The 72,089-nt window shown below is 50.8% G+C and overlaps 1 protein-coding gene across 1 annotated transcript; it reads right to left on the reverse strand.

The window, feature by feature from the left end:
- Nucleotides 1-36,978: 36,978 nt before the first annotated feature.
- On the reverse strand, nt 36,979-43,059 carry atat1 (alpha tubulin acetyltransferase 1). Its single transcript, XM_030120017.1, is given in 11 exon segments — nt 36,979-37,419; nt 37,958-38,147; nt 38,253-38,301; nt 38,303-38,328; nt 39,193-39,238; nt 39,566-39,667; nt 39,873-39,986; nt 40,128-40,185; nt 40,298-40,389; nt 40,532-40,592; nt 42,704-43,059. Coding segments are annotated over 11 exon segments (864 nt in total). The 5' UTR covers nt 42,796-43,059; the 3' UTR covers nt 36,979-37,385.
- Nucleotides 43,060-72,089: the final 29,030 nt, after the last annotated feature.

Raw genomic sequence — 72,089 nt, forward strand, 5'->3', positions numbered from 1 at the left:
TAATCTTCTGATTAGGTTTACCAGTCAGCTGGCACACATGACACGACCTAAGGTACGCGCCCACATCCTTTTTCATTCGTGGCCAGAAAAAATGCTTGAGAACTCCCAAATCCATTTTCCGCACCCCAAAATGTCCACCCTGATCATGGGCTGCCTTTAACACCTGCGCCCGAAACGCTTCAGGGACCACCAGCTGAAAAGTTGGAGCGCACACGACATCACCCTGGCAACCAGACCACTTATGCATAATTGTGAATCCCACTCAAAATAACCATGCGCCATGCTGCGTATTTCATCCTCTGATACGGCCGACTCAAACAACGGAGCGAGTGTAAGATCAGCCTTCAGTGCTTTAACCCAGTCGTCCCTGTTCACAGCACCAGGTAACATAGGTGCTCTGGTGCGACCGCCGCCTGCTCAGTGTCGCCACCTTGCTGAGCCTGAGCGCGTCACAGCGCAAACTGGGAAAACCCCATCTGAGTCAGTTAGGCTGGGCAGAACCGGCTCCTACGCTGCCACCGGGGGAGGCGGTCCAGAAGCCCACACAGTGCTTCCACAAATGTCATTACCCAAAATCATATCGATTCCCTCCAAGGGCAACCCGGTGCACACAGCGACGGGAAACACACCAGACACAAACTCGCACTCCAGCCGCACATTATGTCGGAGAACCGGCAGATGTCCCAACTCCGTAACGCGCATAACTATGAAATCCCCGGTCTGGGACTCGTTCGAAAAAGGCAGCCCGGACTCCACAATAAAAGAGTGCCTGGCGCCCGTGTCACGGAGCACCCCCACACCAACGCGCTCCGCACCCCCCGCCAGAGAAACACGCTGAGGTTATGAAGGGCTCAAACCCGGAGCAGCCACCACGGTTCACAGGCTTCTCCGCGATCTGCTCCGACGCTAAAGCACAGCACACTTTGCAACACAGTTACTATTGCAACAACACATCATCAGTACGGTAAAACTAACCTGTCTCACGCGTTTTAAGAGAGGACATTCTCTCTTCCAGTGGCCTACCCCACGACAGTAGTGCCACGTCTCTGCCTTTCCAGAACGCCTCGACTGCCCAGCTTCCAACGTCCCCACTTCAGCGATCGCCTCCTTCAAACCCTCACCGGAAACAGGCCGCCCACTCGAGCCACCATACACCCGATGAGTTAGCACAAAGTCATCCGCCAGCTCTGCCGCTTTAACCACACTGTCCGGCTCACGCTCGTTCAAATAGGTAACCACATGCGCTGGCAACACATTTTTAAACTGCTCAACAATGATCAGCTCAGACAGGCGCTCGAACGTGGTTACTCCCGCAGCTGTACACCATCGTTTAAAGTGCGCAGACAATTCATTCACAAATTCCACGTGAGTCCGACACTCAGCTTTGACCCACCTCCGAAACTTCTGACGGTGAGCCTCCGCAGTCAGCTGATACGCCTTCAGCACCGCAGCCTTCGCCCCCTGGTAGGTTAGGTTATCCTGCGCGCACACAGCCGAGAATGCTTCCTGCGCCTTCCCAGTCAAAACGCACTGAAGCAAAAGGATTCTCTCTGCGTCAGGCCAAGCCATGGCTGAGGCTACGTGCTCAGAGTGAAAAAAGTGTCCGGGTCGCGCTCATTAAACTTAGGTACCAAACGTAAATTCGCAGCACCACCTTCCGCGGTCTCACGCGTGCACGCCCCAAGCGCACCGCCGCCTCGGTCCAAGACCCGGAGCTTAGTTTGCTCCACCTCTAACTGCAGCTGCAGCAACCTCTCCTGCTGCTCAAACGACAGCACCTCGTGCTTCACGGGCGACCGTGAACGCACCCCTAATGGCTCTGCCACTGCACCCCCCGTCTCCTTAGGCAACAGTCCCCGCTCAAACAATGTTAACATAACGAACGCCTCCAACTCGTCTTTTAGCATTTCCTCATCAAAATCAATATCATAATGCGACGCAATTCGAACCAGTTGCTCCTTACTACAGGAACACAACGCCGAGGCGTTGGGCGCTGCAAAAAACGCTTCCAAATTAATTTCAAACAAATCACCGGTGCGTAAACTACACACTGATCAGAGACACACAGAGCACGCTACGCCCCCCGAGAAGCTCCCCCTGGCTGCCTACCCGAAGCTGATTAACTTACCTCACTCTTCGGACACTTTGCGGTGGGACTTACGCATGTGACGGCGCAGGACGCCAGCTCTCTGCAGGCAGCCCACCGGACGCTACCCCGCCGGTCGCACCCCCGGCTGACCGCAGCAGCAGCCGACCTGCCGCACTTCATGCCACACTAACGCCCAACCCCCGACACCAGCCCCTATTGGGAGAGTGCCGCTGGCCTAGCAGGGAACCCCCGGGCAGTGCATCTCAAAATCAGTGCCACTTTTAACTCCGCACAGTGATCGAGTAATCAAATGAAACTAAAAGCGCACAAAAACGCAAGAACACCGGGTTACTTACTCAAAAAAAAAAAAAAAAAAAAAAACGGACGAGCCCCCACTTCTCAGGGCTTGGCTGTGGAGCCCCGACAGGATAAAGACGAGGAAACGCCGATGAGCGATTTAACGCCAATTTATTAATGCAAATAAAAAGGCCTTGGACGAGGAGGCTGGAGAGAGACGAGGGAGCCGAGGAGACGTGGCAGGGCAGGGCAGGCAGCCTCCACAGCTGAGACTCTCAGCTTAAATAGCCGGAGGAGGAGGAGGAGCGAGGCGGGACCCAGACAGGAGGAGGACCACAGGACGGGGACCGTCACAGTAAATAAATGAATAAATAAATAAATAAGGCCTCCTAACCTTCCTGCTCACACAGAGTTAAAGCGAGTGGCTCGAAGCGAGACAGTAAACTCAGCTCTGAGGAAACACAAAGCTTTGAACTGTGACCGCACATTTTAATAGAGACTGTGTGTGTGTGTGTGTGTGTGTGTGTGTGTGTGTGTGTGTGTGTGTGTGTGTGTGTGTGTGTGTGTGTGTGTGTGTGTGTGTGTGTGTGTGTTGTGCTGCTTCTTTGCCCTTCTTACCTTCCTTTCACCTCCATCACGATGCAGCAATCTAATAGAGGCAATCCTCCGTGCAGGACATCCTGAAGACCCTCAGTGTGTTTCTCAAGGTCAGCCATCACCCTCTCTCTCTCTCTCTCTCTCACACTCACACACACACACACACACACACACACACACACAGATGACCCCCCTTTCCTCCTTGCGGCCCACTGAAGCCTCCTCTGCTCAGGCTGCTCTCCTGAAGCTTCGACCTTCAGTCTGCTGAACGTCTCCCTCCACTGAGGATGTTACTGTTACAGACGGAGCAGCTGAAATGGGGACTGATCAAAACACGTTGGACTAATTCAATGGTATTTTAGAGACGATACGGCAGACAGGAAGTATGTGAAGACCAGCAGTGTCACAGAACCAAGCAGGCTGTCACAGAACTGTCGGTTCACACACCCGGTATGAACAAACATTTCAGACGATCAGATACAGACTGTTAACACTTCTCTGGATCAATCACTTCTGATCGATGGGATTTCCACCTCAATGGACCGGCGTAAAGTCAAGAGTCATCCAGATAAGGCTGGATGGACTCCTCCGCCCACACCGCTATAGTCTTGTGTCCACTGCACAGTGTGTGCCTCTACGGTACAGTCTGGTACAGTACAGTCTGGTATGGTCTGGTATGGTTTGGTACAGTCTGGTACAGTCTGGTATGGTCTGGTATGGTCTGGTATGGTTTGGTACAGTACGGTACAGTCTGGTACAGTCTGGTACGGTAAGGTTTTCATGTTTTGTGCAGGTTTTCATGTTCCCACCAATAAAATTTGTGGATTGTACCAAATAAACTGTACTCAACCGTTGCCATTGCCCTCTGTCGTGCTCCCTGGCTCATGGGTAAGGGTTCCATTAGGAGCTTGAACCCTGCCGTCTGCTGACTGGCAGTGGGAACCAGGCTGAAGGCTCCGCGTCTCTGCAGACACTCAGTCATGGACGTCCACGTTGTTTTCCATAGTTTCATCAGAAAGTTAGAAAGTTGAAAATACTGAAGCTGAGCAGTGGAATCAAACACGGCGCTCACTGAAGACGGTCACATCTACAGTTTCCTCCTGCGCCGCAGTCCAAAGCATGGTGTTTACGCCACAGAGCCTCTGAGCAGTTCTCTAAACTGTCCCACAGGGGGCGACTCTTCACAGCCTTACGCTCACCAATGCAAAAATAATCTATAATCCAATCAGTCTGCGGAGCTGAGCGGTAATGTAATTTGTCAATTTCCCTATTTAAACAAAACCAACAACGCCACCCCAGGAATTGCACCTGGAGAATTACAGAACTAAAGCACGCAGATTCTGAACTTTACTGAGAGGCGGAGACTAGTCAGTAGGTTTTGATAAGTTTTATTTACAGAAAAAAAAAATTATGACCATACTTTATTATAACAGTCTCTTTTTAAAAGGCCAAGAATTGCTTAAAAATAGTGAAGCAACTTTTCTTATCTCTCACTCTCTCTCATTAACACACACACACACACACACACACACACACACACACACACACACACACACACACACACACACACACACACACTTACAGTGAAAAAGGGGACTAGGAGCTGGGGCTTCACCGTGACTGGGGAGGGGGAGAACCAGAGGGGGTAGAAACCTTAAACTAAGGGAAAACACACAGACTCAACACAGCAAACCAAAAAAAGGAAGTGCACCACAAACTAAACGGAGACGACCACCACCGGGGAACCCACCGCCACCACCTCCTGACTCCACCACCAGCTCCTAGAACAGAACAAAACAAATATTACAATTTTACAATTTTTAAATATTACAAAGAATTTCAGTTTTCCCACAATGGAGGGAGGGATAAACGGTGTCCCAACGGCGCAGCCCTCCTTCAACGAGACATTAACTGGTGAGCTGTGTAGTAGTCACCATCCAGATGCAACGACCAGACATCAAACCCTCCCTGTGGCTGGACAAGGCGCCGTCCTAACGGCGGCCGGTGAGACGCCGGTAGGCGGGCAGATGCGTGAGGTCAAAGGGGCAGACCAAGAGACGGCACTGTTATAGCTCACCAGCTGGCGCAGGTGGCCAATGAGAGCCCAGGCCCTCAATTTATATCCCACCTCCAACCACGTAATGCCACAAATCCATCAAGCATTCCATCTATTCAGGAAACAATTTACATTTCACACATGGGACAGCGCGAGAAGAAGATGAAATCACATATAAGAAATAAATAATTAAAAAACCCAGCAAGAAAAGAAGAAAATACTGTGAAATCAGTTGAAGGTCATTTCAAAGTCATTTAAAATGGGTGTGTTGTGAGTTTAGAAGCCTGACAGCAGAGGGGGGGGAGTTTTCCAGCTCTTTGGACAGAAGCTGGACGTGTTGTGGTGAAAACACTCGGGCTCTGCTCACGCTTGTCTTTCGGGCTCCCTACATGTGATCTGATCAGTGAAACTGGCGTTCCAGCAGGCTCTCCTCCATCCTGCCCTCTGCTGCCGCTCAGCTCACCGCAAACACACGAAGCACCTGAAGGCTCAGCGGCATGCTGGGAATCCTCCAGAACCTGGAGCTGCTTCATCTCAGGGGAATAAATCACATCTCTGAAACCAGATCCTGGTCTTGGCTTCGGAGGCTCGGGTTGGTTCATGTTGGTGAGCTGAAAATCCTTCAAAACAGCTGACTTCAAATAACAACAGCTGAAAGAGTCTATGATCCAACATCTTGAACAATTTACTTCAGCCAGTTCTCATTCATTGCATTTAGTTCAGTGAAATATTAACAGAACTTCAGCTAAAGTTAACGCTAACGCTAATGCTAATGCTAACAGCTGGTTCAGCAGCTCTTTCTGTGCGTTCATCAATTACTAAAGTAATTCAAATACATCAAGTCTATGTCAGTAATAACTCAGTAATCTGGTACCTCAGTAGAGTGACTTTACATTATTCACCACACACTCAAACCAGAGTTTCAAGAGTTTCATTTGCTCTGTTTCAATCAGATTTTTTACTCTTCATCACATTTATTTACCGGTTTCACTTTGTCAACAACACCTGTAACACACATCTTCGTTTCAGGCCATGAAAATGTGACATATTATTGTTTTTCTGAAGCATATATTAATGGAGCTGTCAGGAAACGTCGTGGTGAATCTTATTCTCACACTGACTGAATTTAATCTGTTTCCAGTGACTCGGTCCATTTTAAGAAATCTGATTAGAAATGCTGTTGATGCTTTCACAGCTTTATTTTGAACCATGATCATTATATCAGACACTGCAGTGATTAAGGTTAAAGTGAAAAAGTCAATTCATCATGAACATATTGTTTTTTTGGGTTTTTTTTGCTTAAACTGTGTCTTCATGAGCGGATTTCCAGGAACTGGAATTTCCAGGGGATAACAGAAGAGCCTGGTGTGGCGTCCTGCTTCACCTTCTTTCTCACAGCGGCTGTCAACCATCAGCTTTCCCTCAGATTCAGTCCCAGCGGCTCGTCGCCGTCCTCCATCACTTCAGTCTGATTTAATGTAACGTTCTACCATCGTGTCTTTCTGCCCAGCACTACCTGCCTGGTGGAGGCCCGGTCAGAAGGTGAGAGGAGAAGCAGAGCGACTCACACACCAACAGGAAGCTTCCTCTGTCTGGGAGAGCTTTGTTCCTGTTCTGCTTCCAGCAGACAAGACGGTGAGCAGAGATAAAGTTAGAAACCCAAACAAGTTAATGAGCAGCAGGAAATAATGAGAACGCTGCATGATCAGAGGCCTGAGGAGGCGCCGTCCTCTCAGGTAGCTCGTATTCTCATATCTGCCCTCCATCTGTGAAGGCAGCCGCCGCCGGGGTCTGAGCTTCAGGAGAAGACCGTGAGCTGCTCCACCGCCACAGCCGCGCTGCCCACCGGGCCAGATCCAGGACCAGATCCAGGACCAGATCCAGGACCAGATCCAGGACCAGATCCAGGACCAGATCCAGGACCAGATAACTGCTGGGCAAATGAAAGAAGCTGAAGATACAATCAGAGGTGACGGTCTGTAAGTGGAAGGAGGAAATGAGTGAAGGTGGAGGAGGAGGAGAGCCGGGGCCGCAGGCTGCCTCACCTGGCGCCCGCTCCAGATTTACTCCGGCTCAGCGTGACACGGCACATGGCCACGCATGTCAGGTTACACTCACGGCGTCCGGAGCTAAACCCGGCTCAGACCGCCGCGCACTTTACGACGGGAGAGACCAACTCGATGCGAGGAGGAATGTGGAGTCTGCCAGCCTGCAACATGACAACATGGCACCGCGGGGGGGATCTGCACACGCTACGCCGCTCGCAGAGCCGTCACCGCCTCCTCCACTGAAAAACCTTCACGGACTGAGAGGGAGTAGGCGCAAAGGAAGCACCGGCTCATGCACATGCATGTAGAGCTCCTGGGCTGCCGGGCTGCCAGGCGAGTGGGGGCCTGTCAGGGACGGTCGCCGTCAACGCTCAGCAAACACACACTGCTGCATTTCAAGAGTGTCGGTAGGAAAAACCACCGAGCGTTCAGCTGCAGCTGTACGTGCATGCCTGCGTGTGTGTGTGTGTGTGTGTGTGTGTGTGTGTGTGTGTGTGTGTGTGTGCTCGTACCCAGGACAGGAGCGTGCTCCCTGATGCCCCCTCATCTGTCCAGCTGTGTGCGTATGTCAAGCCGCTCTCGCTCTCCACCTCTTGGCCTTCAAGTTGGAAGACGTCACCGCACACGTGTGGTCCGTCCGACCCTCCGATCCCCCTCAGACCCCGTCCAGACCCCGTCCGGACCCCGTCCAGACCCCCCTCAGTGCGGCTGAGCCCTCATCCCCTCCTCGCTCCCCGACTCGCTGCGTCCAGCTCCCACACAGATCCTTCACTCCGTATTGTCTCGACCAAAAAAGAGGAAAATCCAGCAGAAAGCCAGTCCTCCTGCAGAGGGGGGCTCACACCAGACGCGCTCCCCTCCAGTCGGAGCTCGTCAGCGGGTCACGGCGCCCTCCATCTCCCCCGGCGTGGATGTGGGATTATGGGAGCAGAAAGGGAGGATGGGAAGGAGCGTGCTGTTGCTGTGGCGGCTGCCTCCTTCAGTATGAGCGCCTCGCTCTTGCTTAGCATGCCTTTCATCTCTCTCTCTCTCTCTCTCTCTCTCTCGCTCGCTCTCTCTCTCTTTATCTCCCTCCAGCCCCCTCCTTTCCCTCCCTTCCTCAGCCACCGTCTCTCTGCTCCGGCTGAGCGTATGGCGGAGGAGAGCCGGTCTCTCCGCACAGCCAGGCGGACGAGGATCGGAGGACAGGAACGACACACGAGGAGAAAACGCCAACAGCGCGAGGCGTGTGAACACAGAGAGGATGATCACCATCAGGAGTCCTGAAAACAGCTGGAATCCCAGGGGAAGTCCTGAGGGTTCACCGCAGCACCGAGAATCATGTCAACATGTTGTATCTGAGAGATCAGCTCCTTCAATGAAACGTTCTGAATCAGATTTTAATTTTCTGACGACATCTGGACCAGTTTCACCTCCTTTATACCGTCTGTTGTTTTCTCCAGCCTTGACAAACGATATGCAGACACGATAATGCTCATTTCTTTAAAGTCTGATCTGAGAGAAGAGGAGCGTCATGATCAGAGTGACCAACATCTGAGGGAGGATAGAACCTGCTCACCACAGACAGCCAATGAGAAGGCTCCGTGAGCGGACGGCAAACAACAGATGAAATGACTTAAAGAGAAGGAATGACAGCTCATCTGTTCACTCAAACAGCCAGTCTGCACCACATTATAGATCTGATGGTATTTTTATTAAAACACTGGTGTTGTGTAGTTTTCTGTTTGCCCCCCTTCTGATCTGACCTCCGGTTCTCTTCAACATCTGCTTTTAAAACGCTCACTCAGCATCAAGTCCTTGTTTCTAAGACACAGGTTAGAAATGTCAGCATTTTTTTTTTTTTTTTTAGCATATGAAGCAGTAAAGCTCCACTCAGGGTCTGAGAGAGGAGGCGTTCTCCTCGTACGCAGATGATACTGCATTAAATGTTCACCTTGACATTTACATTCATGCACATTTCAGAAGAGTTGTTTTTTCTCCAATAATGTCCAGAATCAGACATGATGAATGTACTTTAATCCTTTAATTGTTCCTGAGTTAAGTGTAAGAGAATTCCTGATTCACAACATGGACTATCATACTTTCTTTTAATGCAGTGTTAATCAGATCAGGAATAAAAAAAGATCCATTTTACGTTAAAGCCAGAATGAGTTTGATTGAATCTTTTCTGCAGGTAGAAAAAACACCAAGTGTCAACACCAAGAGGGAGGGATTCATGTGATGAACCAAGTCTTGGAAATGACATTCATACATTCATCTCTCCATCCATCCATTCATCGATCCATTTATCATCCATCTGTCCCTCCATTCATTCATCCATTCATTCGTTCATCCACCAATCCATCCATCATCCAGCCATCCCTCTATTCATCAACCATCCAGCCATCCATTCATCCATCCATCCATTTATCATCCATCCATCCACTATTCATTCCTCCATTCGTTTGTTCATTCATCCATTCATCCTTCCATTCATCCAGCAGGTTTCCTGTGTCCTCCCCTCCCCCATCTGTCCCGGAGTCTGAAGAGAGAGAAAAGAAAAATAGACATTTTTATTGTTCGTTCCTGTTGCCTTGTCGGAGTGGATCAGATCATGGCCAGCCGAGGTGGAAGCACACACACACACACACACACACACACACACACACACACACACACACACACACACACACGCACAGTCTCGTATTTCTATCCTCGTGGGGACCGTCCATTGACTCCCATTCATGTCTAGCCCCTAACCCTGACCCTTACCCTAACCCTAACCCACACCACAACAAAGCCTAACCCTAAAGAAATGTTTTTGCACTTTTACTTTTTTCAGTAACAACAACATGGTCAAGAAAACACTGTTTCTCCTACTTAGGACCGGAAAAAGGTCCCACAAGGCACGTCGTTCCACGTTTTGCTATCCTTGTGGGGACATTTGGCCCCGACAAGGATAGAAATACAAGAACACACACACACACACACACACACACACACACACACACACACACACAGAAAACACAGAAACACAAGGAAAACACAGAGAAACACATGCCGAGCAACTGTGGCATGGCTGACAGTGGTTGTCTCACAGCCAGAAGGTTGTTGGTTTGAGTGCCCATCTCCACATGCTGGAGTGTTATTGAGCAAGACACTGAACCTCCAGCTGAAACACACACACAGAGCCCCGGTCCGACACACAAAGAGGAAACACACATTTAATCTAAACTTAAGTTGAGAAAGATTCTTCTTCAGCATTTGTTATTATTATTATTTTTAGCTGTAAAGAAACAACAAGTGTGCTTCTTTCTGATAAAAACACAATAATTATGAATGTAGATACATTCAGATAATGTAGATAAAATAAGTGTAATATTTGGCGGACGTGAATCTGTGAGCAGAAACTGCCGTCAGTCTGAAGGAGTCACAGTGGCGACTGATCACAGCTCTGCTGATCAGAGGAAGCATCAGCAAGCATCAGGAAGGCAAAGTGACGGTGTTGTGGACAGTGCCAGAGGCCTGGTGTGCATTTCACCTCTCAGCGTCTCACCCTGGATTCCAGGATGAACCGTCCTCACATTCAGCTTCCTGTTCCTCTGCCGGCTGCTGAGGACTGGTTCCCTGGAGGCCGTCTGAGTTCAGGACAGGACAGGCAGAGACAGTTCCTGATCCGACGCTGGTCCGTTTGGTGGAGGACCGGAGGAGCAGCTGCTGTTTTTCTGCTGCTTCACTGAAAAGAGCTCACAGGGAAGAAACAAACAAATGTTCATTTGTGAACTTCATTGATCGTTTCTCTTCTTGCTGAGCTGCGAACTTTAATTTGACGTATTTCTTTGGATTTGTGAAGCTCTTGTATTTAAAACAATAAACTGGCTGTCTTCATCACATGACTGCTTGTAGCTCCCGCTGACGGTCGAGGGTCAGCTGGCTGCAGAAGATTCCCTGAAGCTGTGACTCAGCTTGTTCATGCAGTCCAACACGTGTGTGCAGACGTTTAATAACCATATCTGAGTGCATTTACATCTTTACTGTCTGTCTTCAGCCTTTTCCTGACACAGTATATGAAGTGTTTTCAAGAAACTGAGAGAAATCTGGTTCCTGTTTCTCACAGATCAATTAAATCAGGATTCTAACAGTGGTGGGCCGTCAGGGCCTGCAAAGCCTTCTCTGCTGGCCTCAAAATGATCTGAATTACAGACTGATGTAAATTATATTTTGTCCATAAATAATTAAATGATTCCAAACGGTATGTTCCAGTTCCTTTCATAGTTCTCCCGTGGTCGCGCTGCTTCCAGACATGTTTTTTTCATATTAAATCATTTAATCAATCAGATTTCAGGCATCATCTGTTGCTAGGGTCAAAGAAATCTGCCCGAGGCCTTCACTGTCCGCCTGATGGCGCAGTGAAGTAAAGTGAAGCGTCAAACAGACAGCTGCTTCAACCAAACAGACAGCTGCTTCAACCAATCAGATTTCGAGTTGGCGACTCAGCGCCTTCTAGCTTCTAACAACAGCAGATCCAGGCCCTCTGATTTACATTCACCAAGAGATACAGTAGGGGGCGGTATGCACCTAAGTTGTTGGTCGCCTACCTCAATTATTCCAAAGAAGAAGAAGAAAAAGACCTGAAGAGAAATAAAACTTACGCCAGAAATCCCACAGGGCAGCTGGACTTTCAGCCCTGGCTTTATGGAACTGAAACGCACGGATAATCTATATGACAGAGCAGTTGAACTCTTTTTGAGGAAGGAAAGGAGGATGGATTTTGTTTACAAATAATCGGGATTTTGGTGAGTAAAATGTTCCTCTTTTCCTAAATAATATTGCTGTTTTATTAAGTTGTTGATGCTCATTGTATGTGCACAGATGTAGTAGGAGACTTGTGCACTTCAGCAAAGACATTTATTCTGGCTGCACAAGTATCTATCTGCTGTGCAACAACTCTTTATGTGCATATCTGCATAATAAGAGTTTTTTTGTAGACAAAATAGTTATTGAGAGGTGGATTGGTTCAGGCGGATCTGTTCTGAAGGCCTTAGTGTGAAATGCACGGTCCGCCACTGGATTCTAACCATAGAAAAATGTAACTTTTTGTCTAGAACTGGGTCAACTGTAATGCATATTAAAATAAATGTTGGAGTATGACCATTGATAAACCTGACATTTGGCTGACAGCAATATGAAGAAGATGAGTGAAAACCGTCATGCTGTGGTGAAAAGAGCTACTGAAGAGATTCAGGGGAGTAAAAGCTTCTCACCACTGCCAGCTGAGCCGCTTTTTAAAACCATGTGGTCTGCCCTGATCCTGTAAATCTCACTGTGTTGAATGTTTTCCTCCTGATGGTCTGAAACTCAGTCCACATGTTCCACATTCATGAAGATCAATCTGTTTATTCAAGATCTTTTTTTATACGTTTCGTATTAATCCTCAGTAGATCAGCTTCGGTGTGTATACGTGTGTGTGGATACACACATAAAGTCTGTTCCCGTTCTCCCCCAGCCTCAGGCTTCATCCAGCAGGTTTCTCCTGCAGCCTGCAGCCTGTGCCGCTCTCTGCTGGGCTGGAGCTGAGGCAGCGTTCATGTTGTAGCAGCAAAGGATGGAGGCAGCGAGCGCACACACAGCCGGCCTGCCCTCTGCCCTCTGCCCTCTGCCCTCTGCCCTCTGCCCTCTGCGCTGCCTGCAGGTCCTCAGGCGGATGTCGAGCAGCCTCTACTTCCTCTCTTCAGCAGGGTGGCTTCGCTGCAGCGTGTGGTTGGGGTTGTAGCGGTTGTGTTGTGAGAAGCGGTGGGTTTCCAGTGCAGACTGTGGTCTCTCAGGCGGAGGCAGAGTGCAGTCTGGTGAAGTTCCTCCAGGCTTCAGTCCTCTGCTGGGGGGTGGAGGCAGCAGCTCAAGCTGGATCTGATCCGTCTCAACGTTTTGCGGATCCTCTTCAGAACTTTAGTGAAGCGTCCAGGACTGGCCGCAGGGCTCTGAGGGGCCGGACACTCTTCAGGGGCCACAGGGCTTTGGTGGGCCCCACAACCTTCTGGCTCTGCAGAGCTGTCGGGGGTCGGAGACGCCTTCTGGTCTGCAGGGTCTTCAGGGTCTGCAGAGCTGTCGGGGGTCGGAGACGCCTTCTGGTCTGCTGAGCCTTCAGGGTCCAGACACACCTCAGGAACCTCAGCTGTTGTCTCTCCGTCCAGCGTGTCCTCCGCTGGACAGACGGCCATTGCTCTCTGGCAGGTGATCAGGCTGCAGGAAGAAGGACAGTTAGTGATTCTCTCAGAAACAACACGGCAGCGGAGCTTCATACGTGAACAAACAAACAGCTACTTACTACTGGGTGCTGCTGGGATCCCCGCTCAGGTGGCTCATGGTGATGTAGGGGTGCTGCAGAGCCTCAGCCGGGGTGACTCTGAGCTCCCTGTCCACCTGGAGCATCCCTTTGAGGAGGTCAAAAAAGGCCCTGCTGTCCCTCAGCTCAGCAGCCTCTTGGTTTGGTTGGATCTGGGTTTGGAAACAGAGTCAGATCAGCGGATTTCCTTCTTTCTGCACAAGTCTGATTATTTAAATCTTTGACTGGAAACACGGGAAAAGTGATGTAAACTGTTAAACCACTGACTGACTCCAACAGCACAGCAGAGAGGACTTACATCAATCAGATCCTCCAAGCAGTCCAGGACCTTGAAGAAGCCAGGCCAACGTCTAGGAATGACGTGAGTCACCTCCAGGAACTCTCTCTCAGTCTGAAGAAACAGAGTCACAACAGTTTTAGAAGTCTTGACGGAAAATGATCAAATCGGCTTCAATCAAAAAGTGCAGATGTCTTTACCCGCAGCCTCCACCGTGACTCGTCACCAGCCTCCTTTATAAAGAAATACCGGGAGGACAGACCATCCCGGAGGTCCTGGTCCCGTGGCTGGCCCAGGAGTTTCACCATGCACTTCATCTGCAAACACAAACCACACACACACACACACACATCAGCTGAGAGTCTTTACAAGGTTTGCAGGTGGTTCTGGAGACATGCTGGAGGAAGCAGACCTACCATCAGGTAGTCACAGGTGATGGGAAACAGGTGTTCCGCCAGGTACAGGGCCACCAGCACACAGCCCAGCCCCCACATGTCGATGGCCTCGGTGACGGGCAGGCCGAGGTAGACCTCTGGGGCTCTGAGGAGGGAAGACAGCAAGGACATGTGAGAAACGTTCTGGATCACTGTGAGGAGTCAACATTCAGCTTTAGAAGAAGACTCGGGTCTGTGCAGGGAAACCCACCTGTACCCTCTGGGCTGGAGAACAGCTCCGGGCCGGACTGCAGATGTTGGTACAGCCAGCCCGAAGTCTATGAGCTTGACCCTGAAAGGCTGGTTCACTGCGTCCACCAGCATGATGTTGTCTAGCTTGATGTCGGTGTGCAGGACCCTCAGACCTTTCAGGGCGTCCAGAGCCACCAGAAGCTGCAGAGACAAAGAATGACAGGTCAGGTCAGTGACGCTGTGAGGACGAGGACGCTCTCTCTCCTGAGCATTGGGAAATGTGCAGAACGACAGATTACGCACCTGTTTAGCGATCGGGCGGATTTCGTGAGATGACAGCGGAACACACTGCCGTCTCTCCAAGAGGCTGTGCAGGTCCATGTCCAGCATCTCGAAGGCCAGACATGTGCGCCCCATATCCTCAAAGTGCTCAAAGAACCGGATGATGTTGGCCCGGTCGGGATCCAGAACAGAGACGGCCTTTAAGGCACGCAGCTGTGGAGAAAAGAGGAAGACGTCTCTGAGTCCAGCAATAACAACTAATGTTCACATTCCTGCTGTGGAAGAATCAGTGTGAGCATGGAAATATCTCCACTGGTCCAAACACCTACCTCCTTCTTGGTATCCTCATTGGCCCGTTTGAGCACTTTGACCGCCACGACCCGCTTGTCTTCAAGCCTCAGGCATTTGGACACTTTGCCGAAGCTGCCCTCGCCGATCACGTCCACCACTGCGTACATGGAGGAGTTCGGGCCGAAGAGAAGCTCTCCTTTCAGATGCAGGCCTGTCAGGAAGCAGAGAGAACGTGTGTTCAGTCAGTGTGGCAGGAACAGTCCGTCCAACACTAAACATGGATCATCTAACATCCAACGGCATGGACTCCAGCTGATGTGCACATCAGGATGGATTTGAGCTGCGAGACGTGAGACAGATGAAGCTACCGCTGAAGAAACATCCCTACACTGCTGTTTACGTGTTCGACACACGACATTCATCAGGAATGAGTATTTTCAGCTTTGTCCTGTGATGTAGGACTTAACTCTGAAGTATTTTGATGAATAAAGTGCAGTAGGAAGTGCTTCAGCCTGTTTTTTCACTCATTTAGAACCGTTAGGAGCAGGTCTTAGAGACTGGTACTTCCTGTAGCGTCTCCTTCAGTTTGCTATGCGTTTTAAAGTGGATTTAAATGTGTGAAGTGTGATTTTTCTGCAGTAGACTCAGATCAGTCCTCATTCTGACTGGCTCTCACCTGGACCTCTCTTCATGCTGTCTCTCAATGCCCTCGTTACCGTTGGGAAACAGGTGAACGCTGGAGTTGTTGGCTCTGTGGGAATCTCTGCTCGATACGTCGCTCTGCTCTGGAAAACCCGGGTCTCTCGCTCAAAGGTGAGTCGGAAAGTGGAGCGAAAAGCAGAGAGGAGCCGCGAAGAGAAGCCTGCCTTGATGATGTCACAGATCAAAGGCTGTGACATCATTACTGGACGCCTAGCAACCGTCACATGACCAGCAGCAGCAGCCGCATGCTAACAGCCACGCACTTAGCCACGTTCTTGTTTTCCTAAATCCAAACAAAGTCAATCAAATTACACCAAAAACAGTTTATCCTTTAATATTCTGCACATCCACATTTGCTATAAATGTTTTTCCATGAAAACTATGAGACAGACTCAGGGTTGGGAGGGTTGCTTTAAGAGAGTAATCTGGTACAATCACAAGTTACTTGTCAAAAAAATGTAATCAGTCACTTACTCAAATTAATTCTATTATAAAGTAAAGTATCAGACTACGCTTAGTTACTTTTAGATTACTTCACCAGCAAACATAAAAAATAAAGACAGACAAATACAATGTGTCACCCTCACGGCGCATTGGCGACTCTACACACAGCAAACACGAAATGCTCTGAGTGTGATGAGCTCTGCTGGACTCTGTTCAGCCCCAATTAATACAAACATGACCTTTAACCTCTAACCTACTGAGAACCTGACTTTCTGTCTTTCTGACTCAGGATCAGCTCCATCAGTCCAGACTGTGTTCCTCCAGTAGCTCTACAGTCCAGCAGCAGCAGGAGCCGGGCTGACTGTGTTAACACACACTTCTCCTCTGTCCTCAGTCTGCTGTGTGGCTGTACTGCTGCAGGAGGAGCAGGGTGTCTTCAGGTCGGCCATGCTTTTTCAAGAGTTCAGAGGTCATTCATCCTCAGTCACAGGAGGAAACATGCAGTCTCCAGTAAATCCTCCATCCAGGCTGAAGGTATTATTGCCTCCATCAGATTCTTCTGGCTTCAGCCTGGTGAGGCTGTGGTTCTGTGACAGGCTAGCAGGCTAACAACACTTTAGCTTCACTGTGAGTTCAGGTGTGTTTCATACCTGTGGATGTTTCTTCAGGTCTGATGGTGAGTTCCTGGATGTTGAGAGCGTTTTCACAGCTGGGAGGCAGAATTTACGTCTGTTCTGGGCCTCATCTGACTTCAGTACAAAACGATGTCTAAGTTTCCATCCAGAGAAAGAGTTTCTCTCCCTGGAGCAGCCATGACTCCAGCAGCAGGGGGTAAAATCCATGGCATCGCAGGCCGTTTTATTCATATAACAGTAGAGACTCCAAGGTAGCAGTAGATGCGGTGTCTATCCTTTATATATCTGCGATATGTATTGTTTATGGATCTATGGAGATGTTGCGGTTTGTGCTGTTAAGTGTCAAAATGTGTGTATTCGCCGTGTATGTCTGTTGTAATTCTGGTATGTTCTGATTTCCTAAAGTAATCCCTCTCAGTATAGTGGAGCAGATCATGGAAAAATTGCGCAAATTAAGATACAATGATTTTGTGATCATAGGGATGTAATATGGCCTATTTCATAGAAAAAGAACCAAGAACGCCGCTGATGAGTGTCACTTTTATTGAAATTTCACATTTTCACAGATATCTAAACATTACAGCATGGTATTAGAATCACTGATAAAAAAGATTCACTTAATATAGCATTAGAAATCAAACTATATATACAAAATTCACAATATTACAGGTATAATGAATATAAAGTATAACGAAACACACCAGACAAGTGCTAACATGAACTGAGACTGTCTGCACCTTCACAGAAGTGACGGAACATGTAACTCGAAAAATTCACAACCGTCATTGTCAAACAAAACGTCCAATTCACGAGTCTCAAATTGGACGTAAACTATGTCTGTTAATGCTGAGTTACAGACGACTGAATTTGAAACAATGCACAGCATTGGAACGGAAGCACAGACTTCACCAGACTAGTCTGAAACTGGGGGGAAACTGAGTCAATAAGACGATCGTGAATTAAATATCATGCAGAAATCCACAATATTCATCCTCAACGACTTCAAACATTGGAACACTGGACTCAAAATGGACGGTACTAATGTATGGAAAAAAGAAAAAATTGCAAACTGCTCAGCAATTGAGTCATGACTATGTGGCGAGATGAATCAGATGGAAGGGAGGAATGCTGGGTCCTTCAGCTTCCTGACTCTGCTGTGGAAAAGTAAGAGACTGATTTACACCTGCAGGAAAGTGCAGATCTGCAGACTGACATGTTGCATCGCAGCTCCACAGCGATCCGTCCTGCTCTCTGCTCCTGACAGTCGCCCTCTCCTGCTGTCCAGGAAGAGGCTTCTGGTGTCAAACATTCAGCCTGCTGCTCTGACAGTGACAACCACACACCCTTCAACAGCTCTGCTGACACTGAGCTCTCTATAGTTCTACTCTCTTACCCTGTCAATGAAGAAGAAGACGATCTGGACGGAAAGATATGGAAGGACAACAGATAAATGACTATGATGAAGCTCTTGTTTCCCCAGAAGTACTTATGAAGGTTTGATATAAAATGCTTCCTTTATTGCTCTGCTCATGGCTGCTCTGACTCTGGTTCCAGGTGGAGACAGGAGACATGGTGTTTAGAAAAAAGTGACTGTAATTTGATCAATAAAGGCGTTACTTTTCTTGTCTTCTGAACCATGCTCTGCTTCATCACAGCCTCTCACGCGTCTCATCGTCCTGCTCAGGTTTACAGACGGGTCCTCCTGCTGTGGAGGTCTGGCTCTGGGTCTGGGCTCGCCTTCCTCTTCATCCTCTGCTGGGTGGAGTCCTGGATTCATGTCTGCTGCAGTGTTTAGGCTAGTGAATATTTATAGTCAGTCTAAGTTTTTTTTATATACTAAGTTGTATAACGGTAAATCATCTAATTATCCAATCTAACAGTGTGGAACCTAACATGCAAACATGTAGTTGTTGTGTAATTTCTATTGACATGATCAACAAATCAGAGTAAACATCACAGCTAAAGAACATTTCATTGACTCTTTCCTTATTTTACAACAGCAGATCCCTCTGTCAGCAGCGAAAGACACAGATTTACATCAACTGTTGCACCACTGCCAGTCATGTTTTGACAGACAGATTTACTAAAAAATGGTGTTTTTTTACTCTAAATAAAGTAGAAGATAAAGAAGAGCTGATCACATGACTAAAACAGATGGTGAGGGTTTAGCCTTTAAACTGGAGGAGTGCTTTAAACTGAAACAGTTTTAATGTTGATGCTTAATTAAATGTTTCATAGCGTCACAAAACAAGAACAACATTCAGAGCCTCCATTAACATCGGGATCTGTCAAAGAAAAACAACAAACATCTAAAGACAACAGAATAAAGACGAGGATCAGGCTACCAGCAGGTCAGATTTGTCTTTCCTGGATGAACAAGACAAACAGACAAAATCCTCAGAAATAACTTGTGTCCACGGCCGTCTGATGGAAGCAGAGAGACGTTGGATCTGTTGACATGGACACTGAATGAAGCAGATTACATGGATCTCGGTCAGTCTCCCTCTGTCCCAGGACCTGGACAGAGACCTCCACGGCACTGACTGGTCAGCTGACGCTCTTCTTCAACACATCCTCACTCAGAGAGAGGAATAAGGTCATGTCCAGACAGCTTCCCTTCTCTGGTAGATGGTCAGTAAATCATGGGATGCTTTTCATCTCAGGAGGCCAGAAACAGAGTTGGATCCAAGCCGTTATGCTCACGGACCACAAAAGCTCTGACTGAGACGCTGAGAGTGATGGACTCATCCCTGAGCAGACTCCGACAGCCTCCAGTCTGCTGCACTTTTCATGGGAAACATCCAGAACGTGATGAAATCAGGTTCCAGCAGCAGACTGGGTTCACTCTCTGAGGTGGGAGGAACCATCAGTGACTTCAACTGATCTCCAGGGCGGCTGAAATTAAAGCTGAACACAATATGAACAACATGCTTCCAACAGTAAGCAGTGCCGATTCACCACTCCTCTGATGGAGACGTAGAACGTTCTGGAGGCTGGAGGGCGAGTGACTGCTATCAGGACACCTCAGAGGCAAGCGAAGGCAGCGTGGAGAGAAACACTGCGATCTGCTGCACGGCGCTGACACACACACACACACACACACACACACACACACACACACACACACACACACACACACACTTTTGTCTGTCTGTCCTCGTGGGGACCTTCCATTGACTCCCATTCATATCTAACTCCTAACCCTAACCCACACCAAAACAATGCGTAGCCCTAAAGCCCTAAAACCATGCACGGCATTACAAAATTCTTATTCACGTTTTTATACACCATTCACACACATCCCACCATACAATATATGCAATGTACATTCCACCACCAGACAAGACACATTATGTGAACTGGTGGCCTGAACGATTTAGTTTCTCTGAGTTTAAACTGTAAAATGACTGATGACACATTGTTTGTCCTCAGATGCATCAACCAGTGATGTGGCCGGAAGTCCTGTACGCCTCTCGATGTGGACCTACCAGCTGAACCTCCGGCCTCCTGCCTGCCTCTGATCAGGACTCTGCTGAAAGCCCCGTCCTGGATCAGCCCCTCCAGGGTCATAAAGCCCCGTCCTGGATCAGCCCCTCCAGGGTTCAGGACCATCAGTGCTGCTCATCACTCTACGCTCCAACCGGCTCAGCCTCCTGTACCCTGGTGTCCTGCTGGAGTCTTTAATGTTTTGGCTGATCAGCTGTCAATAACTGTCATGAACTCCTTTCAGCTCGATGTCTGAGACCAGGTCCTGATGACCCTCATGAAGCTCCGGCTGAACCTGCTGCAGGAAGACCTGCTGAGAGGTCCAGAGTGTCCCGGTCTGGAGTCAGCAGGACCGTCTCTACATGGTTGGACATCATGGAGGACATCAGGTCTTATGTCCCGTGGCTGCCCAGAGAGACCGTTCTCGCTACGATGCCTCAGTGTTTTAAAGAGCGTCACCCGACCACAGCCTGTGACTGACTGTTCTGAGACCCCCTACAGAAACCTCACAACCTGGACTCTGGGGGATCCTACAGTCACTGTTATGGTCAGAAGAACCAGATGTAACCAGAAATCACCAGATGAATGTTTTTTGAAGTGTTGCAGTTTAAAATTTACAGGAACATTAGATAATTTATAGGACCAAAACATTTGACTTTAGTTTCTCAACATGAGTTTGATTTCAACATGAAGCGTCTAGATGAAGACCAGGCAGGTCTAAACTGAGACTTAACTAAATCCAGGTAAGCAGACTTGGAGGCGTCTCTCAACCATCACATGACAATTCTGGCTCCAGGTGCTCATGACAAAGTAACTTTACTTTTACTGTACTTTTTTTGAGCTTTTCAGTAGCTTGTCAGGACCGTCCCGACCCCGCGATGCTCCACGGCTCTGTCTCTGTCGCCAACATCCTGGCCTGGCTGGGGCTGACACTGGCTGGACCCCTGCAGCCCTGTTGCTGACGGACCGAAACAGAAGCAGCCGACTCTCCCACTGAGGACAGATTTGGAAGCTTCGGTGCTCCGTAGTTCCTCATGGCTCATGGTTCCATCACAGCGTTGAGGAGAGATTTTAGTGTCTCCCCCACACCATTTTCTCCTTTGTTCACACTGCAGTTGTCGCAAAGCGGAAGTCCCGCCCCCAGAGAAGTGGGCGGGCCTGAATCAGGTGAGCGATGACCTCGAGAGGCTGATCCGTCTCACCAGAGTTTATTCAGAGTTTATTTACAAGCTGGACCTGATTTTCACCCCGAAGGTTCCTGAGAGCGACTCCCTGGTCTGGCTGCTGGAACGACCCCTGATCCACGGACCAGACTGGACCTCAGCGGAGCCTCCGCCCCCGGCCCGCCCGGGAGGCTGGTCCGGTCTGGGACCTGAACCCCGCCCAGGCCCTGGGCTCTGCTGGGGATGCGGTCCATCCGGGTGTCCCAGGGGCTCCTGGAGAAGTGGAGGAGTGCACTGACGCCCAGAGACAGGAGCCTGCTGAGGACCCCGTCCCCGAGGTCCTGCTGGCCTGGAGCTGGACCTGCCCAGACCCCGTCCCGGAGGTCCTGCTGGCCTGGAGCTGGACCTGTCCAGACCCCGTCCCCGAGGTCCTGCTGGCCTGGAGCTGGACCTGTCCAGACCCCGTCCCCGAGGTCCTGCTGGCCTGGAGCTGGACCTGTCCAGACCCCGTCCCCGAGGTCCTGCTGGCCTGGAGCTGGACCTGTCCAGACCCCGTCCCCGAGGTCCTGCTGGCCTGGAGCTGGGGGGTCTGTCCAGCCTGAGAGACTGTCTCTGCAGGGCAGACAAGAAGAGTTCCGACAGGACCTGGTTGAAGAGCGTCCACTAGGGGGCACTGAGCAGCAGACCCCCCACTGTGAGGTCCCAGAGACTGGGACAGGCTGGACCTGGACCCGGCCCACAGAGGAGGTTTTACTGGCTGCTCTCATCTGTGGTCTGAGTCCTGCTGGTTTAAACTCAGACTGTTTGTCAGGTTTTCGTGAGGAGGCTCGCAGGCTTCTCTCTCTAACGGTGGATTTTCTAGTGTTGATTTCACTGACAGAGCTTTTATCAGGCAGCTGCTACAAGCAAGAAGAGAAAACAAGTGGACGCTCCTGAATTTGATCTCAGGAGAAGCCAAGATGGAGATTTATATCAGCAGGAGGAGCAAGGTGGAGGGCAGAGCAGGACGGGGCGTCAGAGAGGTGAGGCAGGGCAACGTCAGGCCTGATCTCTGGCTGCAGTGCTGCTTCTTCAAACAGAACGACGACTGAAATGCTTTGAACGAGGTCTGCTGTTTGAAGAACGTTCTGTGCTGTTTGGGAAACAACAAACTTCACTTTTCTCATTGTTTAATCTGAAGAGATGAAAGTTTTTTGAAAGTCTGACACAAACTAACACTGATGAGAACTGTTGTTAATAAAAGTGTTTTAAAAATCTCTCTCTCTCTCTCTCTCTCTCTCTCTCTCTCTCTCTCTCTCTCTCTCTCTCTCTCTCTCTCTCTCTCTCTCTCTCTCTCTCTCTCTCTCTCTCTCTCTCTCTCTCTCCACTGTGGGAGACCAAAAGGTCAGAACACCAGAACCCTGGACCAAGAGGTGGTCTCTGAGGTGGACTAGAGCCGGTCTTGAGGGATCCAGACAGAACATCAATCAGCTGATCCACTGAGACAGCCTGGATCCAGTGGGTGGATTCTAACTGGGCATCAAACAGAACAGCTGCTCCACTGATTAATGGAGGAACCCGGACCCAGTGGGTGGAAGGTTTACTGAACCCGGGTTCTACCATGTGGAACCGGCTCCCAGTTCTGCTCCTTCTCTCCTTTCAATGTAATTTCACTGTATTGCTACATGTCACTGATGACTGTTCCTCCTGTAGCCTCTGGACCCTGAGTTTATATATGAACTGTATGTAGAGACAAGAACCTGTCTGTCCTATCTCCTTCTCTCTCTGTCCCCTCACCCCAACCGGGACAGCAGGAAGACCACCTCTGAGCCTGGTTCTGCAGGGTTCTCCTCTGAGCCTGGTTCTGCAGGGTTCTCCTCTGAGCCTGGTTCTGCAGGGTTCTCCTCTGAGCCTGGTTCTGCAGGGTTCTCCTCTGAGCCTGGTTCTGCAGGGTTCTTCCTGTTAAAAGGGGGTTTTTCCTTTCCACAGTCCTGATGCTGCTCATGTGGATCTGTTGGGTTTCTCTGTAACAGTGTCCAGAAACCACCATGTTGTCACTGGCACTTAAAATAAAGTGGATTTGAATTGAACTGAATCCTGACAGGGACCCTGAAGGCCTGATCCTGACGTGGAATGTTCCGCTTGGTGTTTATGAAGGATCAGGTCTTCCTGACAGGCTCCTGTTCTCGGTCCAGCAGGCTGATTGTGTCAACAAGCCTGAAGCAGCTGATGAACCCTCTGAGTCAGGCTCCGAGAGAGAGCGGCAGCCGGGAGGGGAACCAGAGAGAGCGGCAGGAGGGACCAGAGAGAGCGACAAGAGGGACCAGAGAGAGCAGCAGGAGGGACCAGAGAGAGCGGCAGGAGGGACCAGAGAGAGCGGCAGGAGGGACCAGAGAGAGCGGCAGGAGGGACCAGAGAGAGCGACAGGAGGGACCAGAGAGAGCGACAGGAGGGACCAGAGAGAGCGACAGGAGGGACCAGAGAGAGCGACAGGAGGGACCAGAGAGAGCGGCAGGAGGGACCAGAGAGAGCGGCAGGAGGGACCAGAGAGAGCGGCAGGAGGGACCAGAGAGAGCGGCAGGAGGGACCAGAGAGAGCAGCAGGAGGGACCAGAAAGAGCGACAGGAGGGACCAGAGAGAGCGGCAGGAGGGACCAGAGAGAGCGGCAGGAGGGACCAGAGAGAGCGGCAGGAGGGACCAGAGAGAGCGGCAGGAGGGACCAGAGAGAGCGACAGGAGGGACCAGAGAGAGCGGCAGGAGGGACCAGAGAGAGCGACAGGAGGGACCAGAGAGAACGGCAGGAGGGACCAGAGAGAGCGACAGGAGGGACCAGAGAGAGCGACAGGAGGGACCAGAGAGAGCGACAGGAGGGACCAGAGAGAGCGGCAGGAGGGACCAGAGAGAGCGACAGGAGGGACCAGAGAGAACGGCAGGAGGGACCAGAGAGAGCGACAGGAGGGACCAGAGAGAGCGACAGGAGGGACCAGAGAGAGCGACAAGAGGGACCAGAGAGAGCGGCAGGAGGGACCAGAGAGAGCGACAAGAGGGACCAGAGAGAGCGACAGGAGGGACCAGAGAGAGCGACAAGAGGGACCAGAGAGAGCGACAGGAGGGACCAGAGAGAGCGACAAGAGGGACCAGAGAGAGCGGCAGGAGGGACCAGAGAGAGCGACAAGAGGGACCAGAGAGAGCGACAGGAGGGACCAGAGAGAGCGACAAGAGGGACCAGAGAGAGCGGCAGGAGGGACCAGAGAGAGCGACAGGAGGGACCAGAGAGAGCGGCAGGAGGGAACCAGAGAGAGCGGCAGGAGGGACCAGAGAGAGCGGCAGGAGGGGAACCAGAGAGAGCGGCAGGAGGGACCAGAGAGAGCGACAGGAGGGACCAGAGAGAGCGGCAGGAGGGACCAGAGAGAGCGGCAGGAGGGACCAGAGAGAGCGGCAGGAGGGGAACCAGAGAGAGCGGCAGGAGGGGAACCAGAGAGAGCGGCAGGAGGGACCAGAGAGAGCGGCAGGAGGGGAACCAGAGAGAGCGGCAGGAGGGACCAGAGAGAGCGACAGGAGGGACCAGAGAGAGCGACAGGAGGGACCAGAGAGAGCGGCAGGAGGGACCAGAGAGAGCGACAGGAGGGACCAGAGAGAGCGACAGGAGGGACCAGAGAGAGCGACAGGAGGGACCAGAGAGAGCGGCAGGAGGGACCAGAGAGAGCGGCAGGAGGGACCAGAGAGAGCGGCAGGAGGGACCAGAGAGAGCGACAGCCTTCTTCTAACCAACCATCTTCTAAGCAACATCTGGTCAGGATCCTTCCATCCATCATCATGCTTGTTGTCTCCAGGCGCCAGCCTCCGCTCATAAAACATGAAGATAATGCGGAAGTTCAAAAAAGCTGTAATTGCGGAGAGATTCCAGCAGGGGCCGATGATGCTGGTTTCACAAAGACCCCCGGTCTCATTGGAACCCATTCAAAAATGCCGATTTTCAGAGTGCAAATAAACGTATAAAGCTCCGGTTTCAGGACAGGTTCTGGTCTCTGTCTCTGGTTCTAGAACCTGCTGCTTCACTAGACTCTGATTTTCACATAAGTCATCTGCTGATTTTATATTACGAGTTGAAGTTTTGCATAAATGGCCCTATCACAGCGCCTCCTCTGTCCATGTGATGCGGTCACGTGACGGGCGGGACCAATCACATTTACATCCGGTTTCAAACGTTCAATGTGGAGACGTCCTGCTGGACTCGCCGAAGTCTTCAGAGCGGCGGTTGGGGACTCTGTGGGTGACGTCAGGAAAGGTCTGTCCATTCATACACAATCTTGGTTATCTCTCAGTGTCATGTGTTTATAGTTTTTGTTTGGTTATATATTTATTGATTTTCACACACTGTAAATCTTGTAAATCACAAAATGTAAAAGTTTGTACAACAGATGAATTGAATTTTTGTCCTCATCATCACCAGATGTGTTTGTGAGGACCGTGTGGTCAGAAGCCCAGTGCTCTGCATCGTGAGGACCAGCCCAGGTTTTTTGTGTGTACACTTTGTAAAGATGTGTCTGCTGCCCCCAGGTGGTGGGAGGTGGAATAACGCAGCATGTCGAAGAGTTTGACATACCTGTGAGTCGTAAGAGCCGCTGACAGTCCCACAGTGGAGACGCCGCGGTCCCTGTGTTCTGTCCTCATGTGAAGGACGGCAGGGTTTCAAGTGTGAGTGATGGAGAGGGGTGAGTGTGAGCCTGGCAGGAGTGTAAATCAGAGCACTCCTGCAGGTCAGCTCAGGATCAGAACGTCCACGCTGCGGCGGAATAGACGTGCTGGAGCGTGGTCACCTGGAGGGATGTTTCTGCAGCAGCTGCTGATTTACGAGGATCAGCCTTATCGCGGCTGTCGCTCTGAGTTATGGCCGCAGCTAATAGAAGTTTGTTCATGCCGGCGACCCCCAGGTACTCTTCACCTTCTGGAAAAACGTCTCCGTGACGGCGACCCCCACCCCCACCCCCCCTCCACCCACCGCACCCCCACCTGATCCTCCGTGAGAGTCTCCCACATCGCAGGTCGGCTGGAGGTCTCCACACCGCAGGCCCGCAACTTCTCACTTCACTGACGAGGGAAGGGCGGGAAACCGCCGCAGGGTGTGTGTGTGTGTGTGTGTGTGTGTGTGTGTGTGTGTGTGTGTGTGTAAGAAGAAGACATATAATGCCATTCAGCATCAATTTCCTTTATATCAAATAACAAGTGGTTTGATAATTCATAATTTTAAAACAAATAAACTTGTTTTTAAAAGATGCAGCATGTAGAAAAAGCAGCGTTGCTGGATAAACTGAGGACATTCATTCTGTGTTCTTCACACTGACGGTGAGCCAGCGTTCGAGAGAGGCGGAGAGCGCTGCACTGCTGCTGTTGTTGTTGTTGCATGTTTGTTCAGTCTGGATGATCAGAAGTCGAGGCTTTAAAATAAAATCAGGAAATCAGGACGACAACAAGTAGCTGCATGATCCCACCGTGACTTCATCTGCTGCTGCAGCATCCAGAGGAATCTGTGTGTGTGTGTGTGTGTGTGTGTGTGAGTGTGTGTGTGAGTGTGTGTGTGTGTGTGTGTGTGTGTGAAAGAGGTGGGTGGAGGCTCCCCTGGGCTCCCCTGGCTCGGTGTGTGTGTGTGTGCTGAGGCAGAGTGTGTTCAGCTCCCTGATGGACTGAGACTGAGGAGCTGCTCGACGTTCACAGGTAGGAGCCGAGCGGCCGCTCTGCAGATCCACGTTAGAAAGTCCGACCTGCTGCCGTTCTTTACAGGAAAGCTCACACTCTCTGCAGAGCTGCACACACACCTCCGCTGTGTGTTTGTGTCTGACAGCAGTAGATCCACACGGTGGAACAGACCGAACCGGACCGAACCGGACCGAACCGGGACGCTCCGGTTCAGGACTGAAGCTGCTCTGGACTCAGGGGGTCTGGAAGCTGAGCGGGGTTTGGATTATTTCAGGCTTTCAGCACAAAGGGTTTTTGGAGTGTGGGAGGCTCAGCCCCCAACAGGTGAGACCCCCCAGGACCCCCCAGGAGCCTCCAGGACCCCCCAGGATCCCCAAGAACCCCCCCCCCCCCCCCCCCCCCCCCCCCCCCCCCCCCCCCCCCCCGGGACCTCCCATGATGCACCTGCTCATCTGCTGTTTCTTCTTCTGTGGCCAGCACAGCCTCCCAGTAAACGCTGCTTCCTGCTGCTCAGCCTCAGCAGACAGCAGGGTTCATGAGAGCTGGAGCCAGAACCAGGAGCGCCTGCTCCTCCCCGTCAGAGCGAGGGTCCGGATCCTCCAGGGTCTGCGGGGAGAGGACCGGTCCACCGGCGGCTCCCGCTCCCTGTGAAGGGTGAACCGGCAGCCGGCCGAGCCACGGCGGCTCGGAGCTCCAAGACACGAAGCCAGACGCTTCAGTCAGGAGACGTCAGGCCGCCAGGAGGGTCCAGCACAGCAGGGGGTCTCCAGGAGGAGTCCAGCACAGCAGGGGGTCTCCAGGAGGAGTCCAGCACAGCAGGGGGTCTCCAGGAGGGTCCAGCACAGCAGGGGGTCTCCAGGAGGGTCCAGCACAGCAGGGGGTCTCCAGGAGGAGTCATGGTCCAGATGTTAGCACTCTTAACTCAGTGTCCAGATGTTACCCCTGTGGTCTGTCCTGGTCCAGATGTTACCCCTGTGGTCTGTCCTGGTCCAGATGTTACCCCTGTGGTCTGTCCTGGTCCAGATGTTACCCCTGTGGTCTGTCCTGGTCCAGATGTTACTCCTGTGGTCTGTCCTGGTCCAGATGTTACCCCTGTGTGTCCCCTGCAGGCTCCAGGCTGCACCATGTCTCTGAAGCGGGCCACCTGGGTGTGGCTGGTCACCCTGATGCTGTCCGGCCTGAGTGGAGGCCAGACCAGGAGGAGGAGCGGCCGGAGAGACGACGGCCAGCTGATCAGCGAGGCCAAAAGTAAGACCAGTCTGTTCTGAACTGTTCCCGGTCTGGACCTGGTAGTCTGGGTTCTGTCTGGGTCCCGGTCTGGACCTGGTAGTCTGGGTTCTGTCTGGGTCCTGGTCTGGACCTGGTAGTCTGGGTTCTGTCTGGGTCCTGGTCTGGACCTGGTAGTCTGGGTTCTGTCTGGGTCCTGGTCTGGACCTGGTAGTCTGGGTTCTGACCGGTTCCTGGTCTGGACCTGGTAGTCTGGGCTCTGTCCGGTTCCTGGTCTGGACCTGGTAGTCTGGGCTCTGTCTGGTTCCTGGTCTGGGTTGGTGGTCCAGTGGCGGGCTTGCAGGCAGGGGGGTTGGTGTTCAGGACACTGTGGCTGTCGGCTCGGGACCGGCAGGTCTCAGGACAGCCTCCAGACCAGGATGTGATCCCAGCTTCCTGATCTTCAGTCTCTCAGTCTGGTCTCTGAGTATCTGCCTCCTCTTGAGGTTTGACTTGATTCACTCCGTTTTTTTTCCGTGCCACATGTTGCTCGACTTATTATTGCTATTATTAGGGGGCCAAGCCACGGATGGCCAGGGAGCGCTCCCAGCCAGCCAGGCTGGGAACCCTATTGTAATTGATAGGGTTTTTATTATTATTATTCCGCCGCTAAAAGTCCCGCTGCAGCCTAAACCGTACATGGGAGGGCAGTGCAATTTGGTGGCTTGGTCCCAAACCCTGACCCGACGGAGGACGCAAAAAATTAAATTATTTCGCCACCAGGTGGCGCTATGGGCCACATAAACGCGTTTTGGTCTATAACTCCCACACCGTGTGTCGCACATTCAAAAAACTTATGTCCTCAGATTCCCTGGGAAGACCTGAATCACCTGGGCTAGGCCACGCCCATTTCTGCCTATAATTTTTTTTTGCTAGATCACAAAAACTGAAAAACATACTTTGTCTAGGGGCTTTGTCTGATCCGCGTGAAAAGCAGCCCAGAAAGTCTTCAGTTCGGTCTGACCTGACGCTATCAAAAGAATTTTGCTACGTCAAAATATGCGCAACGTGGGCTTGACTAAACTTTGCCAGCTGGCTAGCTGAACACAAAATTTCACAGATCTTGGTCATAGTAAATGCCAATGCCACCAAACTTGAGATCCTTGGTTACCATGTGACTGTAGGTCTATCATCCCATTTTGGTGAACGTCGGGCACTAGGAGGCGCTCTAGAGATAAGAAATTTATATCTCCTAAACAGGCATAACCGATTTTTACGAAACCTGGTAAATGTGACCCTAATTTTTTCTTGAGGCAATATCTAGAAGTATATCACGATTGGTCAAAGTGGGCGTGGCTTATTAATGCAGCTAAAACACAAAACTCAACATTTTTTTTCAGCATAATTATTACACTGAGGACTGTGAAATTCACTGGGTATGTTTAGAACAGCACATAGATGATCCCTAAAAAAAAAACTGTGTGTATCCTCCACTAGGTGGCGCTATAAGCCGTTTTGGGCTATATCTCCCAAACCGTATGTCACACATTCAAAAAACTTATATCCACAGATTCCCTGATTTAAACTGAATCACTTGGGCTAGGCCACGCCCATTTCCACCTTAAGATTTTCTTGCGAGATTACAAAAACTGAAAAACATACTTTTCCGAACTCCGTGTCGGGGCTTTGTCCGATCCACGTGAAAAGCAGCACATAAAGTCTTCAGTAGGGTCTGACACAAAGTTATCAAAAGAATTTTGCTTCCTCAAAATATGCGCAACGTGGGCTTGACTAAATTTTGCCAGCTGCCTAGCTAAACACAAAGTTTCACAGATCTTGGTCATAATAAATGCTAACACCACCAAACTTGAGATCCTTGGTTATCATGTGACTGTAGGTCTATCAGCCCATTTCGGTGAACATCGGCCACTAGATGGCGCTATAACTAAGGAAAACACATTTTGACCCGTAGTTTTTACATTTTAAATAACATCTTCTTAAACTTCATATCAACATGTTGCCTTAGTACAGTGGCAACATGTGACACAGGCCACGCCCATTTCTGCTCCTAAATCACTCCAAAACGGGAATAAACAGGCATAGTTCATGTTAGAGGTAGTAACCAATAAAGGTGTAGTAACCAATAGTCGCCACACGGTGGAGTTTACTGTTTGTGAGCAGTGTCTGTGGTGAAAGCAGGCTTTGTCTGTGTGAATTGACAGATTGCAGATAACTTCATGAATCTTTTTGTGACAAAGAAGCATCTGTTCAAATCACTATCAGAGAAAAATCTGAGTCGTAGAAATGACTGGAAACTCAAGAGTCATGACATCATATTCTTTACAAGTGCATGTAAACGTTTTACCAAACTGTACTTTTTCTTCATCACGTCAGACTGTCTTTTCTCACTGACAATATTGAAAACAGTCTGTATGTCTGTTCAGTGACCCGACATGACGAACAACCAAGCAGCAACTGATGGTAGGAACGTGGTGTCAGACAGACGGATGGAAACAGCATGATCTCTGAGTAATTTACTCTTTATATCGTAGTTTCTGTATGGTTACAACATCAGAATTGTCAACATTGAGCTCAATTCACTTCTGTCTGAAGCCAGCCAGGGGCTGTGTGTTAACTTTGGTCAAAATTGGCCAAAGGGGGGCGCAGCAAACAGAGACGTCAAGTGACATGAAAGCTGAACAGAGTTGCACTACTTAGGGTGAGCGTGACGTGGGCCTTGCTGGTGGGGGTTAGACGTCGACTTGTGTCCCGACGCCCGCCCCGAGCCCGGGGTCCCTCATGGCGAGCTTCTGAGGGCTCTGCTGAGTCCGGGGTCCGAGTTGCGCCGGAGGCTTGGCCCCCTATCAGCACTGCTTGCAGTTCTAGTTATTATTATTATTATTTTTTAAATCATTCCATGATTCCATTATTGCTGTGAGTATCAAACATGTCTCGCTGGAAGGGCTTGCGATGTGCCTTTCCTCCTGAGGCGCCGTCCTCAGGCCGCCGCTTGGTGAAACCGTGTTGCTTTGGTCCGATGGTCCTCACGGCGCAGCGTCGGGAGGTTCTGGAGACGTGCTGACGTGTGGACGAGAAGACACACACCTGCTGAAGAACATGAAGTCCCGCCCCTCGACCTCTGACCCTCCATGACGTCACCCGAAAACAGCAACGGCAGACAACAGGCTGCAGGTGGCGCTGCAGAAGCTCCTGCTGCCGGTCTTCTTCTCTGTTTGAGGTGTCTGTCTGTGGCAGAGGAGCAGCTCCACCTGCAGGCCTGCCACATGTACTACAGCGTTTGGATGACAGCTGGATGACAGCTGGACAAAGCTGGTTAACAGCTGGATAACAGCTGGTTAACAGCTGGATGACAGCTGGTTAACAGCTGGATAACAGCTGGTTAACAGCTGGATGACAGCTGGATAACAGCTGGTTAACAGCTGGATAACAGCTGGATAACAGCTGGTTAACAGCTGGATGACAGCTGGTTAACAGCTGGTTAACAGCTGGATAACAGCTGGATGACAGCTGGATGACAGCTGGATGTGGATGAAGAGGGCTTCCCGCTGGTTTTGCTTTGACTTGAACTGGGTCCATGTTGCTGCTCAGGCTGGTATAAATAAAGACGGCTGTAAAGCAGAGCGGAGTGTGGTGGTGTCAGGGACAGGGGACATCGTGCTGTCCTCACTGGACGACGTTCACGCAGTCCATATCGGGGTTCAGGTCAGTATCCCGGTTTCTGAAACATCTGGAATAACGTCTACCTGCTGAGACACAGTTCCTCCTGGTTACTTGCTCCAGACCACGGCCACAGACATGGCTGCATTTACACTTCACGCCACTAGGGGTGCCGTTTGCATGCTCAACCTTCTTTTACACAGACACCACAGAAGAAGAAGGGCTGCAGGCTCTCTGCATGTTGTGAGCAGCAGAGTGTCAGCAGGGGACGTGGTCACATGTTCAGTGAAGCCATGCAGCGTCTCTTCAGTCAAACAGAAGAACTGAACCATCGCTTCTGCACATTGTATTTACGTGGTAGCAGTTAAACTGTGTCACCTGTCCTCCCTGGACTCATAAGACCATGGCTGTGTCCAAATGTCCACACTCTGTCCTCTATAGGGCACTACACAGTGAAGACGCCATTTGTAGGGCTGTCCGAATGTCCACCCTGTCCCCTGACCCCTCAGTCTCCACAGTGTGCTGGACCACATAGTGGACTTTATAGAGCCCTGAATCCGTTGGGATTCAGACTCGCAGCTCCCTACTTTTTTACTCAGTGCTGATCACGTGACCCCTGGCTGTTACCATGGTAACCAGACGTTTTGTAATATATTTTTTAATGTCTCTTATTCAGCTTTTTCCTTTCCTGTCGTCTTTCTCATCATTGAAGAATAAATAAAAATGTATCATTAAATTCTTCCCGGCTCCTGCTGCTGCTCTTCTGCTATTTTGCTGGAGATTCGCAATGCACCATGGGTAATACTGAGCCGTCTAGTGACCATCGATGTTCACTACTTTTCATGATGCATTGTGGGAAATTTCTAGTGCTCTTCTTTTTGCTATGTGGACATTCGGACAGCCTACAGATGTCTTCACTGTATTTGTCCTACAGAGGACATAGTGTGGACATGTGGACACAGCCCAGACAGCAGAGGTTCCCCTCTTCTGCCTGCTGTCAGTAAGACTGTAGAAGGCCTGTCCCCCTTGAGACGGACGTCCATTTGTCCTTTTGACAGATCCTGTGCTCCGGCCATCAGACTTCGCTGGTTTCCTGTCTTTCATTTGTTCTTCACTGATTGGTGGATTGGCGGCAGAGCCCCGCCTCCTCAGGGGGTCCACAGCGCTGATCCCGTCCCCCAAACCAAAGACCACGTTCAGTCCGCCGTGGATCCGTCTCCAGCAGTCAGAGGGACGCCTGTCACGCTCGAGGGACGCCGTGTTGTTGGACATGGGCGTCGGCTGCCATGCCGGCACCAGACCGGCTCAGACCGGCTCAGACCGGCACCAGACCGGCTCAGACCGGCTCGGACCGGCTCAGACCGGCTCGGACCGGCACCAGACCGGCTCAGACCGGCTTGGACCGGCAGCAGACCGGCTCAGACCGGCTCGGACCGGCACCAGACCGGCTCAGACCGGCTCGGACAGGCACCAGACCGGCTCAGACCGGCTCGGACCGGCACCGGACTGGCTCAGACCGGCGCCAGACCGGCTCAGACCGGCACCAGACCGGCTCAGACCGGCTCGGACCAGCACCGGACCGGCTCAGATCGGCTCGGACCGGCACCGGACTGGCTCAGACCGGCACCGGACCGGCTCAGACCGGCACCAGACCGGCACCAGACCGGCTCAGACCGGCCCGGACCGGCACCAGACCGGCACCAGACCGGCACCAGACCGGCTCAGACCGGCACCGGACTGGCACCAGACCGGCACCAGACCGGCTCAGACCGGCACCGGACCGGCACCAGACCAGCACCAGACCGGCTCAGACCGGCACCGGACCGGCACCAGACCAGCACCAGACCGGCTCAGACCGGCACCGGACCGGCTCAGACCGGCACAGGACCGGCACCAGACCGGCACCAGACCAGCACCAGACCGGCTCAGACCGGCTCGGACCGGCACAGGACCGGCCCCAGACCAGCACCAGACCAGCTCAGACCGGCACCGGACCGGCTGGGACTGGCTCGGACCGTGGCTGTCTCTCCACTTGTGTCCCTTCTCCAGGATGACGGACAGGATGCGTCCAGCCCCAGCGGTCAGACAGAAGCCGGAGCCCTGAGGGACTCTGCTCCCTGACCTGCAGCGCCCCCTGCTGTGTGGAGCAGCGAGCAGCATGCACTGAGGGGGACAGCTTCCCTCTTCTCTTTCTGTCAGAATAAACTCCTGCTGTCATAACAACCTCTCCGGTCAACATGAAGGACTCACTCTGCTGCCAGAAGGACTCTTTTCTTTTCACAGAATAAAAGTTTGAACATTCTTCAGTTAAAAGCATAAGACCTCGATGTGTCTTGGTAAAACCACTGTGGTCTGACCTCCAGAATGAGGAGCTGAGCTCAGCTACCTGACTCTGAACCTCAGTCTGGAACGCACCTGTCCTCACAGCAGAGACATTAGGACACCTTAACCCTACAACCACCGTGCAAACACACTTTTCACTCTTCTTGAAAACTTTCTGAGTGCGCCACCTTCTGTCTGCATGCTCTGCGGTCCTGGTTGAACCTCGGATCAGTTGTCTGTCCAGGTGTTGCGTTGTCTTTAAACCTGCGGTTCCAGCAGGTTCTTCCTTCCTCTGTCAGGTTTCATCGGTCTGGTCTGAGTTTCCAGGATGAGGGACAGAAGATCCTGAACATGTCCATCCTGTGACGTCTGGAGCCCCCTGCTGGGCTGACGGGGGACACTGAAGGTCACCGGGACCTGTCCAGGTTTTGATTTCAAAGTTCCAGTTTTTCAGTCTGTCTCCAGAGTCCAGCAGAAGCTCCTGATCTGGTTCAACAAGGTTCTGTTTGTTCACAGAGCAGCGGAGTGGCTGTGTCACAGCGCCCCCAGAGGCTGGTGTAGGAACTACACAGTCCTGCAGACGCTTCAGCCATGAATGATTCAGACGTAGAAGCAGCACCGTCCTGGATGAGGCTGGAGCAGAAGCAGCCTGTCCAGAGTCACTCCAGCCAGAGAGAATCTACCTCACTCCCAGCTGCTTCTCCACGTCTCCACTCCCGTGTCCCCCATCAGCAGTGAGCTGCAGCTCCTGCTTTGAACATGTCTCCATAGCCTGTCCCCGTCTCCAGAGGACGCCGCGGCCGGCCATCCAGGCTGTCTCCTCATTGGAGGCTTTACGAACGAAACAAACTATTTTGATTGAAAACATAATAAACTTTTCCAGTGTCAGAAGTGTCCCTGCTGATGGGAAGGGTCTCTCCAGTCCAGCACCGGGGCCAGAGCAGATCCAGTCCAGCACCGGGGCCAGAGCAGATCCAGTCCAGCACCGGGGCCAGAGCAGATCCAGTCCAGCACCGGGGCCAGAGCAGATCCAGTCCAGCACCGGGGCCAGAGAAGATCCAGTCCAGCACCGGGGCCAGAGCAGATCCAGTCCAGCACCGGGGCCAGAGCAGATCCAGTCCAGCACCGGGGCCAGAGCAGATCCAGTCCAGCACCGGGGCCAGAGAAGATCCAGTCCAGCACCGGGGCCAGAGCAGATCCAGTCCAGCACCGGGGCCAGAGCAGATCCAGTCCAGCACCGGGGCCAGAGCAGATCCAGTCCAGCACCGGGGCCAGAGCAGATCCAGTCCAGCACCGGGGCCAGAGAAGATCCAGTCCAGCACCGGGGCCAGAGCAGATCCAGTCCAGCACCGGGGCCAGAGCAGATCCAGTCCAGCACCGGGGCCAGAGCAGATCCAGTCCAGCACCGGGGCCAGAGCAGATCCAGTCCAGCACCGGGGCCAGAGCAGATCCAGTCCAGCACCGGGGCCAGAGAAGATCCAGTCCAGCACCGGGGCCAGAGAAGATCCAGTCCAGCACCGGGGCCAGAGCAGATCCAGTCCAGCACCGGGGCCAGAGCAGATCCGCCTCAGCTTCTCGGAGTGTCCTGTTTCATCCTGAGCCGTCCGGCTGCTGCTGCTTCAGGACGTTAGAATGATTCACGGAGACGATGAGTCGGCGTTCTCACGGTTTATTGGTGTTCATAATGTGCACAGTTACAGGTGTCCGACAGCTGTGGACGTTCTGGTTCTCTGGAGAACACGGAGAACCCTGCTCTGGACTGATCTGAGCCACGCTAACAGTAATCCACAAGTATTTACTTTACTTCAGTAATCCATGGCAATGTGTGCCACTTCAGCACATGTAATCAGTAATCTGTACAGGAGTACATTTCAGAAGTCACCCTCCCAACACGGGAGGTCACGGAGGTCAGAGTGGTCCGTGACGCTGAGAGGTCAGAGGTATAGCAGGTCAGTGAGCTGTGAGGTCAGAGGTCAGCTCACCTGGAACCCGTCTGTCCAGCAGAGACTCAGGTGACGACTGTACAGGCTGCCTCTGGCAGCAAGGCCCCGGGGGCCGCTGGGGGGGGCATGAGGGGGCATGGGGGGGCAGCGGGGGGGCATGGGGGGGCAGAAGACGACAGAACAAAGAACAAAAATTAAAATGATGAACGGAAAACAACAGAAAAAACAGAAGCAACTGATAGAATCAAAGGAGAGAAATGAAGGATGGAAAGAAGAGTGGAGCTGACCCCAGACCAGCTGACTGACCCCAGACCAGCTGACTGACCAGAGACCAGCTGACCAGAGACCAGCTGACCCCAGACCAGCTGACCCCAGACCAGCTGACTGACCAGAGACCAGCTGATCTGAGACCAGCTGACCAGAGACCAGCTGATCTGAGACCAGAGACCAGCTGACCTGAGACCAGCTGACTGACCAGAGACCAGCTGATCTGAGACCAGCTGACCTGAGACCAGCTGACTGACCAGAGACCAGCTGATCTGAGACCAGCTGACCAGAGACCAGCTGATCTGAGACCAGCTGACCAGAGACCAGCTGACCCGAGACCAGCTGACTGACCAGAGACCAGCTGATCTGAGACCAGCTGATCTGAGACCAGCTGATCTGAGACCAGAGACCAGCTGATCTGAGACCAGCTGACTGACCAGAGACCAGCTGATCTGAGACCAGCTGACCCGAGACCAGCTGACTGACCAGAGACCAGCTGATCTGAGACCAGAGACCAGCTGACCTGAGACCAGCTGACTGACCAGAGACCAGCTGACCTGAGACCAGCTGATCTGAGACCAGCTGATCTGAGACCAGCTGATCTGAGACCAGCTGACTGACCAGAGACCAGCTGATCTGAGACCAGCTGACTGACCCCAGACCAGCTGATCTGAGACCAGAGACCAGCTGACTGCAGAAAGAGCCTGACAAACACTGAGGTTCCCACATGTTCCACCCGGTCCCCCACCTGGTCCTCCACCCGGCCCCTGCTGGTGGCTCCGCCCCCTCCCGTGTGGCGGGAGAGCAGCGGGCTCCTGATTGGTCAGCGTGCGGTGTGGGCGTGTCGGTGTTAGTGGGACAGAAGCAGTCTCTCAGCAGGGGGTGGCAGAACGTTTAATGGTTCTAGAAAAGGCAGTTAGAAGAGCAGCGTTCTCCTGCAGAACCAGGAGCTACAGCCGGGTCTCCACACGGCGGCGGTCAGTGGAAGCCCAGCTCTGATCTAGTGAGGGAGCTACCAGGAGACGAGACGAGACGGCGGGGGACAGGGACAGAAGACAGAGACATGCTTTAGAAAGCTGGCCGTTAGTGACTGCTACACACACACACACACACACACACACACACACACACACTCACACTCACACACTCACACACTCACACACTCACACACTCACACACTCACACACTCATGCACACACACATTCACACACACAGGGTAACACTGCTCTCTCTCCCCTCTTGTCTCACATTTGAGCCGTGGCTCCAGGCCCCGCCCCCTCGGCCTCAGGTGAGCCGTGGCTCCAGGCCCCGCCCCCTCGGCCTCAGGTGAGCCGTGGCTCCAGGCCCCGCCCCCTCGGCCTCAGGTGAGCCGTGGATCCCGGCCCCGCCCCCTCGGCCTCAGGTGAGCCGTGGCTCCAGGCTCCGCCCCCTCGGCCTCAGGTGAGCCGTGGCTCCAGGCCCCGCCCCCTCGGCCTCAGGTGAGCCGTGGCTCCAGGCCCCGCCCCCTCGGCCTCAGGTGAGCCGTGGCTCCAGGCCCCGCCCCCTCTCACCTGGTGCGTCTTGCTCTGCAGTGCTGGATCAGAGGCGACTGAGGGCTCTGGTCCCTGCTGCTGCCGGCTGAGGAGGTGGGCGTGGCCCGCGGCGCCGTCCTGCTGGGGGAGCAGTGGGAGGATCCCGGCCGCCGGGGGGAGGGAGGAGGAGCGAAGGGCCAGGGGAGGGCCCTCTGCTCCCGGCAGAACGCTGGGGGGGACAGACGGGGTGAGAAGGCTGCAGGTGATGGAGCCGACGGTGCTCCTCCAGGGCGGAGCCTGGTTGCCATGGCAGCAGCCTCTCTCTCTCTCTCACCTTCTCTCTCCATCAGTGAGTAGGGCTTGATCTCTCCGTCCGGCTTTTTTTGGGGGAACCTTTCTCAGCTGGGCCGCTGCAAAAACCCACAGGAAGACAGGTCAGTCCAGACCAGGAGATCTCAGTCCTGAACTGGAACCAGTCAGGACCCGCTCGGTGGATCTGAGGCTCAGGTCAGAGGGACTGGAGGCCTCGGTCTGGACAGGGTCTGCCAGGACTTCAGTGGGGGGGGGGGGGGGGGGGGGGGGGGGGGGGGACGTGCTTCTGAATCCTGCAGCCGTGGCAGCAGGACTGAGAGGGGGGTGGAGGACTGGGTGGAGGACTGGGGGGAGGACTGGGGGGAGGACGGCATTCGGACTGGGTGGAGGAACCTTCAGGCTGGTTCCTGTCTCCATGGCAACGGCCTCTCCTCAGTCCTCATTAGATGGAACCCTGTCTATCTGAGACGGTTTGAGCTGAGCTGAACCTTCTGTTGGACTGATGGACGGACTGTGGACAGACTGTGGACGGACTGTGGACGGACTGTGGACGGACTGTGGACGGACTGTGGACGGACTGTGGACTGGTTAGAGTCCAGACCGGCGCCTGGAGGCCGTCAGCTCCTCCGTCAGTCTGAGAGCCGGGACTGGAAACAGGACGTGCAACATGTGAGGAAAGGCAAAGCAGGGCACTTCCTGTGTGAGGACAGCAGGACATACAGGGACGGACAGGACGCTGGGTCAAAGAGAAGAGTCTTACAAAAAGCCGTACGTCCTCTGGTCCGTCAGAGGACAGCGGGGCGGGCCTGGGGAGTGTCGGAACAACAGAGCTGAATAAAGCCGCGGTCCAGCGTCCCTCTGATGAGGGGACACGTCGCTACACACAAAGCTCAGGACGGACAGACGGCGGTCCTTTCAGACAGCAGCGACGGGACAGATCCAGAACGAGGACAGAGACTCACCTGTCCTGCTGAGGAAGAAGCCGTCAAACACCACGAAGTTATTGACCTGCAGAGACACACAGCATGAGACCACAGAACGTCTGGGACGCCACGTCCACTGGAGTCCCGCCGGTCTGGTCCAGCATGAGACTCCTGCATTCCTGATGGACACTGTGAGGACAGTCGGTCCCAGCCAGCGGCTTCTAGCTGAGACATTTCTAAAAACAGCCACAACAAAGGAAGAGTCTAAAAATATCCCAGGAAGAATAAAAGACGTCTTTCTGCTGAAGTCCCCAGGCTGACAGACGCCAGGGCTGTCAAACATACGGCCCGTGGACCGGAACAGGTCCACCAAGCTGACAGAGAGAGGACGTTGTAAGGTGTCTGGGTGTACCTGAGGGACGCTGTCCGTGAGACAGAAATGCTTCTCAAGGAAGGACAGGAACTTGGGCGAGGGCCGGTCGTACGCCATCTGGACCGGCTGCAGGTTCTTATGCTGGGGGACACAGAGAGGGGGACGGTGAGAGACAGAGAGCGGAGCCAGAACTCTGGACCACGTCTGGACCAGGCTGAGGACCCTGCTGTCCCAACGTGGCGTTTGTTACGGACGATCTCGGACAAGCTCAGAGGTCCACTACATCACACACACAGGACAGCTGGACAGACAGGACAGCGAGGACAGGACTTTAGAGATGCTTCACCTGTAGGACGAACTGGAACAGCTCCAGGCCGTAGCCGTGCCGCTGCAGGTTCTCCGCTACGTAGAAGTCCAAGACGCAGAGCGGCTCGGCCTCCACGTGCACGCCGTGCCGGTCCTGCGGACGCAAACGGGACACCTGAGCCGGTCCAAACGGGACACCTGAGCCGGTCCAAACGGGACACCTGAGCCGGTCCAAACGGGCAGCGTCCGGCCACGGCAGCACCGGGCGGGTCCAGGACAGACTTCAGGGACTCACCAGCAGGAACAGCTTCTTGTAGCCCACCTTCAGGAAGCCCACGATCACCCCCCGTCCTCTGGGAGCGGGACAGACCAAGAGACAGCAGACGGCAGGACAGGTCAACAGACGGCAGGACGGACCGCCAGACGGCAGCGGTACGCGTGCGAGCGGCAGACGGGGACTCGTACCCGCCGCTCTCGGCGTCCTTCAGCAGGAAGACCTGGTGTCTCTGCGCCTGCAGCTTGGAGGCGCTGGTGATGGGGGCGGCCAGCTGCTGCGCCTGAGGACACAACCGCGTCAGACACGCACGCCTCACACCACGCCGTCCTCATCCGTCCTCCGAGACGCCATCCACACCACCCAATCCCACGCTGGACTGGTCTGCTTTTGGCCCACGAGCCGTATGTTTCACACCGACTCACCTTTGCTGAGGCTTTCCCAAGTTCATCGATGACAGTGGCGATGTGGGCCTGCAGGTCCGGCCTGGAAGGACAGACAGCATAGAGACAGTACCGGTCCCTGGACACTGCAGCTCACAGCTGGACAGGGGAGGGGACGCCTCACACCTGGACGGGTGAGGGGACGCCTCACACCTGGACGGGGGAGGGGACGCCTCACACCTGGACGGGTGAGGGGACGCCTCACACCTGGACGGGTGAGGGGACGCCTCACACCTGGACGGGGGAGGGGACGCCTCACACCTGGACGGGGGAGGGGATGGCTTCCTGTGACGGACCACTGACCTGTCCAGGTGAGCCTGACTTCATGCACAGATCTGGATCACATTCAACTGAAAGGTTAATGGGCTCTAACTGTGGGGTAAAACAGCTCTATCTGTGGGGTAAAACAGCTCTAACTGTGGGGTAAAACAGCTCTATCTGTGGGGTAAAACAGCTCTAACTGTGGGGTAAAACAGCTCTAACTGTGGGGTAAAACAGCTCTATCTGTGGGGTAAAACAGCTCTAACTGTGGGGTAAAACAGCTCTAACTGTGGGGTAAAACAGCTCTATCTGTGGGGTAGAACAGCTCTATCTGTGGGGTAGAACAGCTCTAACTGCGGGGTAAAACAGCTCTATCTGTGGGGTAGAACAGCTCTAACTGCGGGGTAAAACAGCTCTATCTGTGGGGTAGAACAGCTCTAACTGCGGGGTAAAACAGCTCTATCTGTGGGGTAGAACAGCTCTAACTGCGGGGTAAAACAGCTCTAACTGTGGGGTAGAACAGCTCTAACTGCGGGGTAAAACAGCTCTATCTGTGGGGTAGAACAGCTCTAACTGTGGGGTAGAACAGCTCTATCTGTGGGGTAAAACAGCTCTAACTGTGGGGTAAAACAGCTCTATCTGTGGGGTAAAACAGCTCTAACTGTGGGGTAGAACAGCTCTATCTGTGGGGTAAAACAGCTCTAACTGTGGGGTAAAACAGCTCTATCTGTGGGGTAAAACAGCTCTAACTGTGGGGTAGAACAGCTCTATCTGTGGGGTAAAACAGCTCTAACTGTGGGGTAGAACAGCTCTATCTGTGGGGTAAAACAGCTCTAACTGTGGGGTAGAACAGCTCTATCTGTGGGGTAAAACAGCTCTATCTGTGGGGTAAAACAGCTCTAACTGTGGGGTAAAACAGCTCTATCTGTGGGGTAGAACAGCTCTATCTGTGGGGTAAAACAGCTCTAACTGTGGGGTAGAACAGCTCTATCTGTGGGGTAAAACAGCTCTAACTGTGGGGTAAAACAGCTCTATCTGTGGGGTAAAACAGCTCTATCTGTGGGGTAGAACAGCTCTATCTGTGGGGTAAAACAGCTCTAACTGTGGGGTAGAACAGCTCTATCTGTGGGGTAAAACAGCTCTATCTGTGGGGTAAAACAGCTCTAACTGTGGGGTAGAACAGCTCTAACTGTGGGGTAAAACAGCTCTAACTGTGGGGTAGAACAGCTCTAACTGTGGGGTAGAACAGCTCTAACTGTGGGGTAAAACAGCTCTATCTGTGGGGTAAACAGCTCTAACTGTGGGGTAGAACAGCTCTATCTGTGGGGTAAAACAGCTCTAACTGTGGGGTAGAACAGCTCTAACTGTGGGGTAGAACAGCTCTAACTGTGGGGTAAAACAGCTCTAACTGTGGGGTAGAACAGCTCTAACTGTGGGGTAGAACAGCTCTATCTGTGGGGTAAAACAGCTCTATCTGTGGGGTAAAACAGCTCTAACTGTGGGGTAGAACAGCTCTATCTGTGGGGTAAAACAGCTCTAACTGTGGGGTAGAACAGCTCTAACTGTGGGGTAGAACAGCTCTAACTGTGGGGTAGAACAGCTCTAACTGTGGGGTAGAACAGCTCTATCTGTGGGGTAAAACAGCTCTAACTGTGGGGTAGAACAGCTCTAACTGTGGGGTAAAACAGCTCTATCTGTGGGGTAGAACAGCTCTATCTGTGGGGTAAAACAGCTCTAACTGTGGGGTAAAACAGCTCTATCTGTGGGGTAGAACAGCTCTAACTGTGGGGTAAAACAGCTCTATCTGTGGGGTAAAACAGCTCTAACTGTGGGGTAAAACAGCTCTAACTGTGGGGTAACAGGCAGTAACAATAAGCTGAAGCTAACACTCACCTCCCTGCTGACCTGCGGCCTGCTACCAGAGTGTGATCCAGAACCGAGACCCGGTCCGGGAACAGGATGTGGATGTCGAAGGGGAAGTCCATGATCCAGAACCTGAACCAGAACCAGAACCGGAACCGGGGAGCTGCTAGCCGCTAGCTTAGCTAGCTTCACTCAGCTCGCTGCAGTTTCTAGAAGCGCGCGCGAACGTGTGTGTACAGCAGCCTGGAGACAGCACACGCACACGCCTTCAAACACGGAGCGTGCGTGTGTGTGTGCGTGTGACAGAGACACAGAGACAGAGGGTGTGTGTGTGTGTGTGTGTGTGTGTGTGTTATCATCCATGGAGTCACGGCTGCTCCATTGTGTCCACACCGGCTCAGCGTGTGTGTGTAAAAGCCTGACACACACCGTAATGTGTGTAATAGTCTCTCTCTCTCTCTCTCTCTCTCACTCACACACACACACACACACACACACACACACACACACACACACACACACACACACACACACACACACACACACACACACACGCACGCTCTGCGCTCTTCCTCCAGGTTTTACGGTAATCACTGACGGGCGCAGGCTGGTTTGGAACCTGAGTGCCGCGGACCTGCAGCCGGCCGCTGCAGGCTCCGGTGAGGACAGCAGGGACAGCGGTCCTGTGGACCTTTGAGGCTGCAGTCAGGCTCCCTCCTGCAGGTCCTGGGCTGTGAAAGGGGAACCGTCCAGGACTAAATCCAGTTCTATGACAGACTGGCTCTGAGGCTGAAGAACTGCAGGAAGTGAAACCACCAGAGGCTCATGGGAGACTTCATGCGCTCATTAAAATAATTGTGATTTGATTTCCTGGTTTGAGACGTCCGTGATGCAGGCTGGTCGTTTCTCTCATGATGTAGACCGTGAAGAACCCAGGAGGAACCAGGACCAGCAGATCTGGTCTTGGTCTGCAGTCGTCCCCTCGGTCCAGCAGAGGGCAGCAGTGCAGCAGCAGAGTGAGGATGATGAACCAGCAGCTGGAGAACTCCAGACGTCCGGCCTGCTGTGACATGTCAGGAACCGGAGGCTGGTTCTCCTGAGGCCCTGTGCTCCAGGGGGTCCTCGGGAACCCTGGCGGTGGCGTTCTGCGGAGGAGGAGAGACCAGCGATCAGCTGCAAGGCATTATGGTCTATATTCTCCCAGTTCTCTCTCTTAGTGGACAGCCCCTGTCCTCCACTGTGGAGCCTGGTGTCTCTGACCTTTGACCTCTATGCTCCTGTGCTGTGGAGCCTGGTGTCTCTGACCTTTGACCTCCATGCTCCTGTGCTGTGGAGCCTGGTGTCTCTGACCTTTGACCTCCATGCTCCTGTGCTGTGGAGCCTGGTGTCTCTGACCTTTGACCTCCATGCTCCTGTGCTGTGGAGCCTGGTGTGTCTGACCTTTGACCTCATGCTCCTGTGCTGTGGAGCCTGGTGTGTCTGACCTTTGACCTCCATGCTCCTGTGCTGTGGAGCCTGCTCTGCTCTGGCCGGTCCAGCTGTACCGACGATGACAACAGCATCAAACATCCCAACCACAGCTTATCTAGCACACCACCCAACACACACCACAGGACGCACACACACTCCGTCCAGCCCTGACACCCACTCTGCTGTGTAGCGAACGTTGCCCCCTGCTGGTCAGAGTTAGCCACTGCAGCTGCATAATACACAATCTCTACACACAACACAGAAGCGTCCTGAAGGAGATGAAGATCGTGTCCAAAGACCGCCACCCTTACTATCGGTGTCCGTTAACGGCCACATGAACACGCAGGACACGTTGCTGCCCTACAGGAAGCTTCGGTCAGTGTCTACAGCCAGGCAGGCATCAGTGAAACAGCATCTCTTAAAAACACAGATCTCTTCACAGCACCGCACTGTGCTGAGGTGTGAGTGTGTGATGAAAAATCTGAAGTCGCTGGAGGAATGTACGGCGGGCGAGGAGTGCAAATCAACTCTGCAACACGAGAAACACTTTTACAGCTGGAGACAAACTGACATTCCAGAAAACATTTTTACAAATCAGAAACAAATGACAGCTCCATAAGACATTTACAGGTCCTGAGACAAGTTTACATTTTAGAAACTTACAAGAGACGAAACTCTGCTGCAGGTAAGTTTTCCAACCAGAAGGGGACGAACCGAACCGGAAGACACGTTCATGGAGACCCACGATGCACTGCAGGCAGGCGGCTTCTGCCCGCTTCGTGGAGAACATGTCAGCAGGTTACTGGGTTCTGTGTTTAATGTGGCCGGTGTCTGGAGGACCAGATGACCAGGGGACGGAGGACGGAGGGGGACGGAGGGGGACGGAGGGGGACAGAGGGGGACAGAGGGGGACAGAGGAGGGACGTCAGGGGACTGAGGGGGACAGAGGGGGACGGAGGGGGATGGAGGGGGACGGAGGGGGACAGAGGGGGATGGAGGGGGACGGAGGGGGACGTCAGGGGATGGAGGGGGACGGAGGGGGACAGAGGGGGACAGAGGGGGATGGAGGGGGACGGAGGGGGACGGAGGGGGATGGAGGGGGACGTCAGGGGATGGAGGGGGACAGAGGGGGACGGAGGGGGATGGAGGAGGTCTGCCAGGAGAACACAGCCCTCCATGGGACCGAGCTGCATGTGGATATGATGGACTTCAGCTGGTGCGGCTGTCTCCGACTGTCTCTGCCTGTGTCAGACTGTGTCCATCTGTCTCCGGCTGTGTCTGGCTGTCTCTGGCTGTGTCCGGCTGTGTCCGGCTGTCTCTGGCTGTGTCCGGCTGTGTCCGGCTGTCTCCGGCTGTCTCCGGCTGTCTCCGGCTGTGTCCGGCTGTTTGGATGCATTCTCTTGCAGAGTGCTGAGGCTGGCGTGTGGATCTCCAGAGTGACCCAGAGTGATCGCTCACTCCTCTCTGTCCTGAGTGTTAGACCTGTGTGTCACTCCCTGAGACTGAGGACTGCCTGAGGACGGGACCGTGGCTGCAGTCCAGTCGCCATGGAGACCACTGCTCCGGAGCGTCCGCCACATGTCTCATCCACACAGCCAGAGGACGGAGTCCTGCTGGTCCAGGTCCAGAAAGGGGGGCGTTCTTCATCAAGTCTTTACCTTTTATTCCATTAATCCACTCAAACGTGTAAGTTTCTGTCAGAGCCGGTTCTGGACGGAGCTGGTCCTGGACGGAGCTGGTCCTGGACGGAGCCAGTCCACGGAGCCGGTCCTGGACGGAGCCGGTCCTGGACGGAGCTGGTCCTGGACGGAGCCGGTCCTGGACGGAGCCGGTCCTGGACGGAGACATCCTGGACGGAGCCGGTTCTGGATGGAACCGGTCCACGAAGCCGTCCTCGACGGAACTGGTCCTGGACGGAGCCGGTCCTGGACGGAGCCGTCCTGGAAGGAGCCGGTTCTGGATGGAACCGGTCCAGGAAGCCGTCCTGGACGGAACTGGTCCTGGATGGAGCCGTCCTGGACGGAGTTGGTTCTGGACTGAGCCAGTCCACGGAGCCGGCCCACGGAGCTGTCCTGGACGGAGCCGGTTCTGGACGGAGCCGGTCCTGGACGGAGCCGTCCTGGACGGAGCCGGTCCTGGACGGAGCCGTCCTGGACAGAGCCGTCCTGGACGGAGCCGTCCTGGACGGAGCCGTCCTGGACGGAGCCGTCCTGGACGGAGCGACCTGCAGACCTGAGAGACGCCACATGGTTCAACAGGAGTCAGGAGCTCCAGTCTGCTGAGACACTGCTGTGGGGACAGTGTTGGACTGAGGAGGAGTCCCAGGACAGCGTCCTGTCCAGCAGAGTGTCCAGGGGGCTCTGCCGCCTGTCACACAGGGGACGTTCGGTGGTAGACCGTTCTCTGTTTCTCAGCTCATAATAACAGTTAATATCTTCTGTTAACAGGTTTGGTCCAGAGACTGGACTTCAAACCGGACTGGCTGAACTGGAGCCTGTCCTGACCAGAGCCCCCTGTGGGACGCAGACATGCAGGAGGACATCCTGTCCAGAAGGCAGAGGACTGGCAGTGTGCAGCTGAACGGTCAGCGGTGAGCGGAGGAGGCTTCAGGATTCTAAAGCGGGAAACATGGACAAACATGAAGCAAAGTAAGAAACGTCTTACATTTTTATGGACGAAGTCTTGAACTTCTAGTGATTCATGAACAGACCAGTTTGAGAATGAGGGACCGAACAGCCGAGGGGAAAACACACTCTTACTTTCACTTCTTGGAAAACGCTGGGCCCTGCAGCTTCAGGCTCGGCGGTGACAGCGGGGTCACCCACGTGGCCTTCAGCCCGCCAGGTCCTGGACTGTTCTGACGTCCACAGTCCATCTGACGTCCACAGTCCATCTGTGACTGAAACACACACGAGTCCCGGCGTGGTCGCGTCAATAAGCTGGAACATGTATTTACCGCTGGGACAGGAGAGTCATCCAGGAGCTCCATCCAGGAGGAGGAAGTGAAGCAGCCCTGCTGGAACATCAGAACCTCCTCCACAGACCGCCTCGCCGTCTGCTGCGAAGACGTTCAGATACACACGGTCAAGGTGTTCCAGCAACATGCAGACCTCCAGCCCCGCAGCCCGTCTCCCAGCAGGCCGAGCTCCGACCCTCCTTCTGTCTGCTGCTGCTCCTGGGGGGCTGAGGCCGGGTCCGAAGAGGCCAGCGATTGGTCCAGGACTGGGGTCAGCAGAGGGGGGTCAGCTGTAGCGCTGTGAGACACTGCAGGGCTGAAAGGTGGAGGTGAAGCTACAGCGTGAACACACACACACACACACACACACACACCGCTGCACTGCTGAGCAGGACCAGCTGCAGCAACCGGTTCAGGTAGAGCAGATACACACCAGTGAAGGGACAAGTGCTGTGTGGAGTGTGAAGGTTTCTTCTGTCGGGTCATGTGTGAGTCCGTCAGTGTTTGCTCTGCAGATTTTTAAAATCAAACTTACTAATGAATGAATTAAAACATGTATACAAGGCTTAAGACCTTTCTATTCAATAAAGCTTACAGTTAGGAGTCACGTCCTCTCTCTCTCTCTCTCTCTCTCTCTCTCTCTCTCTCTCTCTCTCTCTCTCTCTCTCTCTCTCTCTCTCTCCACTGTGGGAGACCAAAAGGTCAGAACACCAGAACCCTGGACCAAGAGGCGGTCTCTGAGGTGGACTAGAGCCGGTCTTGAGGGATCCAGACAGAACATCAATCAGCTGATCCACTGAGACAGCCTGGATCCAGTGGGTGGATTCTAACTGAGCATCAAACAGAACAGCTGCTCCACTGATTAATGGAGGAACCCGGACCCAGTGGGTGGAAGGTTTACTGAACCCGGGTTCTACCATGTGGAACCGGCTCCCAGTTCTGCTCCTTCTCTCCTTTCAATGTAATTTCACTGTATTGCTACATGTGACTGATGACTGTTCCTCCTGTAGCCTCTGGACCCTGAGTTTATATATGAACTGTATGTAGAGACAAGAACCTGTCTGTCCTGTCTCCTTCTCTCTCTGTCCCCTCACCCCAACCGGGACAGCAGGAAGACCACCTCTGAGCCTGGTTCTGCAGGGTTCTCCTCTGATCCTGGTTCTGCAGGGTCCTCCTCTGAGCCTGGTTCTGCAGGGTTCTTCTCTGAGCCTGGTTCTGCAGGGTTCTCCTCCTCTGAGCCTGGTTCTGCAGGGTTCTCCTCTGAGCCTGGTTCTGCAGGGTTCTCCTCTGAGCCTGGTTCTGCAGGGTTCTCCTCTGAGCCTGGTTCTGCAGGGTTCTCCTCTGAGCCTGGTTCTGCAGGGTTCTCCTCTGAGCCTGGTTCTGCAGGGTTCTCCTCTGAGCCTGGTTCTGCAGGGTTCTCCTCTGAGCCTGGTTCTGCAGGGTTCTCCTCCTCTGAGCCTGGTTCTGCAGGGTTCTTGCTCATGTGGATCTGTTGGGTTTCTCTGTAAGTCTCTAGAAACCACCATGTTGTAACTGGCCCTTCATAAATAAAGCTGAACTGAATTGAATTGAATATATACAGGATATACTTGAAGACATGGAGGAAAAGAAGCAGATGTTTCATGTTCCAGATGTTCAGCTGTCATTAAGCAGCCATCACGATAACACATCTTCCTGGATGCATTCCTTCTGCATTGCAGACCGAGACCCGTCCCTCTGGTCCATCCAAACGGCCGGTCTGTCAGGAGCTTCATCAGCAGAGTGAAACCTTGTCCTCTGGGACCGCGGGGGTCGGTCCCCTCCTCACAACACCAGCGTCAGCCGCACATCTGTCCAGCTGCTGCACCTCTGGAACATGATCACTACATTCTTTATGAGTGTCCTTCAGGAAGGATTCCCCGTGGCGGTTTGCACGAGACAGAGCGTCTCATCAAATCTGTGCGCCCGAGACGCCGAGCCTTCGCTCTTCAGGAGTTCTCTGGTGCGGAGGTTCAGAAACCGGACCGGACACACAACTTATCAACAGTTTGTGAGCTGCCGCCACTCTCCCCTTATCGTAGACGGTATATATTCATGGAGGAAGGCTGCCAGTTTGGTCAGTAATAAATACAGTAACTTCTATGTACATGTTGATAGTCAGAAACGTCCTGCCACAGCGGGACTGAGTCCAGAATCAGGAGTCGTCCACTGCCGTGAAGACAAATAAATCCACAGATCAAGTGTCTGATGCTGACATCCTTCAGCGCAGCGTCTGAAATATATATAAATACTGGATCATGAGATCCACTGAGATCCACTGAGATCCACTGAGATCCACATGGCTCCCCGGGTCCTGGGTCACATTCTGCAGGTCTGATTGGCCGTTCTGAGCCCGACACCTGGACCTCTGAGCAGTCTGGACACAGCAGGACACACGTCCCTTCAGGCCTGTCCTGGTTAGATGTCCTCTGGACAGCAGCCGCCTGTCTGGCTCTGCGCCCCGGAGTGTTTTCCGTCCCCGGCCCCACGCGGCTCCAGTCCAGCGTCCATCCAGAGAGTGGAACAGATCAGGTTCATTTCATGGAGCTCTCACAGTAATATCACTCCAACGGCAGCGTTTCTGCGAGTGACGGAGAGCATGGAGGGACTCCCTGGACGATGGAGAGCGAGACGCCCCTCCATCTTCTAGTTTATATCACCACAGATTGACAGTCAGCCGTAAACGGCAGTCCAGACCGCCGCGCTGCTGGACTGAGCTGCTCCTCTTGTCTTTCAGCAGAGCTGCAAGCTGTAGAATCGACACGCTGGGCCGGGACTCCGATACAGGACTTCTCTTATCCAGATCTTTGAGCAGCCTGGACTCAGACAGCGGAGCGTTGATAATCCAACACGGTCTGTTCATCCTGCCTGGACGCCTTTCCTTCTTCAGCCTGACGTCTTCCTCTTGGCCCGGAGTCAAAGCCTGGAGCTCTGACGTGAAGCTTCTGTCCTCCAGGAGCTGCTGGTGTGATGGGAAGGTTCTCCCACAAGAACTGAGCCTGGATTAGAGAACGTCAGCGGACACCCACAGCGACGGCTGAGCTACACTGACTGTGTTTAGCATGGTCCGGCTGCTGGGATGTCCCCTGATGTCCCCTGACGTCCCCTGACGTCCCCTGACGTCCTGACGTCCCCTGACGTCCTGACGTCCCCTGACGTCCTGACGTCCCCTGGTCGGCTGGTCCTCCAGAGACCGTAATCTGTAAGCTGGTCTCCAGCTGTAAAAGTGTTTCTCGTGTAGTGAAGTGGATCTGCTCCTCCCGGCCGCCGGAGGGATTCCTCCCAGAGGACAGTGTCTGTATCCTGTCCTCCCAAGCCTGAAGAAACACAAAATAAACTGAGAAAAATATTCATTTAAAGCGGCTGTATCCTGCTTTTTTAGCTCGTCCAAACCCTAGAAATGGCATTAACATGGTAATAGTTTATTTTTGGCTCTAAGTTAAAGTAATTTTGTGTGAAATAAAAGATTTTCTGGGGCTAATTCTGAAACCCGGAAGAGAAAACGCTCCGTTTCACTGAAAATCCCGCCTCTCCCCCTGTGGACTTTGACTGACAGCTACTTCAACCAATCAGCGCTTCAAAACAAATACACTGGCTAGCTTTAGCTCTTTAGCTCTAGCTTATTTACACACAAAGACACGCGAAAACATCTTTTCCTGTTAGGAACTCACCAAGCGCAGACCCTTCAGACCCTCCAGACCCTTCAGACCCTTCAGACCCTCCAGACCCTTCAGACCCTCCAGACCCTTCAGACCCTTCAGACCCTTCAGACCCTTCAGACCCTCCAGACCCTTCAGACCCTTCAGACCCTCCAGACCCTTCAGACCCTTCAGACCCTCCAGACCCTCCAGACCCTTCAGACCCTTCAGACCCTCCAGACCCTCCAGACCCTCCAGACCCTTCAGACCCTCCAGACCCTCCAGACCCTTCAGACCCTTCAGACCCTCCAGACCCTTCAGACCCTCCAGACCCTTCAGACCCTTCAGACCCTTCAGACCCTTCAGACCCTCCAGACCCTTCAGACCCTTCAGACCCTCCAGACCCTTCAGACCCTTCAGACCCTCCAGACCCTCCAGACCCTTCAGACCCTTCAGACCCTCCAGACCCTCCAGACCCTCCAGACCCTCCAGACCCTTCAGACCCTTCAGACCCTCCAGACCCTCCAGACCCTCCAGACCCTCCAGACCCTTCAGACCCTCCAGACCCTCCAGACCCTCCAGACCCTCCAGACCCTCCAGACCCTTCAGACCCTTCAGACCCTCCAGACCCTTCAGACCCTTCAGACCCTTCAGACCCTCCAGACCCTTCAGACCCTCCAGACCCTCCAGACCCTTCAGACCCTTCAGACCCTCCAGACCCTTCAGACCCTTCAGACCCTCCAGACCCTCCAGACCCTCCAGACCCTTCAGACCCTCCAGACCCTTCAGACCCTCCAGACCCTCCAGACCCTTCAGACCCTCCAGACCCTCCAGACCCTCCAGACCCTCCAGACCCTTCAGACCCTCCAGACCCTCCAGACCCTCCAGACCCTTCAGACCCTCCAGACCCTCCAGACCCTCCAGACCCTCCAGACCCTCCAGACCCTCCAGACCCTCCAGACCCTTCAGACCCTTCAGGCCCTCCAGACTCTTGCTCTTGCTTGACTGTTGCTTTCAGACGATGGTCAAAGTTTATCCTCGAAATCGGAGTTACAAAAAGCAGCAAGGCTGATTGCCGAGGGCCTGCGGGGGGGGGGGGGGGGGGGGGGCTCAGGGGAGCCATCTTCACAGTGTGACGTCAACGTGGGGAAACAGAGCGTTTTCACGGTGGGAGGGGCTGCCTCTCTGAGCAGCAGGAACAGGAGGAAAGCTTAAACACACAGGCACGGAGGAAAAAAACGCTTTGGGGTGTTTTAGGTGAGAACAGAACTATATCACAAGGTTAAAACATACAAAAAGTGAATTTTGCATGATACAGCCCCTTTAAGGGCCAGCTAAGGATGCAATACAACAACATTTTTTATCTAACAAAGAATCCAACCTCCTTTGTTAAATCAACCGTCCCCTTCCACGATAACGGAACCACCGTCTCCACGGCACTGGCATGGAGAGCACATTCCACAAATCCACACTTCATGCACATGCACGTTACTTTAAATATCCACACTAGTCTGTCAAATTTACAGAGCCCCGGACATGACATGGTACAAAAAAAATTTAATTGTGGCCACGAATTACTAATTCGTTCCCACGAGTTATTATATCATTCATATACTGAACAGTTCAGTAAAGTTGGCAGCATGTTGACAGATACGGACTTTCAGTCTCAATAACTCTTTAACAAAACGTCAGTAACATACAAAGGGCGCTGCATCCCATCGCTGTGAGGTGGACCATATGCTACAAGCTCAGTTTTATTAAAAGTCTCTGTCTATCAGGCAGCAGAAACAATACTGATTTCAATCAGCACCCAGTAGTGCTGCGGGGTTCAGGGACCGTCTACAATTTACAAGACGCTGCAACAGTGAAGACAAATAGCTAAAAAAAACCCCAACAACAACAACAACCAAAAACCAACGTAATACCACCACTGGGATTTCCTACAGTGTCACCATAATCGCTACAACCTTCATTTGTCTCCTATCAAATTTATTGGATATGGTATTTGTCTTCACTGTTGCAGCGTCTTGTAAATTGTAGACGGTCCCTGAAGCCCGCAGCACTTTCTGCTGCCTGATAGACAGAGACTTTTAATAAAACTGAGCTTGTAGCATATGGTCCACCTCACAGCGATGGGATGCAGCGCCCTTTGTATGTTACTGACGTTTTGTTAAAGAGTTATTGAGACTGAAAGTCCGTATCTGTCAACATGCTGCCAACTTTACTGAACTGTTCAGTATATGAATGATAGAACTAATTCGTGGGAACGAATTAGTAATTCGTGGCCACAATTTAATTTTTTTTTTTACCATGTCATGTCCGGGGCTCCGTACAAATTACAGGAACTGTAGCGATCAAATCATCGGTCCAACTTACAGTGAAGTCAAATGGAGCAGCAGGAACATTAAACAGGTGGAAGAGAACAGAATAGCCTTTATTGTCATCGCAACAAGTTACCGAAGTTACAAGTTACAACGAAAGTACCGTATTGGCCCGAATAGAAGACAATGTTTTTTTCCAGAAATTGCATCCTCAAAAGTGGGGTGGTGTTATAATGGCAGACTTACGGTAGATGGTCAATACCCATCCGCACCGCTAGATGGAGCCAAAGTATCACTGAGCAGAGAGCGAGTGGAGCGATGAAATGAGATCAGATGATCTGATGAAAGATGGCGGATCATCTGGAACAAAGGGGCTGAACGCTGGACAACTGAGCAAACAACAGAGGAGAAGTTATGATACCAACTTTAAACTGATGGTGATCAACGCAGCAGAGTCATCAAACTACTGCCAAGCCGCCAGGAGGTCTGGTGGAGCAGAGCCTCGTTCTGATTGGAGAGCACAGAAAAAAACACTACAGATGCTAACGCTATGAGAAAAGCTTTCCGTGGTCCTGAGAGACGCTTCAGAGAGACTGATAGAAGGGAGAGTGAAGACGTCTCTGAAAGACGGACAGACGGAATGTCCACCACCAGAGCCTGATTCAGCTGAAGGACCTGGACAGTTATTTACATCATTGATGCAGTTTTGACCCCTTGAGGTTCTTATTTGTTGCTTATTGTTTCTTATTTTGAGAAAGAGAATATATTTTTTCATTTTATATCTCGTGAAATGTTATCTCAGTTTTGATTTTTTGAGTTTATAATAATTGTATAATTAAAGTTGTTTTATGAGTGACCTTACTGTCTTCAGCATTTTTTTTTCACAAAATGATCTTTGAAAAATAGGGGTCGTGTTATAATCGGAGTCGTCTTATATTCGGGCCAATACGGTATAAACAACAGCTTCAAAATCTACACCCCAAAACCTCAAACTCCCATGGTGCTTTGCATCACAACAGTCCAGTCATGGTCTGTGATTGTGACACTATCAGCTGTACTATTGATTTGTCTTTTAATAACTAACTAAATGAAGGTGAAATCTCCTTCAATGGAACATGACTTTTATTTTGAAATCGCTTTGATATCAGCAGCAACCCTGTGTTCAGTCCCTTAAAATGATCGATTGAGCAAACATTTTCACCGCTTCCTGCTCAGCTCAGTACACTGAGACCAACTTAAACCTTGGCGGTTTTCACTTGTGTCACTGTCTGATCTGTAAATAATTCAAACAAAGCATGCAGGTCCACTACACTCTGATCACTGCTGGTAAACAGTGATAGAAGTGGCCGCATGGCGCCGCTATCCGACCAATCAGTGTGGAGCTGGAGTCAAGAAAACACGGCTGGCGGCCATCTTGAATTGAAATACTACTATACTGAGCTTATGAGGCAGAATTATGAAACCCCTGATCAGTGACTCCTCTGTTCTGCAGTGACACGGGTTCTGGATCAGGTTCACGGTTCAATGTGTCCAGAAGCTCCGTCTCATCAGGAGCAGGTTCCAAACATGTTCTTGTGACACCTGAAATATATGGTCACAAGTTGTGTTTGTTTTTCTGAAGGGGATTTATGTTTTGGGTTCATTTTCATTCAAGAAACGTAATTTTTGTAGAACAACTTCTCTCTGAGCCTGAGCGTAATGATGTATTTACTCCAGCAGGAGGCAGTGTGACGCGCTACCCGCTCCCCCAGCGGACCGTCGGTTGTTTTTCAGTTGGACCGTTAGGTTGCAATGGAATGGAGACTGACTGCCTTCTGCCTGATTATTTCTCCTCTTTATACAGGTTTGTGGGTTAAAAAAAAACCTTTGCAAATGGTGTATCTGTACTAGATAGATTGAGCATTATTGCTGAGAGTGAGTTGCTAGCTGTTAAGTTATATATTTATGTGATTGTAGTGTGTAGATTTACTTTTACTGCTTGGACCCAGACATACTGTGTAAGTTGTCAACTGTTTTTAGTAAGAAATGTAATGTTTAATCTATGAGATGTTCAATGTTTAAAGAAAATAATGTAGAATCTATGATTTGTTCAATGTTAATTTAATTAACAGCAAAGTTAGATGAATTAGAGATCTGAAATATGGCTGTGAATTGAATAAATTGAGTTGGACCGTTAGGTTGTGCTGGAATGGAGACTGACTGCCTTCTGCCTGATTATTTCTCCTGTTATACAGATACAACTGTCACAGGTGTACAATTTGAAGGTTGTGCTGTAACAGAATTTTGGGGGCTCGTCCAGGATCAATGACATCGCTGCTCGGAGAGTCATTGATCTACTGCTTCACTGAACCTGTGGGCCAGCTGCTGCTGAATCCGTGTGGTACATAAGTAAGGAGCCTGAGGATCCAGGTCGTCTGACTGTTGCCAGAGTAAAGGAGTCCCAGCGCCAGAACATCCGGTGATCAGCCACCATGGAGAACAAAGAAAGGAAGAAGCTGCTATGGACGGTGAAAAAAGGACTATTTCACTTAACCGCGGATGAATTATTCAAACTAGCGACACACATTGAATGGACTCCAGATGAAGGCCCAGCCATATTGAGCAAGCACAATGAAGAGGACTGTGAATCACATCTGCTCATACATGGACTGTTGTTGGGACTAGAAGATCAGGGAATGTCGCAGTTCTGCATCTTGATGACATGCTTGTTAACATGATTGAAACCCGCGGCCAAGCTGACACTCCTGAGAAGAGTGAGAGTGATGTTTTGCCCACAGGTAACAGCCATGCCATACCAGGTACAAGTAGTGGAGGAGCAGAAACTGATCTGGCTCCACTTGCTGGGACCCTTGAATCCCAGCAAAGCAAGTTAATCTCTAGTTATGACATTCTCTACCAGAGACTTCATCAAGGTGACACTCCAATCCCTCCAAAGACAACCAGTGCTCAGCCAACTGTTAATGCAGGTAGTCAGCCTTACAGCCAACCTGTTCAAGCCTCACCCAACTCCTCTGAAAGCCTGATTGCTCTTAAGGATCTCCCCTTCTTACATCCCAAAGAATTCAAGATTCAAGGTGGACAGATCGGTGACAATGCCTCTGATATAAGTTACACCAGTGTCAGCAAACAGATTGACCGAGGTCTGAAAGATAACCACGCTGAGGGAGAAATTATCCAAGCAGTGTTACGCATCATAAAACCAGGTATCTTCAAAGATATGCTTACAAGTAAGGATGAAATGTCTGTAACAGAGTTGAAGAGCATCCTCCGATCTCATTTGGGAGAGAAAAGTAGCACTGAGCTTTTCCAAGGATTAATAAATGCCAGACAGAATGACCATGAAACTCCCCAACAGTTTCTCTATAGGATGATGGGGCTTGAACAAAAAGTTACATTCACATCCAAACAGAGTGAATCTGACATTAAATATGAGGCCCAGACAGTCCAAAATGTGTTCCTACACACAGTCTACCAAGGTCTCAACGAGAAGCATGAAGACATAAGGAGAGAGCTAAAACCTTTGCTCTCCAATCCTGTTGTCACAGATGAAATGCTTCTGAGACAAATAACTAAGGCCCAATCCCAATTCTCTGCTTAATCCTCACTCCTCAACCTTGATCCTCAATCTCAAATTAAGTGCCTCCTAAAAACAAGTGTTAAGGAATGTAAAGTCACTTGGAAATGGGACAACCCTTAAAGACAGTTACGTCCTTGGACCACAGGGGGCAGCACTGCGCAAGAGGGTAGAAGAAAGCTGGAAGTGCAGTGTTTCCTGCAGGAAAAAAGTTTGGGGGGGGTTTCGGACCGTCGGGAGGGTGCTGGGGGCTCGCGCGACGCTTCTTTGACCCATCCGAAGGAGAGAGAGAGCGCACACGCGTGGAGCGCAGTTTTTTTTTTCTCTCCGCAATAATTTTGTAATAATTTCGGCCAATGATCAATAACAACGCCCTTTATAACTGTAAGTAATGCGCCCTGCATTAGAAATATTTAACATTTTGCTGTGTGACCTTGTTAATAAATGCATTCAAATGAATTTTCTTGATTTCTTTCTAACAGCCTTTGTAAATATTATCTGTGATAGAAACTTAATACAATTACTCCCAAAGTAACATACACATTTTTTTATTAATAAAATAACAGCAAAACGAACTATTTAACAAGCATTCTGGGTTATCCTTACCTCCAAGGTAGGTCTGGTAGAATCTCAAAATTAAGGGAGATAACGCTCCTTAGTCTCGCTCCTTTCCTCAACTTGTTTAGGAATGGGACAGCACTTAACTTCACGGGAGCGCACATTTTGAGGAATGAGGAGTAAGATTGAGGATTAAGCAGAGAATTGGGATTCGCCCCAAAATGAGGAAAGTGAGTGGAAGAGACGACTAGGCCGTGCCACTCGCACCAAAATAGCCTCTGCTCAGACCCGTGAAGTTAATATGAGTGATAATACTGAAGTTAAGTCAAATCCTGAAACTAAGGCCAAAGATAAATTAATTAATCAACTGAGGGTTCAAGTACAGGCCCTGACTCAAGCAGTAAATTCCTTACAGATAAAGAATAAGGAAGAACAGGATTCATCAGCATGCAAGCCAAGATCACAATGTGTTTGTCAGTGTCCTGACAGGCAACGCCGTCAAATAAAAGAAAAAAGTCTGGCTGTCCCAGCTGTGTTGCAGGTCACAACACAAACTGCACTCACTGTTTTATTTGTGGAGAAGAAGGACATCGTGCATTGGGGTGCCTGAAGAGATCCAGGCAGCAGGGAAAAGTGACCTGGTCTCAGGAGCGGGACAGTCTGTGACCGGTGACAAACTGAGTCCCAACAAAATGTCTGTGAATCTGTACAACTAAATGATGTAAATGTGCCGGCATCCCAGCGCGCAGCACAGCTCATAGGACAAAAATGCCTGTTAAGGTGCAGTCTGAATGGTTATACTGTCACAGTCCTACTAGACTCAGGTGCTCAGGTTAGCATTATTGACCGCAGTTGGAAACAAAAGTTCTTGCCCCAGCAAGAAGTGCACCCTCTTAATGAACTTTTGGGTGACAGGGCACTGGCTCTTACTGCAGCCAGTGGTGGACCTATCCCGTATGATGGATGGATTGAACCGACTTTTAACTTACCCGACAATGACAATCCAAACCTCACCATCCATGTGCCCTTCCCAGTCAGCAGTGTGAGTCTCCCAATATTAGGTTTTAATGTCATTCAAGAACTTATTCTAGGACAGGAAGGAGGAATGCAGGTTGTCACTGTTATTGCAAAGTTATTAAAAGATGCCATGCACCTTGAAGATGACCAAGCTGAGGCAATTATGACCTTTGTGCAAACTCAGGAGCCCACTGACTACCACACACAAGTTAGAGTTGGACGGCAGGGGATTGTTCTTCACCCCGGCAGTGTCACCCACCTTAAGTGTAAAGTCCGTACTGATTTTACCTCACCTCTGGCATTATTTGAATTCAGTAGTACTGACCCAAAATTAGAACGGCTCGACCTGGGTGACGGCTTGGTGAAAGTCCACCTCACAAAACAACCTTATGTGGAGATCCCAGTGGCAAGCCACACTCACCACGACATAATTTTAGACCGTTTCACGGTGTTAGGCAGCATTCAACCGATCGACAAAATAGTAGAGACAGATGAAACAGACCACATAGAAATCAACAATGTTGCCTTACCTGAACATCCCAGTGAGACTAAAAATGACCAGACTCAGTTGAAAGAGAATCTGTGGCATCCTCCCGAGGATGTGAGCCACCTGAGCGATGAACAGCAGACTGTAGTCAAAGAAATGCTTTATATAGAGTCCAATGCATTCTCACGTGATGAGGATGACATAGGGTGTATTCCAAGCCTCCAAATGAACATAAAACTAAAGCACGACATCCCAGTTCAGAGAACCTATGCAGCAGTCCCCAGGCAATTGTATAAAGAAGTCAAAGATTACATCCAGGACTTGCTTGCAAAGAAGTGGATAGTAAAATCGAAGTCTCCGTATGCAGCCCCAGTAGTCTGTGTACCAAAAAAAGATGGGACCTTAAGGCTGTGCATTGACTACAGGCTCCTGAACCAAAAGACTGTACCAGACAGGCATCCATTACCACGGATCCAGGACCTAATTGACACCCTGGGGGGTTACAGCTGGTTCTCAATATTAGATCAGGGAAAAGCTTATCACCAAGGCTTTATCACAGAAGGATCCCAGCACATGACAGCATTCATTACCCCATGGGGATTGTATGAATGGGTGCGAATTCCATTTGGTTTGTCTAATGCTCCAGCTGCATTTCAGAGATGCATGGAGGAGATTCTCCACTCTTTTCGAGATGAATGCTGCATACCATACTTAGATGATGTTCTCTGTTACGCTAAAACATTTGAGAGGCATGTTGACGCATTAAGACATGTTCTGAGAGCACTCCAGAAATATGGTGTAAAACTGAGACCAACTGAGCGTGAACTTTTTAAAGGCGCTATCCGCAATTTTAATTTAACCACGACGAGAAAAATGCTTTTGACATCATGTACTAGAGAGTCCATGCTACATTTCTATGAAAAAAAAAAATCACACATTGATCAGCGTGTTTTGGATATCTGGCCCTGCAAAGCGCTGCCTGAGGATTCAGCGTGACGACCTCTCTGCTCCAGTCGCAGCGCAGCAGCAGGGGGGCGGAGCCAGGCCGTCTTCAGCGCGTGCACGACACCGGTAAACAGACCAGCATGGAAGCCGAAGGAGCAACAAGCTACTTTCTGCATTGAACATGTAGCGACAGGGTAACATCTGGTTTACCTGAGACGAAGCGGCCATTTATTTTGAACAAAAAGAGTTGAAGTGGCTTCTGCTGTGTTTCCTCCGGAGGGTTGTGCACGCGTATGGGATGTGCATGTAGCGTCGTGCACGCTGAGTGGGAGCAGAGGAGGGGGAGTGGGAGGGTTTTCTCAACGTGAGGAACCAGTCAGAGAGCTCGGGGGCGGAGCCAACATTTCAACTGAAGTCAGGGCTCAGAATTGTGCAGAATCACAGAGAGCTCCTTTAAGACAGAGGTTCGTTATGTTGGACGTCTAGTTTCAGCTGATGGAGTTCAGATCCATCCCAAAGATCTGGAGGCCATTCATGCCCTGAAAGACAAAACCCCCAACACAGTCGGAGAAGTTCGCAAACTCCTGGGCTTTCTCAGCTATTATCGTACCTACATACAAGACTTCTCCAGGATCGCCAAGCCAAGTATGAGTTACTGGACACAAAAAAATTCAACACTGTACCCCCTGAATTTAGAAAAAAAATAATGAAAGGATCACAGTTGCCATCCAAGACACCAATACAGTGGACTGATGAACATCAGAAAACACTTGCTCAGCTGATGCAGTCATTGTCCACTCCACCAGTGCTGGCCTACCCTAATTTTGAGCTCCCTTTTGTGTTGCATACGGATGCCTCAGAGAAAGGGCTCGGTGCAGTGCTCTATCAGCGCCAGGGAGGGAAGCTACGAGTTACTGCCTACGGGTCCAGAACACTGACACTTACAGAACGAAACTATCATCTACATTCGGGGAAACTTGAATTTCTCGCTCTCAAGTGGGCAATCTGTGAAAGGTTCAGACACTATCTTTTTTATGCACCCCACTTTACAGTGCACACGGACAACAATCCTTTAACATATGTCATGGGCACGGCTAAGTTAAATGCTGTTGGCCATAGATGGGTGGGTGAACTCGCTGACTTTCGTTCTGAAATCAGATACAGACCTGGCACATCTAATGTTGATGCTGACACGCTGTCCAGGCTACCGCTAGACATTAACACCTATGTTGACTTTTGTACGAAAGAGCTCTCGAGCGACACCATCCAGACAATATGGGATGGAAGTAGGGCTGCTAAATTGAAAGAAGTTGCTTATATTGCTGCTTTGGATCTTTCACAGAACAGTCCAGTATCCCAGCTACCAGACCCACTTCCTACCATTAGCTATGATGAGCTTGTGAAGTCCCAGCAGGATGATTCTGTGATTGGTCAAGTTGTTAGGCTAAAAGAGACAACTGAGACACTACCCCATGACATAAAGAACACAGTGTGTGGGCCATCAAGAAAACTTCTGTATGACTGGGATGGAAGTGTTCCGCTTCCTCATCCAAGATGGCGCCAGTGTGTTTGGCCCGCTGTCTGTCTATGAGCACTTTGTTAATGTTTGTGGCAATCTTAGCTCTTGTTGCAGTAAAAGTCGATTGTCTACTCGCCTATGACCGCCAAACGCTTTTGGATTTACGGTTTTCGTGCCAACATTTGGTGAAATTGGACAGTGATGGGCACGAAGGATCCGGTCCCCCTTTCCTGTCTCAGGTGCCGACTCACCTTCTCCGTGTGCCGGTTCCTCCTGTGCGGAGAGCGCGCCGCAGGCGCCGGGCCCGGGGGAAGCGCGGCGGGAAGCTGGTGAAGCTGAAGGCCGGTCTGTTGCTCGCTGTCCCGGATCATAGTCGTCTCGTTGATCCGGTCCGTTGCTTGGTTCCTGTCGTCGGCGTGCAGGATGAGACAAGGAGCACTCGGCCCTGTCGTCTATCCCGCGCTCGTCTTCATCAGCGGGGTGTGAATCCCCTGAATCTTCGGCCGCTAAAGCAGCTGTCATGCGGCGCTACTGTGGAGGCTAGCGCCGTGACTACAGCCAGGATAGCCCTGGTAAACGCCAGATCGCTGGCCAACAAGACCTTCATCCTTAAGGATTTTATTGTGACCCATGAGCTGGATTTTTTGTGCGTAACCGAAACTTGGTCCGGCGTTGGTGAGTCTAATGCCTTCTCTGAACTGTTGCCTGTCGGCTATTCATACATTTCTACGCCAAGACTGTCTGGTCGTGGCGGGGGTGTAGTGACTGTTTTTAAGAACAATTTTAAATGTACACCGTTCACTTGTGTCGGTCTGCATTGTGTTTTGAGATAAACACATTTGTTCTGGCCGCTGATCCTCCAGTGTTGTGCGCTGTCGTATACAGGCCACCTAAGTACAATAAAGACTTCATCAGTGACTTTTCACACTTTTTGGCAGAGATATTGCTCAAATATGACCGCATACTGATAGTTGGTGACTTTAATATTCATGTGTGCTGCACTGATAAACCTATGGCGAAAGACTTTTTGGAGCTTATTGAGACTTTTAACTTTGTGCAGTCTGTCACCGGACCGACGCAGGAACACGGACACACATTAGACCTCGTATTGTCGTACAGTCTTTCAATATGTGACCTGGAAGTTTGTGATGCTGTGTTTTCAGATCATATGCCAATTCTCTTTCGTGTGCCTTTCTTGTGCAACTCGGTTAAACCGTGCGCTCCTGCGCGTTGCTGCCGTGTTGTCAACTCCTCCACTGCAGCTCAGTTCTCCGCTGCCTTCAACCAGTCCACTGTGACTAGTAATTTTTTGGCTCTGATTATGATGTTGATGAGTGTGCAATTCATTTTGATTTGGTTTGTCTGTCAATTTTGGACAGCGTGGCTCCGTTTAAAGCTAGGCGCCCAAAACCTAGATGTGAGCCTTGGCTGAATGAATCCACCCGTGCTGCTAGACGTGACTGCAGGAGAGCTGAGCGCAGATGGAAAAAGGATAAGTTGCAAATTTCTTTTCAAATGTTAAAGGCCAGTCTGCACAGATATCAGAGATGTGTAAAATCAGCCAAAGCTAAATATTTCTCTGATATGGTTACTGCTAACAGGCACAACCCACGTGTTCTTTTTGAACTGGTGAATGCAGCTCTTAAAGCGATACTTCAACATTTTGGCAAATTGGCCCATTTAGGGCAATTCCCTCGTCATTTAGAACAGCCTACTTACTGTTTTTGTGAGGGCGAGCTGTTGTTTATTCAGAGGTGGGTCTGAGGAGAGCTTCATGGCGGACATAATGGAAGTGGACGGTTCAGCTGCTTCCCTCATCAAACTCATCAAATACACAATCCAACAACCCCAAAACACTTTGGTGGACACGTTATAATCCACACATTCACTACGCTGTGAAATATTAATGCAAAATTACGAGAAGATTGCTAAGACGGAACTACTTACTAAACATGGCGTCTGGACGTAGTGATCTCAAAAGAAAAAGTAGTTCCCAGTATTTGCTTCAGTGTCGTAACGCTACAATATTATTTGTAGGTGTTTCACAGCGTAGTGAATGTGCGGATTATAACGTGTCCACCCGACACCCGACCAGACAACTTTACCGGGATTTTTTTTTTCATCGTGAGAAATACAATATGTGGTGTGACTGCGTGACAAAAGACCGGGTGCTGCAGCCCCCCCAGCACCCCCACTTCCCGCGGTAATGGATGTGCCCCAATCTGACAGCCCTGAAGCCTCTCCCGAAGTGTGTGAACACTTTCTGAACTTCTTTGTAAATAAGGCTGTGACCACGAGGGCTCTTATTTCCCCTCCATCTGTTCCTCAGTCTGACTCTGTCACCTGCACTGCCTCTTTCTCTCAGTTTGAGCCTGTGACTCTCTGTAGTTTGGAGAAGGTCGTCTGTGAAATGAAGCCTGTGGGCTCACCTGATGATCCCATTCCTCCGCGCCTGTTTAAAGAGGTGTTTCCAACCGTTGCAGCCTCTGTTGTTCATCTCGTGACTGCAAGCTTGGTTAATGGAGTGGTGGCAAAAAGTTTAAAGCATGCTGATGTTCAGCCATTAATTAAAAAACCTGGCCTTGATAACAATGATCCGTCCAACTCCCGTCCAATTTCCAAGCTTCCATTGCTGTCTAAAATTCTGGAAAAAATTGTATTTTGCTAATTGAAATCATTTCTGGATGAGCATGAGATCCCTGAAGTTTTTCAGTCTGGTTTTAAAAATCCCCACAGCACAGAGTCAGCTCTACTTAGAGTTTTTAATGATATTTTGCTGTACACTGACTCTGGTCATACTGTTGCTCTGGTTCTGTTAGACTTGACCGCGGCTTTCGACACAGTGGATCATGAATCCTCCTGTGCCGGCTTGAAAACACAGTGGGCATTCGCGGGTCTGCTTTGGAATGTTTCGTTCCTATTTAGCAGGCAGAAGTTTTTGTGTCAGAATGGGTGATTTTACCTCGTCCTCGGTTCCCGTGAATTGTGGTGTGCCACAAGGTTCGATCCTTGGACCACTCCTTTTTTCACTGTATTTGTTGCCGCTGGGGTCTATTCTCCGTAGGTTTGGTGTGTCTTTTCACCTTTATGCTGACGACAGCCAAATTTATTTTCCCCTGAAACGTCATGATAGCTTTAGTGCCACTGAATGGTTAAAGTGCCTTGATGAAATTAAAATGTGGATGTCGGCCAGTTTTTTGCATTTCAATGATAAATAAACAGAGGTTCTCCTAGTTGGACCGAGCAATGTCGGTGATGCTGTTTCAGTGAACCTTGGATCCTTGTCACCTTTGTTAAACCTACTGTCTCTAATCTTGGTGTGAAAATGGATAAATTTCTCAAATTGGATAATCAAATTAGTGCTGTGGTGAAATCCAGTTTTTTCCATTTGAGACAACTAGCTAAAATAAGGTCTTCACTTTCAAGGCATCATTTTGAGATTTTAATTCATGCATTTGTCACCACACGGCTCGACTATTGTAACGCCCTGTACTGTGGGATCAGCCAGGCCTCGCTCGCACGGCTGCAGCTGCTTCAGAACGCTGCAGCGCGTCTTTTAACCCGATCCAGAAAGTACAACCTTGTTTCTCCAATTTTGTCTTCCCTTCACTGGCTCCCTGTCCAATATCGGACTGATCTTAAAGTTCTTTTATTTGTTTTTAAATGCCTAAATGGCCTGGCCCCTCGTTACCTGTCTGACCTGTTGGTGAGGTACTCTCCTACACGCTCTCTGAGCTCCACAGGTCAGCTTCTGCTTGTGGTTCCAAAGACAAAGCGCAAACTGAGAGGAGACCGAGCCTTTTCTGTGGCTGGTCCCAGACTGTGGAATGATCTGCCTCTGGACATTAGACAGTCTGAGTCGCTTCCTGTTTTTAAGTCTCGTCTGAAGACACATTTGTACTGTTTGGCTTTTGACTAGTTTGATGTTTTGATTTTTACTGTTAACAATGGGCTGATGGGCCACTTCATATTATATATATATATACACACATATATATTCTTTGTTTTTGTTTTTTATTTTATCTCTGTATGGCACTTTGGTCAACTTTGTTGTTTTTAGCAGTGCTTTGTAAATAAACTGGACTGGACTGGACTGGACATCTTGAAAATGGCCTGCTTTACAGAAAGACTAGTCAGAGGTCTCAACTGGTCCTGCCTGAATGTTATCAGCCCATGGTCCTGAAACTTCTCCACAATGACATGGGTCATGTGGGAGCTGAAAAGGTGCTGACCCTGGTCAGAAACAGGTTTTACTGGCCGTATATGAAGCGGGATGTTGAGGCTTATGTGATGAGAATGTGCCCCTGCATCAAAAGTAAAAGCCTGTTTCCCATATCAGAGCACCCATGGGAAACATTTCAACCAACTCACCTCTAGAGCTCATGTCTGTCGACTACCTTCATTTGGAAGCAAGCAAAGGGGGTTTTGAATACATCCTGGTTGTTGTTGACCATTTTACTAGATTTGTTCAGGCCTATGCAACAAAAAACAAGCCAGGAAAGACAGCTGCAGAAAAACTCTATGATGACTTCATCCCACGATTTGGTTATCCAGCAAAGTTGCATCATGATCAAGGGAGAGAGTTCGAAAATAAGCTCTTCAAAACCCTGCAACAGCTGAGCAAGGTGGGCCATTCTCGGACAACACCATATCACCCCCAGAGCAATCCAGCCGAAAGATTCAACCGCACCTTGCTCCAAATGCTGAGAACTCTTGAAACAAAGGAGAAAGAGAGGTGGAGGGAACACCTGCCACATGTCCTTCATGCCTATAACTGTACTCGGCATGAAGCAACTGGAATGTCTCCCTTCTACCTAACGTATGGATGTCATCCACGTCTACCGGTGGATATAATATTTGATCTGAATGCAGACAAAGAACCAAATTCTCCCCGAGGTTATGCAGAGAAGTGGGCTGCAAGAATGAAGGAAGCCTACAGAATTGCATCTGAGAACAGTGACCGTGTCCTGGTGCGCAATCTTGGTGAAAGAGGTGGTCCTGGTAAACTAAGATCTTTCTGGGAAGAAGCAATCCATGTAGTCAAAGGGTGCTTTCCCACCTACTAGTCCGCTAGAGTGGTTCGGTTCGGACATAAATGTTGCAGCTGTCAACTAGTTCGGTTCGCATTCACACCACTTGTTTTTCCTGATGAACTATCCACTATGACCCTCCAGCCCCTTGGTGGCGCTGTTCACACAATAGTGTGTTTTGGGTGACGGAAGTGAATCCTGATTGGCCAGCATGTGTTGCTACGGAAGCCTCCGCCGACCAAAAAGCCTTCTCCACAACAGAGCGGACAGGATCGAGGCCGGTCAACGTTCACACCAGCAGTGGACCGCACCGAGACCGCACCGAGACCGCCTTCTTGAGGAGGTCTCGGTGCGGTTCTTTGTCCTGGACCAAAACTCAGTGGTCCGCTTTCACACCAGCGCAAATGAACCGAACCTGCAGGAGTTGCGGACTCCAGTCCGCTTCAAGCGGACCAAATGCTGTAGGTGTGAAAGCACCTAAAGAGAGAATTGCTGATGGACCCGTTAACAAAGTTTTTGCAGAAACAGGAGGAAGCAGGGTGTGAACATTACACCGTAATCTTCTTCTGTTAGTTAATGACTTACCAGTGGAGGCACCAAAACTGCCTCGGGCCGTGCCAGCAGAGACACAAGGACATATGCACCAGCAACGACCTCCCTCAAAAAGAAATAAAAACCGTCAAAAAAGGACCAGAACACAACTTTCAAAACCTTGGGACAGTCATGCAAACATCTCAAACAGTGGGTCTTCAGACTCGGAGGATGAGAGATTACAATATTGGTGTAATCCTAACACCACACAGAAAAACAATTACCAGAGTACAACCATGCCAACATTCAAGCAAAATATACCCAGTATACCTGCAGAAGTAGGACGTCAGTCCATTGAAAAACAGACAGACGTGCCTGTTGCAGTGAAGGAGGGCCCTGTGAATGTGACACGAGATGAAGTCCAGCAGGATCAAGATGGTATACCTGTTAATTCAACGTCATCACAAGGAGAACAGGATCGTTCATTTCAGAGTGAGGGTGAAAGTGGTCAGCCACAAATCAGAAGATCCACTTGGACAAGGAGACCAACCCAGATGTTCACATATGCATCACTTGGTCAGCCTTCATGCCGACCTGCCTACCAACCCTCACCAGATGTGAGCACAGTAGGAGCTTATGTACCACAGATATCACCAGTATGGGGAATAGATACACACCCGGTGGCATACTAGATGCCATATGAGATCTTCTCACGACCAATTTCACATCCAGTTCTACCATTCACACCAATGATCAACTACAGCAATCCATTATTTATGTAAAGAGATTGAAACAGACACGGACAGAGGGATATGTGCATGTAAAAAGTTTTAATGAGTTCATGATGTTATGATCTGTATGTATGTATGAATTTGATGGTTAATGTTATGAAATGTCTGGAGCCATTTTTTTGTTGTCAGGGAGCGTGTGACACTTGAAATATATGGTCACAAGTTGTGGGGTTTTTTTTCTGAAGGGGATTTATGTTTTGGGTTCATTTTCATTCAAGAAACGTAATTTTTGTAGAACAACTTCTCTCTGAGCCTGAGCGTAATGATGTATTTACTCCAGCAGGAGGCAGTGTGACGCGCTACCCGCTCCCCCAGCGGACCGTCGGTTGTTTTTCAGTTGGACCGTTAGGTTGCAATGGAATGGAGACTGACTGCCTTCTGCCTGATTATTTCTCCTCTTTATACAGGTTTGTGGGTTAAAAAAAAACATTTGCAAATGGTGTATCTGTACTAGATAGATTGAGCATTATTGCTGAGAGTGAGTTGCTAGCTGTTAAGTTATATATGTTGTGGAATTTTTGGTGAATCAGAGCCAAAGATGACGAGTCAAGGTGTTGACGCTGCACAAGGAGGATTTATTGAGGATTGCAGAGGAAGCACACACAAATCAGCTGATTGAGAGCAAGGCTGTTGCTCCGAGGAGAATCCAACCCGACTCTGGCAGGACTTCCGGCCATGCCATCTCATATAGCTAGATCTCACGAGACTAGCAGACGCTGTTTCCAAGTGACTTCAGACAAAACAGAGCGGCCTTCACACTGTGTTCCTGAGAACTTTGAAAACAAAGCATTATTCCACATCAATATATTTATGTGATTGTAGTGTGTAGATTTACTTTTACTGCTTGGACCCAGACATACTGTGTAAGTTGTCAACTGTTTTTAGTAAGAAATGTAATGTTTAATCTATGAGATGTTCAATGTTTAAAGAAAATAATGTAGAATCTATGATTTGTTCAATGTTAATTTAATTAACAGCAAAGTTAGATGAATTAGAGATCTGAAATATGGCTGTGAATTGAATAAATTGAGTTGGACCGTTAGGTTGTGCTGGAATGGAGACTGACTGCCTTCTGCCTGATTATTTCTCCTGTTATACAGATACAACTGTCACAGGTGTACAATTTGAAGGTTGTGCTGTAGCATTCTCACATTTACAGAAACATACAGGAATGTTCCACGGCGTCTTATTTTGAAAGTTGAGGAGGATATTATAGGAAAGCAGTCACCCTCGGAGAGCAGGAGGTTCTAGACACCTCACCTTAACCTGGAATCCAGAGGGAGCAGGTCTTCAGCTGGTTCCCAGGTCTTATTTTGAAAGAGCCATTTCACCACAAAAACTATTCTTTTGACCAAAAATGTCATTAAGCCATTTCTTCAATCTATATGAAGAATCAATAAACCCAGAATCACTAAAACCACGTTACACACACACACACACACACACACACACACACACACACACACACACACACACACACACACACGCTCAGTCTCGTATTTCTATCCTTGTGGGGACCTTCCATTGACTCCCATTCATGTCTAGCCCCTAACCCTAACCCTAACCCTAACCCTAACCCACACTAAAACAAAGCCTAACCCTAAAGAAATGTTTTTGCACTTTTACTTTTTTCAGTAACAACAACATGGTCAAGAAAACACTGTTTCTCCTACTTAGGACCGGAAAAAGGTCCCCACAAGGCACGTCGTTCCACGTTTTGCTATCCTTGTGGGGACATTTGGCCCCGACAAGGATAGAAATACGAGAACACACACACACACACACACACACACACACACACACACACACACACACACACACACACACACACACAGGCTGGTCTCCTTCCCCTCAGCTGTACCTGTTTGAAGACATTTCAGTGTGAAGTTGCCACTTTGTCCACAGGGTGGCGCCACAGGAGAGGGTTGGTTCATGCAGGGTTCCAGTTGATCACTTGCTCAGGTTGCAGTGGAGGGTCTGTGAGGGCTTTGCTGTCCTGGCAGGTGGAGGAAGGGTGCAGGAGGTGGAGACCATCTGCAGCACACCAACAGCTGACGAGTTAAAGAATAAAAGTCAGCTTCCCGTCACACCACTGACTCTTCTGCTGAAGACAGGAAGCTGCCAGGTTGAGTCACATGAATGGCTGAAGGTTTGAAGCTGTGATTGATCTCAGACAGGGTCGGGGTTCAGGATGCGGACTTCCCTCTCAGACAGTCTCTTTACACTCAGGTTCAGGAAGTCCTTCGTTTCATTCAAGGCTTGTTTTTGGACGGGCCTTCCATCGATGTGTCATATTCACAAGTTATCATAAGTTCACAAATAATGCTATTTGCATGCTAGCCACTGACGCCATTACGCTCGTGCTGCATTCATGTCCGGCATGGAGAATTTGCCGCTCTTCCACTCCCTCAGTCACAAGGATGCATTCAGGTACCAAAACATGGGTCCGTTTGATTTCAGGTGGATTGGTACTCAGTAGTGCTGACGGAATTCGATCTGTTGGGCTTGCCTGGACAAAAAGGTAGAAAAAAGAGGTGGAGAACCAAGAAAGTTTAAACAAAAATATGTACGAGGGGGTACCGGAAAGAAACCAGACTGTGTTTATAAAATTAAAACAAGAATGATTTCAGATTCGTGGTTGTTCAATCTCGCTATAGCATGATCTTGTGCAGATCTCTGCAAATCATCGTCTCACAAAGTCACACAGGGAAAGCACAAACAGCGCCAACGTCAGCACAGCAGGACCCCCTTCTTCGGAAAAGCACAAAATGGCGGAACACATCACTAAACGCGATCAGCACGCAAGCATCAGATTCTGTTTTCTGCTGGGGAAAAACAGCGTCAGAAACACTCAGCATGGTCCAGGAGGCGTATAAAGACGGTGCCCTGGGCAGAACGCAGGTTTCTGAATGGTATGGGGCTTTAAAAGGGGCGAAATGTCCGTTGAAGACCAGCCCCGCTCCGGACGACCCGCATCCTCACGCACGCAGGAAAAGATCTGCGAAGTGGAAGCCGTGGTCCTGGCTGACAGGCGAAGGACGATCGGGGAGGTGTCCACCTTGACGGGGGTTCTGTGGAGTTCCTGTTAGGAGATCCTGTCCCAGGTTTTGGGCTTGCGGCGGGTCGCAAGCCCAAGCGGGTCGGCAAAGTCATCGCGGCGGATGAGACCTGGCGTCACGCCTACGATCCCGAGACGAAGCAGCGGTCGAGCCAGCGGCGACACCCGGACTCCCCTCGGCCGGAAAAAGTGCGCCAGTCCCGGTCAGCGGTAAAAGCCATGCTGATCTGCTGTTTCGATGTGAAAGGGGTCGTCCACAGCGAGTCTGTGCCGCCTGGCAGTCTGTTAACCAGGACCACTACATCCAGGTCCTGAGGGGCTCCGAGGAGCAGTGAGGCAGAAGCGTCCGGAGCTTTGGCGGGATGGCGAGTGGTGGCTGCACCACGATAACGTGCCGGCGCACCGGGTCCTGCGCGTAATGCAGTTCCTGGAGAAAAACGGGATGATCCTGCTGCCTCATCCGCCCTATTCGCCGGACTTAGCACCGTGTGATTTTTTTCTCTTCCCAAGAATGAAGAAAGAGCTGAAGGGGCGGAGATTTGAGGACGTCGAGGAGGTTAAACAAAAATCGAAAGACGCACTGAACGGGATCAATACGCACGAGTTTTCAAACGCCTTTGAAAGCTGGAAAACACGGATGCAGCGGTGTATTCAAACCAGCAGGGATTACTGTGAAGGAGACAGCTTTGAATAATTGTTCAAATAAAACAAATGAAACGTTATGACCAGTGTCCGGTTATTTTTCGGTTCTCCCTCGTATACTGTATCGGCCCGAATATAAGACGACTCTGATTATAAGACAACCTCTATTTTTCAAATATCATTTTGTGAAAATAAAAATATGTTGAAGACAATAAGGTAACTCATAAACAACTTTTTATTGTACAATTATTCTAAATGCAAAAACTCACAACAGAGATAACATTTCACCTGATTTAGGATTTAAAAATATCACTGCAGTATTAAATCAAAAATATATTATTTTTCTCAAAATAAGCAAAAATAAGCAACAATTAAGAACCTCAAAGGTTCAATAACTGCATTAATGATGTAAACAACTTTATAACCATCAAATTCAAGTTCTATTCAACTTCATGAACATTAATAATTCAGCCCTCCTCAATGTTGGGTTCAGTTCGTTCTTCAGAAAGAAAGCAGCAGGTTTCAGCTGCTCTGAGCTTTTATTACTTTCTCCTGGAGGCTGTAAAACTGAGACAAACCAGATAAACATAGAAGTGAACAAACACACAAGATGGATCACAGCATACATCACTGTCTGAAAACACAAGTCAGTATTTAAAATCAAAGCTGCTAGCTCAATGCTAACTATTAATGGAAATGCCATTAAAGCGACACTAAGGAACTTTTTAACCTTAATAAAACATTTGAATATCTTTTGTGATGATACATCGACTTACAACTAGTTGAATGACCCTCTGTCACGGGCTGAGGGCGTCAGTATTGCTTTCACTTGGACCGAGCAGCTGTGAGGAGGGTGGTAGG

This window comes from Salarias fasciatus, chromosome 22, assembly GCF_902148845.1.
Source record: "Salarias fasciatus chromosome 22, fSalaFa1.1, whole genome shotgun sequence".
Classification (NCBI taxonomy): domain Eukaryota; kingdom Metazoa; phylum Chordata; class Actinopteri; order Blenniiformes; family Blenniidae; genus Salarias; species Salarias fasciatus.